The sequence below is a fragment of the Cynocephalus volans genome, chromosome 3 (genome assembly GCF_027409185.1).
Source record: "Cynocephalus volans isolate mCynVol1 chromosome 3, mCynVol1.pri, whole genome shotgun sequence".
NCBI lineage: Eukaryota > Metazoa > Chordata > Mammalia > Dermoptera > Cynocephalidae > Cynocephalus > Cynocephalus volans.
Window position 1 is genome coordinate 104,566,443 of NC_084462.1, and position 72,089 is coordinate 104,638,531.

At 37.4% G+C, this 72,089-nt stretch overlaps 2 protein-coding genes and 1 pseudogene across 3 annotated transcripts; 2 read left to right on the plus strand and 1 right to left on the minus strand.

Moving 5' to 3' along the window:
• Window positions 1–7,908: 7,908 nt before the first annotated feature.
• LOC134373669 (olfactory receptor 4N5) lies at window positions 7,909–8,835 on the plus strand. Its single transcript, XM_063091645.1, has one exon. It carries the CDS (start codon window positions 7,909–7,911, stop codon window positions 8,833–8,835), a length of 927 nt encoding a protein of 308 aa, XP_062947715.1.
• A 15,201-nt stretch (window positions 8,836–24,036) lies between these two features.
• Window positions 24,037–24,792, plus strand: LOC134372647 (olfactory receptor 4K13-like; annotated as a pseudogene).
• A 5,135-nt stretch (window positions 24,793–29,927) lies between these two features.
• Window positions 29,928–43,237, minus strand: LOC134373390 (olfactory receptor 4K1). 2 transcript variants are annotated; one of them, XM_063091162.1, is made up of 2 exons: window positions 42,409–43,237; window positions 29,928–30,073 (listed from the first exon to the last, which is right to left on the minus strand). In XM_063091162.1, exons 1-2 carry the CDS (start codon window positions 43,235–43,237, stop codon window positions 29,928–29,930), a joined length of 975 nt encoding a protein of 324 aa, XP_062947232.1. The 2 variants fall into 2 exon arrangements, with proteins under 2 accessions (XP_062947232.1, XP_062947233.1); XM_063091163.1 differs by lacking the exon at window positions 29,928–30,073 and having other exon boundaries at window positions 42,302–43,237.
• Between the last annotated feature and the right edge of the window lie 28,852 nt (window positions 43,238–72,089).

Genomic DNA, 72,089 nt, shown 5'->3' on the forward strand with positions numbered 1-72,089 from the left:
AAAAAAGAAAGAATGAAGGAAGGAAGAAAGGAGAGAGAGAGAAAGAAAGAAAACAAAGAGAAGGAAAGAAAGAAAGAAAATGTTCAATTTTCAGAAGGAGAGAACAGAACTGTGGTTACTAAAGGTAGGAAAGGCAGAGGGGGAGGAGGATTTGTGAGAAATTGGTTAATAGACACAAAGAATGATTATGTTTTGTGATGATGAACATGCAAATTATCCTGATTTGATCATCACACATTATACACAGGTATTGATATTCAACTCTGTACCCTACAAATATGTATAATCAATTATGCTTTAATAAAAATAAATAAATTACTATGCCCACCAAAAAAGTTTTATATTGAATTTAAGAAGCAAGACAAATGAATGCATATTCTATGTCTCTATTTACATTATTTTAAAGATCACTAAACTATTCCATGTTAATAAAAATAAGAATAGTGATGTGATGGAAATATTCTATGTCTTGATTATGTCATGGTCAATAGGTATATACATGCACAAAAAGTAATTTAACTCTGTACTTAAGGTTGTTCATTTTATTGACCATAAATTATAACTCAGTAATGTTTAGAGAAAATACCATGCATATGCTGGCACGCAAATTAACACTGATCTTCTAGTTACATTTCTGGGGATTTATCCTTCATATAAACTTGCACACATTTAGTTTTAATTAGTGCAGAGCAAATTAGGAAAGCCAAAAAAATTCTAAATAGCCTATTCGTCCCTCATTAGAAAATAATTTTTTAAATTTGTTAATGTTTTACGTTCATAAACTGAATGGTAAGCAGATTTATATGAAATTGGGAAAGTCTTTAAATGTTCACATGAAAAAATGAGGTGCAAAATATTGTATATGATATTTTAAAATGTGTGTTTAAAAGGGATAAAAAGGAAGAATGCGTATAAAAATTTATGTATATATTCACATTTTAAAAATTTACACTGGCACCTGTAAACAGATAGTTTCCTCTGTTGTAGCATAGGTTATGGATGAGGTACTGAAATGGGAAGACTTCTCATTATTTATATTTTCTACTTTAAAAATTTTTTTTAACTATGCCAACATATTTCTTTTGCAAAAATAAAATATATGTTTAAAACAGTAGTTTCTTTCCAATCATTACATCAAACTGTGCAGTTTGTCTGAATCATTTCCACATTATTAAATTGCACTACTATTTGTAGTGATTTCATCTAAAATCTTAGGAGTTATTCCTGATTCCTCTTTTCAGATATCATGTCTGTCACCAAGTTCAGATGTACCAACCATCAAAATATGTGTCAAGTTTTTTTGTTCCTTTTACTACCACCTCCTTCTTCCACAGTCCCTCAGCTTAAGTTCCCAGCATCTCTCATGCCTGGTACTGCAAAATCTCCAAACTGTCCTCTTCTCTCCTATACTTGCTTCCCTAAAATCCATTCTCCACATAGTAGCCAGAGTGACATTCAGGTTATAATTGTGCCATTATATTTACACGCTAAGGATAATGACCAAAGGCCTTGTCCTGGGCAACATCTGCTACTTCTTTTGCATTGCCTTGTACTTTTCTCCTCCACATGCCCACCACTCTCTTACCACCATGGTCTCCTTTCTGTTCCTAATATACCAGCTCTTTTCTTGTCCACGGTCTTTGTTCTCATTCTTCAAATTGCCTGGAATGTTCTCTTCTAGTCATTCAGACCTCACCTTAAGAATCACCTTCTCAGAAGGACTTTTCTAATTACCCAATCTAAAATAACACCCTCCTGCCCCCACTCATTCTCCAACACATCACTCTGTTATATTCTTTCATTCTGACATTTTATTGCCTATTTTCTTTGCTCTTGAGCTGGCTCCCTCCATTGAGATGTCAAATCCCTGAGACCAAAGACCTTGTATATCATAAACAGTGACTGATTACTGACTCATAAAATAAACCTTCCAAATGATAGACGTTCAAAACTTTAGGTAAAATAAAAAAATACATTTCCAATTTTTTAGATGGGGAGATATCTGAGGAAGTTTGTGACATTTTCTCAAGAAACACAACGATCATGGATGGATCCAGGACTATAGCCTTGCCTTTTGAGTTCCAGGTGGCGGTATTTTGACCATGTCTTTATGCCTTGTTTAGTATGCTGCTTTAGGTCAGTCTGTGATGCACCTATTAAAACACACACACATGCATGCACACATGTGGACACAAAGCACACATCTTTCTTTTTAATTCTATAAAATGGCTAAGATAAAAATAATTCTCAACTGAAGGGAGAGACCTATTGTGGACTTGTTAAGGTCTCAGTAATAATTTTAAATAATTCTAATTCTAAAGCATTCTGGTAGAGACCAAGATGAGAGATCTTAGGAAAGTCTGAAATTGTATGAAATAAAACCAGAACAACAAAAAAATAAAAGCAAAAACAATTGACATTTCCAATGATATCTCCTCTTCTCTCTCCCTCCCTTTCTCTCCCCTCTTTTTTCTATGTCTGTGCCTATGGCTTCGTGGTACATACATATCTATGGGCATTGTTTCTCTTTCTCTTCATCTTTGCACCTATTTTTTTCATGCATGTCTTTCCATTTGTTTCCTCTGTTCTCTCTTTTACAGCTATCTTACATTTCTATCTTTCTGTCTTTCTGGGAATTGATGCTGCAGATAATACTTTTGCACAAGTAAAATGACATATTTTCAAAATTATTTATTTGTAGCACAGATTGAAATAGGAAAGAAAAAAACCTGGTAACAACACTATCTCCCTCTCTTTACTTCTTCCACTTTTCAACATCTCCCACGAATCTCTGTTTGAACTGGGCATAAATGTAAATGAAAGTATTTGACTGTGTGTTATATTTACTTTGCAAAATTAAAGTTTTTAAAATTTTCATTTTAATGTTTCTCATTTATTTTAGCTTTTTAAAATGTAAACAAGTGGTCCACAGCCCCCTCTGCCCAGACACAGGCAAGAGAGCATGCCTAGGGTTCTAAGCAAGGAGCTGAGGGTTGCAGCCTAGTCTACCTGGAGGCAGGCAAGAGAGCATGCCCAGGGTAATAGGCAAGGAGCTGAGGGCAGCAGTCCCCTCTACCTGGAAACAAGTAAGACAGCACACTGAAAACACCACTTTTGTGCAGGTGACCCACCACAGCCACCATCACCCACACAGCTGCCAGAAAAGTGTCTTGACATTGCAGCAGCAGCTACAGCCACTGTGCAGGTGGCCCACCAGACATACAATTGCATTAACATAAGGACAGTCACCAGCAGAGACCAGAAAAATAAGAGGATGTCTCTCTGCTCAAAGCCCACTCCAGAGAAATAGAAGAAGCAACTGCTCTACCAGATGACCAGATATCAACATAGAGATACTAGAAATAAGAAAACCCAAGAAAGTATAACACCACCAAAAGCAAACAGTAATTCTCAACAACTAGACCCTTTAGAGCAAGAAATCTTTGAAATGACTGAGAAGGAATTCTGATCAACAATCTTAAGGAAACTCACTGTGATACAAGAAGATTTAGGCATCATAATGAAACAAGAAAAAACTTCAGGATATGAAGGAGGAAAATTATAAAGAGATTAATACCTTAAAAAAGAATGTAGCAGAACTCATGGAACTGAAAGATCCACTCAGTGAAATAAAAAACACAAACAGTAACTTAAACAGCAGGCTAGAACAAGCAGACAAAAGAATTTCTGATCTTGAAGATAGCCTATTTCAAAATAACTCAGGCAGACAGAAATGAAAAAAAGAATTTTAAAAAATGAAGAAAATCTGAGAAAGATAGCAGACAACCTTAATCACACAAACATTTGAATCATGAGTGTTCCAGAAGGGGAGGAAAAGTGAAAAGGCATGGAAAACCTATTCAACAAAATAATAATGGGAAACTTTCCAGATATATGGAGAGACACAGACCTTCAGGTCTGGGAGGATCAAAGATACCCAAATGCACTGAACCCAAAAAGATTCTCTCCAAGACACGTTATAGTCAAACAGGCAAAGCTCAAAGCTAAAGAGAGAATCTTTAAAGAAGCAAGAGAAAAAGCATCAAGTTGCCTATAATGGAGCCCCCATCAGACTAACAGCAGACTTCACAACAGAAACTCTATAGGCCAGAAGGAAATGGGATGATATATTCAAAAGATTAAAAGAAAAAATCTGTCAGCCAAGAACACTATACCCAGCAAGGCTATCCTTCAGAAAGACAAACGAAAACTCAGTTCACCACCACACTACGAGCCCCACAGGAAATCCTCAAGGATTTCTTGCATCTGGAAATGCAAAAAAAATAATAATAATACTATCATGAATACCCAAGAAACAACAAAACCCACTGGTAGAACAAAAATGCAAACTAGCAAGAGAAGTAAACTAAATCTTACCACAGCAAAATGCCATAGTGACAATATAATAATGCCCCTAATTTATTTCTGATTTCAGTAATTTTGGTCTTCTCTTTTTTCTTGGTCAATCTAGATCAAGGTTTGTAAATATTGTTGATCTTTTTAAAGAATCAACTTTTGGTTTTGTTGCTGTTCTCTACTGTTTTTCAATTCCGTATGTCATGTATTTCTGTTGTACTCTTTGTTACTTCCTACTTATATTTGCTTTTCATTTAGTTTGCTCTACATTTTCTGTTTTCTTAAGTTGGAAGTTTACATTACTGATCTGAGATTTTTCTTCTTTATAATACAGGTGTTTACAAGTATAAATTTTCTCCTAAGCACTACATGAGCCCTGCATCCTATAAATTTTGTTATGTTGCATAATTATCTTCATATCAAAGTATTCTCTCCTTTCCCTGGGATTTTTCTTCTTACCCATTGTTTACTTAGGAGAGTGTTGTTTAATTTCCACATGTTTGTGAGTTTTCTGAATTTCTTTCTGTTGTGGTGGTCACAGCACATATTCTCTATGGACTTAGTCATAAAAAAAAGAAAAATTTAAACAAAACAAAACAAAAAAGATCATGTAAAGACTTCCATTATTTTCAATTCTATTTTTCCAGGAACTTTTTGAAATCCCCTTGTTCTTATACTATGTTTCATTGATTTTTATATGAAATTTATCTTACTGAACTTAGATATTTAATTTCTGTTCTTGATTTCTTTTTATTAAGTGGACTTGTTGATATGCTTAAAAATAAATTGGCATTTGAGAAGTTTATTCATCTTTCCCCATCCAAATTAATTTGATATTTGCATGCTTTTGGAAGATTTTAGAGAGCTATTTCAAATAATTGTAGAGATAATAAAGTGAAATATGTAAATTTTAACGTTTTACATCTCCAGTTTTTGTGAAAAATTGAGGCCCTACTGTCTATAGAGGATTTTGTTATTCATCTGTTATTCAGTTTGCACATTTGTTATTTGACCAAATAAATACGCAGATCTTTAAAAAAGAATAGTAAGAAAGAAAAATAAAGATTGAAAAGTAATTTTTCAATATAAATAAATAAATAAATGTACAACAAAATGAGAACAAGTATTTTTTATGATTAATATTTTCCTATGTAATATTTTTAATTTAATAAAAGAAAGGAACACAGAAACCAGGTATTCAAAGAAATGAATAACTATCAACACCAAATTCACCACAGAGAATTTCTTCTTTTATGTGAGAGGGCACACTCCTAGAGGAACTGGTCTATAAGATACCATAAAGGTCTCTTATTTAAGAAAAATTATTCCTGAAAACTCTTTTTTGAACATAGTACTTACTCCCTTTCTCCCTAACTCTTTGACCCCAAAAACTTAGTCTCTGTGCTTATTAATCATCAGTGGCCAATTTCTGGTAATGGGTATGCTGCCAGTATGAATCTGGCCCTCACATCATGGGCATGAGGGGTGACAATTAGCTTTGTATCTCATGAATATTCATAATACAAAAGAAAAAAAAAGAATCATCAATGGCTTCTCATCACTTATGTGAATTGTACAATAAGACGTAAAATCTCCCCATGCTACTGATTTCATTATGCCTAATAAACATAAGTTTCATTCCATTATTACTATCACTGAGAAAATGTCAAATTCAAAACCCTAGCATGATCCAGTGGGGACTTAGCTGGCACCTGTTTTGATTATTTAATCCTTAAAAAGTTCTTGTCCTTTTGTCTGATTCTGGTCGACTTTCTAATTCCCACTGGTCATACTTACTCTACAGGCTCAAAGCAGCTGAAAAACCCCACAGCACGTTCTCTATTGCATCACAAATTAGTATAGCAGATTTCAGAATCTTTGTTCCAAGAAGAGAACATATACTTAAAGAAAAATTCTGGAATGATAAGCTAATCTTCCTTTCATCAGAAAAAAAAAGAGGATAGGCATTTGTTTGAGGGTAGCATTGAACCTCTGGTGAGATGGAATTTTTGCTCATTCTTCATATTCAAAAGAAATAGAAAGACAAAATAGGAAAAAAAATTACTCTATAAATCTGGGACATCTGCTGCCTTGAAGTTCATGAGAACAAAATAATTCTGCAGACACAGAGTAAGGGTGAGATATAAATTCAGGCGTTAAGCCCATTCTACCTTGTCCTTCAAATAAAACTCCGAACATGTCTGATGCCTAGTATTATTTTAAAGAGCCTAAAACCTCTAATTCCGCTATTACAAAAGAGTGAAAATGGCAATCGCTTTGGGAAATTCACCATCTATATTTTAATTTGTGCATCACAGAAATGACTAATCCTTCCTACCCCTCACCCCATCCTCAACCAAAGGTAAACAAGAGTAATGTCTATCTGATGCACATCTATCCTCAATCTCGGTGATGAGCACAATTTGAGAATCATTGAAACAGAAAGTACAAAAATGAGAATAAGGGAAGGAAGGAACATGGATTAAAAAGTGTTAAATGGTATGGAATCCCACCTGTTAGGTAACAGGAAACAGAGGTGGCTAGTAGAAAATTAAAGCAAAGGAGGAGTGGGAGGGACTGTACCTCTCAGGTGCTACTTGTATCTTGGAATTGTCAACCAAAGAAGTGGGAGCTAATTAACTGTAAGTGAACACCTGGAAGTACAAAAGGTAAAAATAGGAGAGGGAGTTTCTGACTTCCTTTCCTAAGAGCAGATTTCTGTGGGCAGAGTGACGTATAAATGTGAAAGCTAATAGGTATCGAAGTGGGTAAAAGAGATAGGGAGATCCTAAGCTAATTTTAAGGACGCCAAAGATTTCTTTTTTCTATTTGGATTTGCTTAGACTCATTATGTGTGTGTTTATACATGTGTAAATATGTGTCTGTGTACACAAATATGTGCCAATGTGTTGTAAGTACTTGTCCTATAACATTTGACCGCTAGCTACAAGTGGTGCTATCACATAAAACAAATGTTCTGATGTTTCCTAATGGGTGTGCTGTAAAATACCAATGTATTGCCTGAATTTCCCATAAGTTGTCTTTATGGACTTTTAAGCCTGATTTTTCTTTATTCTTTTCTTTTTTTCTCTCATCCTAGCTCTTCTTTCTACAGACGCTGCTAATAATATTTGTCAAATTTCAGTTGAAAATTTTTGCCCTCCAGTCTCCCCTGACCTTTCAGCAGCACTGCTTTTTTAAAGATTTATTGATATATAATCAACATTTTAAAGTTGTTTAAAGTACAATTTAATGGTTTTAAGTGTATTTCCAGAGTCATACAAGAACACTATTTTATAGAAACACATGATGGGGATGACTGGGAATGAAACTGAGCTGGGATAACAGTGTTTTAGTGAAGAGCCAGGAGAATGAAGAGTAGAACAGTTACCTCAGAATACAGGAGAGTTTCGGGACATGAACTGTTTTTATCTAGGGAAGTTTGGGATTTGGCAAGTAGTACTTTTATCAGGAGTGGAGCTATGGAACAGATGACAGGGTGGTAGGAACAGGTAATACTTTACTCTTCATTATCCTGCAGATTGAGGGTTGATGGAGAGAGAAAACCACTCAGTGGTGACAGAATTCATCCTCCTCGGTCTGACCCAGTCTCGAGATATTCAGCTCCTGGTCTTCGTGCTAGTTTTAATTTTCTACCTCATCATACTTCCTGGGAACTTTCTCATCATTCTCACCATAAGGTCAGACCCCGGGCTCACAGCCCCCCTCTATTTCTTCCTGGGCAACTTGGCCTTTCTGGATGCTTCCTACTCTTTCATTGTGGCTCCCAGGATGCTGGTGGACTTCGTCTCTGAGAAGAAGGTAATCTCCTACAGAGGCTGCATCACTCAGCTCTTTTTCCTGCACTTTCTTGGAGCAGGGGAGATGTTCCTGCTTGTTGTGATGGCCTTGGACCGCTACATCGCCATCTGCCGGCCTTTGCACTATTCAGCTGTCATGAACCCTAGAGCCTGCTATGCATTGTTGCTGGCTCTGTGGCTTGGAGGCTTTTCCCATTCCATTGTACAAGTAGCACTTATCCTGCACTTGCCTTTCTGTGGCCCAAACCAGCTGGATAACTTCTTCTGTGATGTCCCACAGGTCATCAAGCTGGCCTGCACTGACACCTTTGTGGTGGAGCTTCTGATGGTCTCCAACAGTGGCCTGCTCACGCTCCTGTGCTTCCTGGGGCTTTTGGCCTCCTATGTGGTCATTCTCTGCCGAGTAAAGGGGCACTCCTCTGAAGGAAAGAACAAGGCTTTCTCCACATGCACCACCCACATTATCATTGTGTTTCTTATGTTTGGACCTGCCATTTTTATCTATACTCGCCCCTTCCAGGCTTTCCCAGCTGACAAAGTGGTTTCTCTCTTCCACACAGTCATCTTCCCTTTGATGAACCCTGTGATTTATACGCTTCGTAACGAGGAAGTAAAAGCTTCCATGAGGAAGTACTTAAGTCGGCACATGGTTTGCTAAATGGAATAATAGAATGAGAAAAGCAAGAAAGGAGAAAGCCCAGTTAGAATTAACTAAATCATTTTTATATTCATGCACTGAATCAGTCAGCCATTTAGCAAATACTGTATTTACTAAGCGCTTCCAATTGTCACGCACAGTTCCAGGCATGTTAATAAAACAGGTAAGATTCAAAGTATTCTAGGGTTATATTCAAATGGATAAGGATAGGCTAAACTATTACATTTTTAAAAAAACATAATATCAGAAAGAGATAATGTTCTGAAGCAAGTTAAAAACAGTGTTAAGCCAGACAATGACTGGGGAGGTGGTGATTACTTTACTTTTGGTTGTCAAGTAAGGTCTTGTTGACTGGTGTTTAGCTGATACCAAAATGATTTGAAAGAATCAACCATGCAATTATCTGAGGATAAAAATTCTAGGCAGAGAAGACCACTAGTATGAAGACCCAAAGATCTCATGTGCTTGGACCATTTGAAGACCATAAAGAGGAACTGAGTAGTGTCAGTGTAGTTCGAGTATGAAAGTGGCAGAAATGAAAGTTGGAGAGGTGGGTAGGGGCAAACTCTTGTAGAGTATCTTAGGCAACGGTAAGAAAGTTCAATTTTTTTAAATTTCAGAAAGAGATCATTAAAAGGCATTAAACAAGAAAGTAACTATTTAATGTTTCCTATTTGACTTTAGGCAAGATTCTCAATACTCTGCGTAAAGGGCTATGAGTAGCAGAATATACTTAAGTGAACAGTATCATGCTGTTAAGCATTTTTTATGAACTCTTACAGACATAGTTATTTTTTCCTGAAATTCTGGAGAGTTTTGTGATTATTCTGAATGGTTATTTTTTTAAATCTTAGAGAGGAATTTGAGTTCACTCATGAATGATTTTACCCTGAATGCAATAATGCTGGCTATTTGATGTATTTCACTTACATGCCTGTCTGGTAATTGTATCTCACAGGTCCTTGGTAAGAATCATATTTGTATCTGTTAGTCTGCTAGTAATCAACCCCAATTATGCTGTTGTAAATAAACCAGTCAGATATTTATTTTCTAGTATAAAAGAAATCCATAGCATATTAGTCTAGTGTTGGTATGGCAGCTGAACAAAATCACCAGGGACTCCAAAACCTCCTTTCTATTTGTTCTTTTATTCTTAGCATTTATCTTCTGATCTCAGTGACACAAGACACCTGTAGGAATTACACACGTAATATTTGTATTCTAGACAGAAAGAAAACCAAAACGATGTATACCCTCATGGGCTCATTTTTGTTACAATCCATTGTTTTCATTTCTCCGGCTTTACTTTGTATTATAAAGAGCCCTAGACACAAAAACTGAAATCCAGGACCCTGTTTCATCTTGCTTCCTGACAGTCACAAATATGAGTCACTTTGACTAAAGGAGAGTGGGAGGAAAGGAAGTCTCCTCCATCCCTTAGCCTTTCTCCTGACCCCCTAGCACACTGCCTTAGCCTACATCTCCAGCAGTAGTTGTGTACCAAGTCCATGGCTCCAGCTCTCCTGGTGGAAAGAACCATCACATTTCCAACTTTTGCACATAAGTTGTTGTAATCCCCAAACCCATGAATATTTTACCTTACAATGCAAAAAACTTTACTGCTGTAATTAAGTTTATAAACTTTGAGGTGAGGAGATTTCCTGGACTATTTTGGTGGGCCCAGTGTAATAACAAGTCTTTAAAAGTCATAAACCTTCCCTGTCTACAGAAAAAGAGAGAGTTGTGGCAGAAAGGGAGGAAGAAGTTCTGACACTTGGGAAGGACTCAATCTACTGTTGCTGGCTTAAAAGAATAAGGGGGCCATGACCAACACATATCAGACAATACCTAAAAACTGAGCATGATTCCTGGATAACAGCCAGCAAGAAAATGAAGATGTAAGATCTACAACCACATGAAACTGAATTCTGCTCACAACTTGCATGATCCTGGGAGCATACTCCCATACACAAACACAATGCTTCCAGAAGGAAATATAATCCTGCTGATACCTTGATTTTAGCCTACTGAAACCCATGTCAAACTTCAATCTACTGGACTATGAGATAATAAATTTGTGTTTAAGGCCTCTAAGTTTGTGGTAATTTGAAAAATTTCAAAAAGAGTTTTTACCAAAAACTGCCCAATAAGATAGATTTTTTTTTTGTTAATTGCCCCTTCTAATTGCAAGGTAAGCTTTCCAGTATGCTCCCAATAAATTCAAGAGTCTGTTACTGAGGAAAAATGGGAGGATGGCTTTTGAGAAGGCACTAGGAGTCTTTGACACAGTTTATGCTCATTGCTAAAACAGTCCCTGATGAGTAAAATGGAGGAGTTTGATTAGCCTAGACTAGTGTTTTCTGGACAGTGTTTGAGCCTCCACAGAAGCACGTTGTTAGTTAACTGTTCCCAAAGAAAATGGAGTTACAATGATCAAGAAAGAAGGAAGAATCATGGTTGGGAAACTAAGCTCTGCCATAGCCAGTTATCACCACTGTTATTCAATATTGCTCAAAAAATTTCAAGTTATAGAATAAGGCAACAAGAAAAGTAATAGAAAAATATTTTTAATGTTTGCAGGTTAGTTTATGAATAACCTAAAAAATAGAAGAGAACCAATGGAAAAAATAAAAAAGATTTCAGTAATCATTCCTTTTAGTACTTAAATACATATATATATATATATATATATATATATATATATATATGAAATAACATTTACAGGCAACAATAGCAATGAGATTATGTTAACAAAAAAGATCACATTAAATACAGAGTATAAAATCAAAGTAGGAAATATACAAAATCATATGTAACCAAAATGTGTTACAATAAAAGTGTTGATAAAATGAAGAGGACAAAACTTTGTTGTGAGACATAAAAGAAGATAAATATTGAAAGAGACAAAAATACAAGGAAGAAAATGGGTAGATCTGAAGAAGAGTCAAATCTGTCTGCAAATTAAATGTGATAGAGGAAGAATTACAAATTCCTAGTGAGATGAATTATTTAATTCATCTTCCTGAGTGTGTCTGTGCTCTGGGCACCAGCTCACTTATCATAGAGAAATAGACCTCGACCCAATCCTGGAGCCACTATAACTCTGCACATGCCTGTGCTCCTATTCTCAGCTCCCCACCTGCTGCATAAGCACCTGCACTTTACATATAGCTACCATCACGGCAGCAGAGAAAGAGGGGCTGTGCCCTGGGTACCAGTGTCATTACTGCCCTATATCCCAAGGCCATATTCCCTCTTGTGTCATCAAGCTTCAGGCCTCAGCTCTATGGCCACTGCATGGGCACCACTCATCAGACACAGGTGCCACTGCCATAGGGAGGGTGCTGATGCCAGACACAGTGCAAAGAGAAATCTATTCATCTTCAGCATCCCCAGTGGGAGTAAAAGCAATTAGGAATGCTTCAGCAGCCATTCCCAGAGAAGACCCCATCACATCAACTCTCTCTGTCACTGTGGGCATCCACAGCATTGCCTGATGAGAATACTTGCGATCTTCATCAACTCTGATCTCAACTGACAGAACTGCATTGAGATTACACAGTTGCATCCTCAATAGTGCCCAAACCACTGCACCCCAATGTAGCCAGTGCCACAGCACATCTCCTCCCACATGGGAAGGTGTTTCCACACCAAAATAGCTGGTAAAGTCTGAAAGAGGTGACTGCACAACCAAATGTACTGACATCGGTACAAAACATCAAGAAACATGAAAAATCAAGGAGACACATAACCACCAAAAGAACACAATTATTTCCAGGAATTGACCCCAAAGAAATGAAGATATATGAACTTCATGACAAAGAATTCAAAATGATAATTTTAAGGAAGACTAGAAAACTTCAAGAAAATACCGAAAGAATTCAATAGAAATAGGCAAATAATAAGCAAATAAAACTAGAAATTTAACAGATCATTTGAAATTATTTTTTAAAAACACCAGAAATTATGAACCTCAAAATTACAAGGAATGAAATAAAATAATGTAATAGAGAGTGTCAATAGGAGAATTGATCAAACAGAAGGATCTGTGAACTTGGCATGTGTTTGAAAATATAACATCAGAAGGGAAAGTAAAAAAAAATTAAAAGAAATAAAGAGAAGCTATAACATTTATGGGAAAGCATCAAGAAGGCAAATATTTGAAGGATAGAAGGGACAGAAAACATATTTAAAGAAATAATTTCTAAGAACTTCTCAAATCTGGGGTAATATATAAATACCCAGGAACAAGATGGTCAAAGGTCTCCAATCAAATTCAGCCAAACAAAACTACACCAAGATATGTTATAATCACACTATCAAAAATCACAAACAAAAAGAGAACCCTAAGAGCACCAAGAGAAAAGAAGCATATTATACATATGATAGTTCAATAGATTAGCAGCATATTTCTCTCCAAAAACCTTCCAGGCCAGGAAGTGAGATGATATACTCAAAGTGCTAATGCAAAAATGTGCCATCCAAGGATACTTTACCAGTAAAACTGTCCTTCAGCAATGAAGGAGAGATAAAGACTTCCTCAGACAAACAAGAAATAAGTAAGTTCATTTCCACCAGAACTGTCTTACAAGAAATGCTGAAGGAATTTCTTCAAGCTGTTCATGCTATTTAATAACATAAAAACATATGATAGTATAAAACTTACTATTAAAGGTAAATACACAGTAAATTCAGAATACTCTAATATGTAATGATGGTGTATAAATCATTGATATCTTTACTATGAATGTTAAAAGACAAAACTATTAAAAATAATAATAGCTGCAGTAATTTAAGAGATACACAATTTAAAAAATGCAAATTGTGAGAGCTGCCGGGCTCACTGGCCCTGAGCCATCCATGCTGGAACTGGCAGCTGACACACCACAGGACCCTCACTCCAGGTGAGTCCACACCCCCTGAGAGGCCCAAGTGCTGCTGGGCACACAGGCCCCAAGGCAGCTGTGCCAAATTGGCAGTCCAGCCGAATTAGCAGTCCCTGCAGGATCCAGGCCAGATGCCAGGGTAGAATGAGTAGACCATGAAATCCTCTGCCACAATGGCTAAATACCAAAGGAGAGATACCAGAAATATGAAAAACCAAGAAAGTACAATGCCACCAAAGAAAAATTAACTCTCAAGTCCTACGTCCTATACAACAGGAAACCCTTGAAATGACTGACAAGGAATTTCAAGCTACAATCCTAAGGAAACTAAATGAGATACAAGAAAACTTAATTAGACAACACAATGAAATGAGAAAAAGGATACAGGACCTGAAAGAAGAAATGTACAAAGAAATCAGTCCCCTGAAAAAGAATGTAGCAGAGCTTGTGGAGCTGAAGGATTCATTCAATGAAATTAAAAAACACAACAGAGAGTTTAACCAGCAGTCTAGAACAAGCGGAAGAGAGAATTTCTGACCTTGAAGATGGTCTGTTTGAAATAAAACAGGTAGACTGATAAAAAAAAAAAAAAAGGGCACACCCGTGGCTAACTTGGGAGAGTATGGTGCTGATAACACCAAGGCCGCGGGTTCAGATCCTATATAGGGATGGCCGGTTTGCTCACTGGCTGAGTGTGGTGCTGACAACACCAAGCCAAGGGTTAAGATCCCCTTACCGGTCATCTTTAAAAAAAGGGGGGGGAGGAGAGGGAGGAGGGATGGAGGTTTCGGTAATGGACCACAATAATCAACCACATTGTATATCGACAAAATAAATTTTTTTTTTTTAAAAAAAAGCATTTTAAAAATTGAAGAAAATCCAAAAGTGATAAGAGACAACCTTAAGCACTCAAATATCCAAATGACAGGTATTCCAGAAGGGGAGGAAAAAGGAAATAGCATTGAGAACATATTCAATGAAATAACAGAAGAAAGCTTGCCAGGTATAGGGAAAGAGAGATCTTCAGATTCAGGAAGCTCAAAAATACCCAACGCATTCAACCCAAATAGGTCCTCTCCAAAACATGTTATAGTCAAATTAGCAAAGCTCAAAGACAAAGAAAGAATCTTAAAAGCTGCAAGAAAGAAGCATCAAGTCACTTGTAGGGGAGCCCCAATCAGACTAACAACAGACTTTTCATTGGAAACCCTAAAAGCCAGAACACAATGGAATGATACATTCAAAATAAAAAAAGACAAAAATTGCCAGCCAAGAATTGTTTACTTGGCAAGGCTATCCTTCCAAAATGAAGGACACATAGTATATTTCTCAGACAAAAACTGCAGGAGTTCACTACCACATCACCAATCTTACAAGAAATTCTCAAGGGAATACTGGGTCTGGTACCTGACAAACATGCATTACTACCATGAATACTCAAGAAAGAACAAATCCCACCAGTAAAATAAAAGTGCTAACAATAAAGAGGAAAAAAAGTTTATCTACCATCCCAAGAAACCAACAAACACAGAAGACAAACAGTAAATCAGAAAGGAACGAAAGACACTTCAGACATCCAAACAAAAATGAATAAAATGCCAGCAGTAAATTAACACCTTACAATAATAACTCTTAATGTAAAAGGATTGAATTCCATCCTGAAAAGACAGACTGACTGGATTAAAAAGATGGACCCCAAAACATGCTGCCTCAAGAGACTCACCTCACCTGTAAAGACACACACAGATTAAGAGTGAAGGATGAAATAAGAAATGAAAACTGAGCTGAAGTAGCTGTTCTTATATCAGATGAAATAGACTTTAAACTAAAAACCATAAAAAGAGATTAAGAAGGCCACTATATGATGATAAAAAGATCTATCCATCAAGAAGACATAACAGTAATAAATATATATGCACCCAAAATTGGGGTAGACAGATTTATAAAGCAAACATGATTAGACCTAAAGAAGAAAATAGACACTAATACCGTAATTGTAGGGAAGCTGAACACACCACTCTCAACACTGGATGGATAATCTAGGCAAAAAAATCAACAGAGAAACACAAGATCTAAACAACACTTCAGACAAATTGGACTTGGCAGATATCTGCAGAACATTCCATCCAACAACCTCAGAATATTCATTCTTCTCATCTGCACACGGAGCATTCTCCAGGATAGACCACATGTTAGGTCACAAATCAAGTCTCAACAAATTCAAAAAATTGGAATTATTCCATGTATTTTTCAGATCACAATGGATTAAAACTAGAAATCAATAACAAATGAAACTCTGGAAATTATACTTCATGTGAAAATTAAACAACTACTTAATGACACATGAGTCCAAGAAAAAATTAAACAAGAAATCAAAAAATGTGTTGAAATTGAAGAAAGTAATGACACATCATACCAAAGCCTGTGGGATACTGCAAAAGCAGGACTAAATGCATTAAATGCTTACTTCAGAAGAATGGAATGATGGCAAGTAAGCAATCCAACACTCCACTTCAAAGAACTAGAAAAACAAGAACAATCCAAACCCAAAGTTACTACATGGAAAGAAATAATTAAGATCAAAGCCGAACTAAATGAAATAGAAACACAAAAACATGATACAAAAGATCAGTGAAACAAAAAGCTGGATTTCTGAAAAGATAAATAAAACTGACAAGACTAACTAAAAAAGGAAGAGAGAAGACACAATTAACAAACATTAGAAATGAAAAAGTTGATATTACAACTGATACCTCAGAAATACAAGGAATTATTAGAGACTACTATAAACAACCATATGCCAACAAATTTGAAAATCTGGAGGAAATGGATAAATTTCTGGACACACACAAACTACCAAGACTGAACCAAGAAGATACAGAAAATCTGAACATACCAATAGCAATAAAAGAGATTGAAGCTGTTATCAGAAGTTCCCCAACAAAGAAAAGCCCAGGACCAGATGGCATCAATGCAGAATTCTACTGCACTTTTAAAGAGGAATTGATACCAGTTCTCTATGAACTATTCCAAAATATTGAAACAGAGACCTTTCTCCTAAACTCATTTTATGAGGCAAACATCACCCCAATACCATAACCAGATAGAGATACAAAAAAAGAAAACTACAGGCCAGTATCCTTGATGAATATAGATGCAAAAAGTCCTCAATAAAATTGTAGCTATTAGAATACAGCAACACATACAGAAGATAATACACCGTGATCAAGTGGGATTCATCCCAGGGATGCAATGTTGGTTCAACATATGCAAATCAATAAATGAGATACACCACATCAAGAAAAACAAAGACAAAAACCATATGATCATCTCCACAGACATTGAAAAAGCATTTGACAAAATTCAGCATTCTTTCATGATAAAGACTCTCTATAAGTTCAGTATAGACAGAAAGTATCTCAACTGGAATGAGACAAGGATGCCCACTCTTGCCACTCCTATTCAACGTAGTGTTGGAAGTACTAGCCAGAGTAATCAGAGAAGAGAAGGAAATAAAGGGCATCCAGATTGGAAAAGATAAAGTCAAACTGTAACTGTTTATGGATGATATGACCCTATATATCAAACAGCCAAAAGCCTCTACAAAGAAACTCTTAGAGTTGATAAATGATTTCAGCAAAGATGCAGGATACCAAATCAACACACAAAAATCAGTAGCATTTCTATACTCTAACAGTGAACATGCAGAAAAATAAATCAAGAAAGCTAGCCCATTTACAATAGTAACCAAAAATAATATAAAATACTTAGGAATAAAGTTAACCAAAGATGTGAAAACTCTCTACAATGAGAACTACAAACCACTGTTGAGAGAAATTAAAGAGGACACAAGAAGATGGAAAGATATCACATGCTCTTGGATTGGAAGAATTAACATTGTGAAAATGTCCATACTTCCCAAGTGATCTACAGATTCAATGCAATCCCCATCAAAATTCCAATGACATTTTTCTCAGAAATGGAAAAAACTATCCTAAAATTCATATGGAATAACAAAAGACCACAAATAGCCAAAGCAATCGAGCAAAAGAAAATAAAGCTGGAGGCATAACACTGTCTGACTTTAAGCTATACTACAAAGCTATAATAACCAAGACAGCACGGTACTGGCATAAAAACAGAGACACACATCAATGGAACAGAAAAGAATCATTCAGAAATTAGCTCAAACACAGCCATCTGATCTTTGACAAAGTCACCAAGTCTATTCACTGGGGAAGAGACTGCCTCTTCAGCAAGTCATTCTGGGATAACTGGATATCCATATGCAGGAGACTTAAACTAGACCCATACCTCTCACCATATACCAAAATCAACTCAAAATGGATTAAGGAATTAAATATACATCCTGAGACAATAAAACTCCTTAAAGAAAACATAGGGGATGCATTCCAGGATCTAGGATTGGGTACAGATTTTGTAAATACAACCCCAAAAGCACAGGCAACCAAAGGAAAAATAAACAAATGGGATTATATCAAACTAAAATGCTTCTGCACAGCCAAAGAAACAATTAGGAGAGTGAAAAGACAACCAGCAGAGTGGGAGGAAATATTCTCAAAATATACATCTGACAAAGAATCAATATCCAGAACATACAAGGAACAGAAACAACTTGACAGCAAGAAAACAAGTAACCCAATTAAAAAATGGGTAAAGCAGCTGAATAGGCATTTCTCAAAGGAAGATATATGAATGGCCAACAGATATAAAAAATACTCAACATCACTCAGAGTTCAGGAAATGCAAGGCAAACCCTCTTTGAGATACTGTCTCATTCCAGTTAAGATGGCTAATATCCAAAAGACTGAGAATGATAAATGCTGTTGAGTTTGCAGAGAAAAAGGAATCCTCCTTCACTGTTGGTGGAACTGCAAAATGGTGCAGCCTTTATGAAAAATGGTATGGAGGTTCCTCAAAAAATTACAGATAGATCTACTATATGACCCAGCTATTCCACTGCTGTATTCATATCCAGAGGAATGGAAATCATGTTGAAGGGATACCTGTACTCCCATGTTTATTGCAGCACTGTTTACAATAGCCAAGAGTTGAAACCAGCCCAAATGTCCATCATCAGATGAGTGGGTAAGGAAACTGTGGTATATCTACACAATGGAATACTTCTCTGCTATAAAAAGAATGGAATACTGCCATTCACAACAACATGGATGGACTTAGAGAAAATTATATTAAGTGAAATAAGCCAGGCACAGAAAGAGATATACTTTATGATCTCACTTATTTGTTGGAGCTAAAAATAAATAAATATACAAACAAATAAATGGGGGTGGGGAGGAAGAATACTCAACAATCACAACAATTCCTTGAACTTAATAAGAAAAGTGAATAGATGATGTTGATGGGGAGGAGGAGGAAAAGGGTGGAGGAAAGAGGAATTGGTAAAGAGACATGAAAGTCCACTACATTGTATATTGATAAATAAAAAATAAAAAATATATATATAAAATGTAAATTGTGACAACAAAAACTGTAAGATCTGCTCCAAGGAGCTTATCCTACATGTAACTGGAAGGCACACTTTGAAGAGACCACAGGACCAGGAGCGATGCAATCAGCAAGAGATTTATTTATTCCAACGTGTTGGGGTCACACCGCACAGCTGAGGTGAGACCCTGACAGACTTTTGGGTTGTCTTTTATACATTTTCTGGGGCAGTTTTTCTGGCGGCAAGAAGACATAGCAGTGAGCAGGTTTCATTGGTTAACTTAAGCGACCTTTAAACTGATTGGTTAGCACACATCTGCTCTTAGGCAATTTCCTCCCCAGGCATATTACTGATAAACACTCGACCATCTGCTGGTTCTGTTTCCCTTTTTCTTGGAACTGGGAGAGTATGTGCCCTTCCTGGAACAGGGTGGGATGCCCTTTCTGCGACCTCCTGGGGTACACAGAACTCCAAGATGGCTCTACTATTGCTAACTTTGAGCAAGCTGGTTGCACAGAAGCAGATTGCGCTGGTTAGTAGACTATCTATCCGTTTTCCCCCCTTCCCCCCCCTTATTACTTCTAAAATCTTATATAAAATGGCATTACTTATGCTAACTTTAAGCTGGCAGTTAGTGACATCCTGTTAGATACACAGGATGTTCTGCAACTGTGAGCACAGCTGGCTTGCAGAAGCTGAAGCCACAGCAGAGCATAAAACTTTCCACATAAACATGTCTTTAAGGGAGCTTTTGGGTAAGGGTCTTATCACACCTTGATATGAGGGCAGGAAGTGGGGTTGCGTGAGGAGGGGTCGCTGAGTGCTAGCCTGCTTTATCTATCTACGTAAGAAGGAGCTGAGAGCTGACAGCCTGTGGTTTCCTTGGAACACAAGCACAAGCTCGTAACCACAGAGCTATAGAGTACAGAAATATTTAGCTGTTTTCATCTTTTTACAAAACAAAATATGGAGTAGGGGAGTGAAGTTAAAGTATAAAGTTTTTTTTTAATGTGATAAAAGTTATGTTGTTATCAGCTTAAAATAGCCTTCTGTAATTATAAGATGTTTTGTGTAAGTTTCATGGTAACCACAAAGTGAAAACTTATAGTAGATACACAAATGATAAAAATTAAGAAATGAAAGCAAATCACTAGAGGAAATTATCCAATTACAAATAAAGGCAGTAAGAGAAGAAAAAAGGAACATAGGATCTGCAAAACAATCAGAAATAATTAACAAAATAGCCATAATAAGTCCTTACCTATAAATCTTAATCTTGAATATTAATGTATTAAATTCTCCAATCAAAAGAAATAGACTGGCTGAATGGTTTTAAAACTAACCAACAAACAAAAACAAGACCCAACTATATGCTGCCTGCAAGAGACTAATTTTACCTTTAAGGACACACACAGACTGAAAATGAAGGGACAGAATGAGATATACCATGCAAATGAAAACATAAGAGGCCAGAGGTAAATATACTGACATCCTATAAAGTAGACTTTAAATCAAAACTTGTAAAATGAGATTAAAAGATCGTTGTATAATAATAAAGGAGTCAACTTACCAAGAAAATATAATAATTGTAAATATAAATGCACCAACATCAATGTATAAATGGTTAAAGAAAATATGATATATATATGAACAATGAAATACCTTTCAGGCTTTAAAAAAAAGGAAATCTTGTCATTTGTGATAACATGGATGAACCTGGAGGACATTGTTAAATGAAATAAGCCAGACACAGAAAAGACAAATACCACTGATATGCAGAGTCTAAAGAAAAAGTTGAGCTTATTGATACAGAGAGCATTTGATGATTGCAAGAAGTGGGGGAATGGGGTAACTGGGGAGATTTTAGTCAAAGGACACAAAATTTCAATTAGATGGGAAGAATAAGTTCAAGTGATTTATTGTACATCATGGTGACTACAGTTAAAAACTATATATTGTATTCTTGAAAATTTCTGGGTAGATTTTAAATCTTCTTATCATGAAAAAGTGATAATTATGTGAGGTGATAAATACATTAATTCGCTTGATTTAGCCATTTCACAATGTGTGTGTGTGTGTATATATATATCAAAATAACATGTACATCATAAATGCATACATTTTTATTTTTCAATCAAAACTTTAAAAACTAATCTAGAATATTTATATTTTGCCTGAATAGAACAGTTATCAATGTTTACTGTAGAAAATAATTGTAGCAAATATATGAGCATCACACAATAATTCTATAACTAACCTCTAGTTCTATCTTTCTACAGTCTCCTGAGTATTGATTGTTGCCTTTAAAACTTCACCAATTTGGTAGATGAAAAATGGTGTCTCATTTTCTGTAATGGCAGAATGGCTATTTTAACAATTCCCATTCCTTTTTTACTGCCAGTCTCTGAGGGATCTAATAACAATCATATGAGATTTCTCCTTTATTCCTCTTATCAAGGGATACATTTAAAAACAGTTGTCTTTTGAATCCAGAGCAGAAAATAAAATGAATGATTGATGAAGATTAAGCATCCAGGATTCCATAATGGTGTTACTTTTCAAGTGCAAGTGCAAACTGGTAGGTTACATGACTCTGATATGTTACTCTACCTGTATACTATACCTATTACACTATTTGCATTTACAGTGTTACGTAAGACCACAGTAATAAAACACAAATGCCAAAATCATAACTCAGGGGAAGGCTGGAAAGAGGAAAACTGAACTATAAATAAAATAAGTTAGATTTTGTTACAATCGAAAAAATATAAAAATTTGTACTTTTGTGTTGGAAGTTAAGAAAATAATTTTACAATCCAACCCAAATAAATTATCTTAGAGGAAAGAATCTGGGTATGTTTAAATTGTTTGGTTATACTGATCAGATCAAACGATTTTATTCTTTGAATTATTGCATAATATATAGAAAGTTACTTTCTTGCTTTCAGGGATGCAATTATTTTGAAAGAGGTTAAGTAATAGGACTGTAAGGATAAAATGCCTGACCCATAGCTTGGAAAATGATAGAATGCTGCCACTCATAAAATATTAATGCTATTATTACACTTGTTAGGACTTATGAAGAGGATCATTTGAGGAAATTTCATGTTTCTACAAAAATCTAAAAATGTCTAAGTATTTAAACACTAATCGAGCTAGAAAGATCTTGGGGGAAATTGAATAGTTTGGGACTCTACATTTGCAAACTTATGTGCTCCTGCAAATCTATTTATTTGTACACTTTGCATAAACACAGAAAATCCAGAGGTTGCAGCTGAACAGTATTGTCTTACTGTAAGAGTACAAGTACGATGAACAAATGATTCACAATTGTGAATGAGAATTATCAAACATTTCTACTTTCAAATTCTATTACCTCGCCAAATTTGTTTTCACATTACTCTGAAAGATGAAGCCAAATATAATGATTTGCATATGTGCCACTTATAATAAAATATCTGCCTTAATGGCAGTATTCATGCATAGTTATAATACATGTTCATTATGGTTAGCCAGAGATACTGTAATTTTAACTTTTAAACTGTGATGAAAACATTAAGAAATACAATGAAAAATCACATATATTTGATTTTCTTCTTTCACAATTGGCATTAGGTCTGGGTCTTGGACTCTGATAAGAACAACAAGAGTACTGGAGATGGGCAAAGAGCTAGTAATAAAAATTGGATAATAGTCCTACCGCCAGCCAAAAGAGGAGGATTGGAACTAAGCAGATTAATGTAGACCATTCCTTGACTTCTTTAAATGTAGATACTGTATTCATTTTCATAAAATTCGCTTAGCTTAGCTGAATTCACCTCAGTCAGTGACACAATATCTGTGACTTATATCCATCCTGGAAAAAGTTAAGATTAAAAGAACCGTGGAGAAAATCATTGTGAAGAAACAAAGATCCAAAGAGTACAGTGACTTTCCTCAAGATACTGTCAAGCAATATGCCTATGTTTTGTTTGTTTGTTTACTTTAAGTAAACAGGGATTAATGATTCACCTCACTTCTTACATCTCTTTGAGGGAGAAAAATTGAACAAGACTAAAGTAGTCAACTTCACTACATCCTAGTTTTAATGATGCTGATTTTGGAATTTCTAGGCACCTACTACATGTCAAAGCACATGCATGAAACAAGAATATCAGATATAAATGGTCTTTTAATCCAATCTTCCAACAATTGCGTAAGAATGAACATATGGAATACATTTATATAGTTGCCTACAAAAAAAACCAAAAATATATAAATTTTATATAAACAGTATAGGGACGGTATCAAATTAGTGTTTTGTAGTTCCCTTCAGGGGACCATAATGCACATTTTGTTATTTGAAAGATATTTTTTTGATATGATGTAGTACTCAGACATTTTAGTGCATACTGAAGATATGACAAAAATGTGTTCGTTGATATATTTCCTTAGATCTACAAAAGATGAAAACCTATTCCCCAGATGGTTTTCAAAAGTCTTCCCTATCATTCTAATAAACTAAGTGTTCATTCCCAGTCTGGTCTGGAGCTGAAAATGAAGGGAGACCAAGTTCACTCAAATGTTCTTCTGACCTTGCTTCATATTAACCTGGTCACAAATTTGATCTAATTGGCTCCATATCCACACCAGTTTCTACTGGCTTTGTAATTCTGTGAAATATCTCAAACTGCAAAACACCAAAGAACATCTCCAAAGCAATCACATTGCCAAAAGGGTGAGTTCCCTGAATAGATAGCAAAAATGCATAAGTAATAATTAGGTTCACTGTCTTATTAGTCTCTGTGATTTTCTGTGTTTTCTCCTCCTTTACACGATTTATGACATACTCATGCAGATGGATAAATGGATATCCTGAATAACAGCTCAAGTGTGTCTGAGTTCATCCTGCTAGGACTTTCCAGCTCTCAAGAAATGCAAATAAACTTTTTTGCAATCTTTCTTCTTGTCTATATAGCCATTGTTGTGGGAAATCTCCTCATTGTTATCTCTGTGATATTTGGTAACCATCTTCTCTCCCCCATGTATTTCCTTCTGTCAAATTTATCATTTTTTGACTTATGTCTTTCCTCTGTGGCAACTCCCAAAGTGATTGCAGACTTCCTTAGAAAACACAAGATGATCTCCTTGTGGGGTTGCATGGCCCAGATGTTTTTTATGCACTTTTTTGGGGTGGTGAGGTGTCTCTTCTGATAGCTATAGTCATCGACAGGCATGTTGCCATATTCAAACCCTTACACTACAAGACCATCATGAATCACAGGGTGCTCATTGTGTTTCTCTTGCTCTCATGGGCAATTGGATTCATACATACCACAAGCCAAATGGTTTTCACGGTGGGTTTACCTTTCTGTGGGTCCCAATGTTGTGGACAGCATTTTCTGCGATCTCCCCTTGGTCATCAAGCTTGCCTGTACTGAGACCTATATGCTGGAGCTCTTGGTGATTGCAGACAGTGGGCTCCTGTCCTTGGTCTGCTTCAATCTATTGCTCATGTCCTACATCATCATGTTGGTCACCCTCTAGCAGCACTCCTTGAATGCATCCTCCAAGGCTGTGTCCACAATGGGTTGTTTAATTGCCATCTTTCCATTCTTCTGAAGTAAGCATTTAATGCAATAAATTTCCCCCTTAGTACTGATCTTTCAGGATCCCATAGGTTTTGGTATGATGCATCATTGTTTTCATTAGTTTCAAGAAATTTTTTGATTTCCTGCATGATTTCTTCTCGGACCCATATGTCATTAAGTAGAATGCTGTTTAATTTCCATGTGTTTGTATAGTTTCCAGAATTGCATTTGTTATTGATATCTAATTTTAATCCATTGTGATCTGAAAAAATACATGGGATAATTCTGATTTTTTTGAATTTGTTGAGACTTGATTTGTGACCTAACTTGTGATCTATCCTGGAGAATGATCTATGTGTTGATGAGAAGAATGAATATTCTGAGGTTGTTGGATGGAATGTTCTGTAGATATCTGCCAAGGCCAATTGGTCTAGAGTCTTGTTTAGATCTTGTGTTTCTCTGCTGATTCTTTGCCTAGATGATCTATCCAGTATTGACAGTGGGGTGTTCAGGTCCCCTGCTATTATGGTATTAGTGTCTATTTCCTTCTTTAGGTCTAATTGAGTTTGCTTTATAAATCTGGCTGCTCCGACATTGAGTGAATATATATTTAGGATTGTTATGTCTTCTTGATGCATGAATCCTTTTATCATTATGTAGTGGCCCTCATTATCTCTTTTTTTGGTTTTTAGCTTAAAGTCTATTTTATCAGTTATAAGAATACCTACTCCAGCTCGTTTTTCATTTCTATTTCCATGGCAAATCTTTTTCCATCCTTTCACTCTTAGTCTATGTGAGTCTTTGTAGGTGAGGTTGGTCAGTTGAAGGCAGCATATAGTTGGATCCTCCTTTTAAATCCAGTCAGCCAGTCTGTGTCTTTTGATTGGGGAATTTCATCCTTTTACATTAAGAGTTGTTATTGAAAAGTGTTGATTTACTCCTAGCATTTTATTGATTTTTGTTTGGATGTCTTAAGTGCCTTTTGCTCCTTTCTTTCTGATTTACTGTTTGTCTTCTGTGTTTGTTGGTTTCTTGGGTTGTAGATAAACTTTTGTTCTTCTCTTCTTGTTAGCATTTTTATTTTACTAGTGGGTTTCGATATTTTTTGAGTTTTTATGGCAGTGGTAGTTATTTTTTAGGTACCAAACCCAGTAATCCCTTGAGAATTTCTTGTAAGGGTGGTTGTGTGGTAGTGAACTCCTGCAGTTTTTGTTTGTCTGAGAAGTATACTATTTGTCCTTCATTTTGGATGGATAGTCTTGTGGCGTAACAGATTCTTGGCTGGCAATCTCTGTCTTTTAGTATTTTGAATATATCATCCCATTCCTTTCTGGCTTTTAGGGTTTTTGATGAAAAGTCTGATGTTAGTCTGATTGGGGCTCCCTTACAGGTGATTTGATGCTTCTCTCTTGCAGCATTTAAGATTCTCTCTTTGTCTTTAAGTTTTGCGAATTTGACTATAACATGTCTTGGAGAAGACCTTTTTTGGTTGAATATGTTTGGGGATCTTTGAGCTTCTTGAATCTGAAGATCTGTGTCTTTTCTTATACCTGGGAAGTTTTCTGCCACTATTTTGGTGAATATGTTTTCAATACAATCTCCTTTTTCCTCCTCTTCTGAAATACCCATGATTCGGATATTTGAGCACTTTAGGTTGTCTGATATCTCTCTTAGATTTTCTTCAATGTTTTATTTCGTTTTTCTTTTCTTTTCTTTTCTTTTTTTTTGTCTGCCTGTCTTATTTCAAACAGCCCATCTTCAAGGTCAGAAGTTCTCTCTTCTGCAAGCCTGCTGGTTAAACTCTCTGTTGTGTTTTTTATTACGTTGAATGGATTCTTCGGCTCAGCAAGCTCTGCTGCATTCTTGTTCAGGGCATTGATTTCCTTGTATGGTTCTTCTTTCAGGTCCTGTATACTTTTCCTCATTTCATCGTGTTGTCTAGCTGAGTTTTCTTGTATCTCATTTAGTTTCCTTAGAATTATCACTCGAAATTCCTGGTCAGAAATTTCAATGGCTTCTAGTTCTATAGGATCCAGAGCTTGAGAGTTATTACCCTTTGGTGGTGTACTTTCTTGGTTTTTCATATTTATGGTATCTTTCCTTCATTGTTTAGTCATTGTGGCAAGGGATTTCATGGTCCACTGGTTTGACACAATTGTCTGGCTAGGATCCTGTCAGGACTGACAATTTGGCTTGGCTGCCTCAGTGTCTGCTTAGCTTCCTTCTGGTGCCTTGGGCATGTGGTCTCCGTGGGTCTCGGGCCTCTCCAAGGAGGTTCCTCTCTGGTTGGCATGCACTCTTCTGGACTAGGGATGGTATCTGGCAGTGGCAATACCTTCTTCCGTCATGTGCTGGCACCACGGGCTGCATGGTCTCCATGGGACTCGGGCCTCTCCAGGGGTGCACCTCTTTGGTTGGTGCGCATTCCACCGGGCGACAAATGGGGTCGGGCAGTGGTGAGGCCTACCTGCTCAGCTGCATGCTGGTGCCACAGGGATCGTGGTCTCCATGGGACTCAGGCTTCTCTTGGTGGGGGTGCCTCTCTTGTCATTGTGCACTCAGCCGGGCTGGGGATGGGGTCCAGCAGTGGCGAAGTCTACCTGCTCATTCATGTGCTGGCACCACAGGGTGCATGGTCTCTGCAGATCTCGGGCCTCTCCGGGGAGGTGCCTCTCTCAGAATGCCTGAGTTTGAAATGTGACTCTACCACCATTAGCTTTGTGACTTTTGGCAAGTTGTTTCATCTCTCTGCACTGCAACCTCCTCCAATGTAAAAATGAAGATAATCATACCAACCTCACATTGAGAGCATTAAATAAATTAATGTATATCAAAGGCTTAGAACAGTGCCTGACACATGCTTGATGTTATATATGTGTTAACATAATTAAAAACATGCCTACAAAAGTAAAAATTCCTGAGCTTACTGATTTGTATAATGTTAACAACAATCAAGAAATTCTTGCTCCTTTGTTTCGTGTGATCTTAGTACCTGATTTCTTTTATATCTATGTACATTATTGTAGCTTTGTTTCTGTTGGTTTTAGTTTCAGTAAGAATGTACAATAATAAATTTTAGCAATTAGACATTGGTCTTGCTATGTGTAAGGAACTTGAGTACCCTTTTGAGTATAAATTGTAATATTCTGAGATTTTTTAAAACCCATACTAAGAGTAGGAAAGAGTGTGTGAGAGGATAATCAAAGAATCACACTTTTTGTACAGGCCACAGTCTACTCCACACTAGACAGTAGTATAAAAAAGAATGAAATTGTGCCCTTTGCAGAAACATGGATGAGTCTGTTGAAAATTGTATTAAGTGAAATAAGCCAGACTAAAAAACAGAAATAACGCATGTTCTTAATCATGACTGGCTGCCCAGATGAAGGAAGTGAGGGAGGGAGGAAGGAGAGGGGGAGGGAAGAAGGAAGGAATGAAGGAAAGAAAGAAAGAAAAGACCACAACAATACATTGAACTTTCAGAAGGAGAGAACAAACCTAAGAATACTAGAGATGGGGGGAGGGAGGGAAGGGATTTGGGAAGTGATAGTTTGGGCAAAGGGCATAAAGAAATATCACTTTTTCTAATAATGAATATGCTAATAATAAATAAAAATTTTAAATAAAGTTGTTATCTGGACCAACAGGAAATCAACAAACAAAACACAACAAAAACCTGTATAAGAAATCCATTTTGCCACTTTCAAACTGTATGTTGCTGCACAATATTGTTATCCCTTTAACTTTATTTTTATCATGTATGATATGAGCCAAATAAGTATCTCATAATGATGTTTTAAAACTTAAGAGAGATGTAAAATTCTTAAATTTTTTATTGCAGTGTTAATTAATTTGTACTTAGTATTAGTACCACAATGAACTTCTTTTATACATAAAACTAAATCAGTGTACAAGAACATGTAGTCTTGTGTTATAGTAAGTTTGAGTACACAAACATACTTAGGCACTCAGGAAGATTTGTCTTTATTTTCTTTTTGTTAGGTTTTGAATAATTTGGAACCCTTTGGCTCAGAAACATTGTTTTTCTATCAGTTATAGGAATTACAGAATCCCTTTAGGAGAGTCTGAAGATTGGAGCCTGGAAAACCATCAGTGAGTGTTATACAAGATCGTGAAAGCAGAACACAAGTACAAAACATAGGAAAAGACTGAATGCACTGGAACAGGAAAAGCTGGTAGTGGGGAATCCTAAATAATCTTGGTCTCATCAACAATGTTGGAGGGTTAACTTTATGACTATCCCTGAGGTCTTGATATAGGATTCAGACATTTTCTGGGTCTGCATTAGGCAATTTAAAAATAAAATGTAAAATGAATTAAAAGTCCATATAGAAAAATGATTATTTCTACCAGGTATTGATATGAAAAAATACTGTATCTGAGAAGATAAGATCATGAAAATTCATGGGGAGAAAAAAATGTTTTATACTGAGATTCAGACTCTTATTATCATGAAGAGAAGTGGTAGAAAATTATAAGTCATTTCTGAAATTTCTCATATTAGTTTATCAGTATTAAACAGAAATTAACATAACTAAATACAAAACACGCTGGTGAATAAATTTGTTCAGTGAGTTGTTTTTCATCAACAATATGTAATATAGCCACTTGAAGAAGGAATTGTGAAGGTCTTGAATGTAAATGCTTTCAGGTAGATAGCCAAGCCACTTTTTATTTTACTGTGTCATTAACACCAGTCATATATAGAATTGTCTTCATGTGCTGTCAGTTACATAGTGCAGTGTGAAATGCACTGCTATCTAGGTATATCATATATTATACATGTAAATAAATCTATTATCTCTATGGCATAGAGTTATACACCTATTATGCTCCAGAGTTGGCATCTGAGCAGTACTGTTTTCAGAAGAGGAGGTGAAATTTGTTTACCATTTGTGAGCAAATATTATTTTCTAATGACATCAAAGCCTGTATCTTAATTATAAAATAAAGAATAAAAAGTAAGAAAGAGAAAAAAGAAAAAGAAGAAAAAAAGCACAGTGAAGAAAGAGAATAATAAAATCACTAAGGTTTATTTCATAAATTTTTATTATCAGCGTTACTGTTTAATTCAAGTTTCTCAATCAACTTTTCCCATTTGTAAATGTCTAGAGACTGGGCTAAAGTGGTAATGATCCTGACAATTTACTTTGTTTCAAGGAAAAGAGCATTTCTTATGACTGCAGAAACCTGGCAAGGCTTCGGATATCGACTCTTCAGTTTTGACATAGCTGCCTTCACTTCTTTGTTCCTTAGCGTGTAAATAACTGGGTTTAAAATGGGAGTGAAGAGAACGGGGAAGGCGGCAAACCAGAGGCAGAGAGTGAGTGCCCGACCTGGCACAACTCTATGAGTGACCCGTGGACCAGCCCTGTTTGGGGGGCTGACGCCCACCCTGCTCCCGCCTGCACCACCAGGCCACTCACCACCCCGGGGCTGCCTCCATTTTCCCAGGTGCTGGCAGCTCCGCCCGGCTCGGCCCTCACTGAACCTTCCCACTTGCTGGGCCCGGCGTGGGGCTTTCCGGAGCCTGCAGGCCGGCCTCCCCTCCCACTCCCTCCGCGGTTCTCTGGCGGGTTGATGGCGTGGGGCATCCCGGGCCAGTGTCGGGAGGGCAAGGAAGTACGGGCAGGCCGACTGTCACTCCACCACACCCTGGACTCCGGCCCCCGGTAAACTTCCTGTTACTGGGAGGCAGATACCATCTCTGTGGCCACCAGTTCAGAAAAAAGCCTAACGAATTTCTGGTTGGGAATAGTGTGGTCAGAGAGTTCCCAGGTCCACTCGAACCTGCCGGAGAGCTGGCTGCAGGCAGGCGCTAGACTAGGTTTATACCAGGGGGATACAAAGGTGAACAAGTCCCGAGAAAGATCTACACAGTGCTACAAAGGCACCCAGAGAGACCGGTCGTCTGTGCCTAGCAGAAACCTGGTAGACTTCCTGGGTGAGGTAGTGCCAAGCATGGTCTTGAAGGCCCAGCTGATAGACAAGGGTTGCAGAAGACATGCCCCAGCCCAGCACAGTGCGCACAGAGTGGGGAGACGTGTGGCCAGGGAGGCAGAGACTCGACAGAAAACACAAATCCTGTGGGGTTGCCACTGCACGATCCAACAGCCTGGGCCAGAGCACACGGAACAGGGAGAAGTCCTGCACAGGAAGTGAAAGCTCAACAGCGATCACACACCCTGTGGTACGTGATCCACCAGCCCAGCAGAGTCCAAGCTGACCAGAAAGGTGGCTCCCCAGAGAAGCTCAAGACCCGAGGCAACCACACACACAAGTCACTAGAGGCCAACTGAGCAGCCACGGAGGTAGCCATATGAAATTGGCAACCACAGCAACATGCTAGTTATTCATTAGTCTCAAACCAGTAGACTGTGAAACCCCCTGCCACAATGAATAAACATCAAAAAAAAGATACCAGAAATACAAAAAATCAAGAAAGTACACCACCAAAAGTTAATAAATCTCAAACTCTAGATCCTATAGAACAAGAAGCCCTTGAAATGACTGACAAGGAATTTCGAGTGATAATTCTAAGGAAACTGAGTGACATACAAGAAAACACAGCTAGACATCATGATGAAATGAGGAAAAGTATACAGAATCTGAAAGAGGAAGTGTACAAGGAAATCAATGTACTGAAAAAAAATGTAGCAGAAATTGCTGAACTGAAGAAGTTATTCAGCGAAATAAAAAACACAACGGAGAGTTGAACCAGCAGGCTTGTCGAAGTTGAAGAGAGAACCTCTGAACTTGAAGATGGGCTGTTTGAAATAACACAAGCAGACAAAAAGAAAGAAAAAAGAATCAAGGACATTGAAGAAAATCTGAGAGAGATATCAGATAACCTTAAGTGCTCAAATATCCAAGTCATGGGTATTCCAGAAGGGGAGGAAAATGGAGATTCCATTGAAAACGTATTTAACAAAATAGTGGCAGAAAGCTTCCCAGGTATAGGAAAAGTCACAGATCTTCAGATCCAGGAAGCTCAACGATCTCCAAACGTATTCAACCCAAAAAGGTCTTCTCCAAGACATGTCATAGTCAAATAGGCAAAACTCAGAGACAAAGAGAGAATCTTAAAAGCTGCAAAAGAGAAGCATCAAATCACCTATAAGGGAGCCCCAATGAAGCTAACATCAGATTTCCATCACAAACCCTAAAAGCTAGAAAGGAATGGGATGATATTTTCAAAATACTAAAAGACAAAGATTGCCAGCCAAGAATACTCTACCCTGCAAGGCTATACTTCCAAAATGAAGGGCAAATAGTATATTTCTCAGACAAACAAAAACTGCGGGAGTTCATTACCACACGACCACCCTTACAAGAAATCCTCAAGGGAATACTGGATTTGGTTCCTGAAAAATAACTACCACTGCCATAAAAACCCAAGAAAAATCAATACCCACTAGTATAATAAAAATGGCATTCATGAAGAGAAAACAAGCAAACAAAAAAGCTATCTACAACCTAAGGAACCAACAAACACAGAAACCAAATAGTAAATCAGAAAGCAAGGAACAAAAGACACCTAAGACAACCAAACAACCAATAAAATGCTAGGAATAAATCAACACCTTTCGATAACAACCCTTAATGTAAAAGGCTGAAATTCCCCAATCAAAAGACACAGACTGGCTAACTGGATCAAAAAGGAGGACTCAACTATATGCTGCCTACAAGAGACCCACCTCACCCATAAAGATACACACAGACTAAGAGTGAAAGGATGGAAAAAGATTTACCATGCAAACAGAAAAGAAAAACGAGCTGGAGTAGCTATTCTTATATCTGACAAAATAGACTTTAAACTAAAAACCATAAAAAGAGACAATGAGGGACACTACTTAATGATAAAAGGACTGATCCATCAAGAAGACATAACAATCATAAATATGTACGCAACCAATTTTGGAGCAGCCAGATTTATAAAACAAACTCTATTAGACCTAAAGAAGTAAATAGACACTAATACCATAATAGCAGGGGACTTGAACACCCCACTATCAATATTAGACAGATCATCTAGGCAAAGAAGCAGTAGAGAAACACAAGATCTAAACAAGACTCTAGACCAATCGGAATTGGAAGATATCTACAGAACATTCCACCCAACAACCTCGGAATATTCATTCTGCTCATCAGCACATGGATCATTCTCCAGGATAGATCACATATTAGGTCACAAATCAAGTCTCAGTAAATTCAAAAAAATTGGAATTATCCCATGTATCTTCTCAGACCACAATGGATTAAAACTAGAAATTAATGACAAATGAAACTCTGGAAACTATACAAACACATGGAAATTAAACAGCGTTCTACTTAATGACATATGGGTCCAAGAAGAAATCAAGCAGGAAATCAAAAAATTTATTGAAACTAATGAAAACAATGATACATCATACAAAAACCTGTGGGATACTGCAAAAGCAGTATTGAGGGGGAAATTCATTGCATTAAATGCTCACTTCAGAAGAATGGAAAGAAGGCAAGTGAACAACCTAACACTTAACCTTAAAGAAGTAGAAAAACAAGAACAATCCAAACCTAAATTTAGCAGACGGAAAGAAATCATTAAGATCAGAGCAGAACTGAATGAAATTGAAAACCAAAAAACAATTCAAAAGATCAATGAATCAAAAAGTTGGTTTTTTGAAAACATAAATAAAATTGACAAACCATTAGCATTGCTAACAAAAGAAAGAAGAGAGAAGACTCAAATAACAAAAATTAGAAATGAAAAAGGTGATATTACAACTGATTCATCTGAAATACAAGGAATCATTCGAGACTACTATAAACAACTATACGCCAACAAATTTGAAAATCTGGAGGAAATGGATAAATTTCTGGACACACACAAGCTCCCAAAACTGAACCATGAAGACATAGAAAATTTGAACAGACCAATAACAATAAAGGAGATTGAAGCTGTTATCAGAAGGCTCCCAACAAAGAAAAGCCCAGGACCAGATGGATTCACAGCAGAATTTTACCAAACATTCAAAGAGGAATTGACACCGATTCTTTACAAACTATTCCAAAAGATTGAAACGGACGCAAATCTCCCAAACTCATTCTATGAAGCAAACATCATCCTGATACCAAAACCAGGTAAACATATAACCAAAAAAGAAAACTACAGGCCGATATCCTTGATGAATATAGATGCAAAAATCCTCACTAAAATACTAGCAAACAGAATACAGCAAGACATACGTAAAATTATTCATCACGATCAAGTGGGATTCATCCCAGGGATGCAAGGTTGGTTCAACATACGCAAATCAATAAATGTGATACACCATATTAATAAACTCAAACACAAGGACCATATGATCATCTCTATAGATGCTGAAAAAGCATTTGATAAAGTTCAGCACTCATTCATGACAAAGACCCTCTATAAGTTAGGTATAGAGGGAAAGTATCTCAACATAATTAAAGCCATATATGCCAAACCCACTGCCAATATCATCCTGAATGGGGAAAAGCTGAAAGCTTTTCCTTTAAGAACAGGAACTAGACAAGGATGCCCACTCTCACCACTCCTATTCAACATAGTGTTGGAAGTACTAGCCAGAGCAATCAGAGAAGAGAAGGAAATAAAGGGCATCCAGATCGGAAAAGATGAAGTCAAACTGTCCCTGTTTGCAGATGACATGATCCTATATATTGAAGAGCCTAAAACCTCTACAAAAAAACTGTTGGAACTGATAAATGATTTCAGCACACTAGCAGGATACAAAATCAACACACAAAATTCAGTAGCATTTCTTTTCTCCAAAAGTGAACATGCAGAATGAGAAATCAAGAAAGCCTGCCCATCTACAATAGCCACCAAAAAAATAAAATACTTAGGAATTGAGTTAACCAAGGAGGTGAAAAATCTCTACAATGAGAACTAGAAACCACTGCTGAGAGAAATTAGAGAGGATACAAGAAGATGGAAAGATATTCCATGCTCTTGGATTGGAAGAATCAACATAGTGAAAATGTCCATACTACCCAAAGTGATATACAAATTCAATGCAATCCCCATCAAAATTCCAAAGACATTTTTCTAAGAAATGGAAAAAACTATCCAGACATTTCTATGGAATAATAAAAGACCACACATAGCCAAAGCAATGCTGAGCAAAAAAAATAAAGCTGGAGGCATAACACTACCTGACTTTAAGCTATACTACAAAGCTATAATAACCAAAACAGTATGGTACTGGCATAAAAACAGACACACTGACCAATGGAATAAAAGAGAGAATCCAGAAATCAACCCACAAACTTACTTCCATCTGATCTTTGACAAAGGCACCAAGTCTATTCACTGGGGAAGGGACTGCCTCTTCAGCAAATGGTGCTGGGAGAACTGGATATCCATATGCAGGAGAATGAAACTAGATCCATACCTCTCACCGTATACTAAAATCAACTCAAAATGGATTAAGGATTTAAATATACACCCTGAAACGATAAAACTTCTTAAAGAAAACATAGGAGAAACACTTCAGGAAATAGGACTGGGCACAGACTTCATGAATACGACCCCAAAAGCACGGGCAACCAAAGGAAAAATAAACAAATGGGATTATATCAAACTAAAAAGCTTCTGCACAGCAAAAGAAACAATTAACAGATTTAAAAGACAACCAGCAGAGTGGGATAAAATATTTGCAAAATATACATCTGACAAAGGATTAATATCCAGAATATATAAGGAACTCAAACAACTTTACAAGAAGAAAACAAGCAACCCAATTAAAAAATGGGCAAAAGAGCTAAGTAGGCATTTCTCTAAGGAAGATATACAAGTGGCCAACAGACATATGAAAAAATGCTCAACATCACTCAGCATCCGGGAAATGCAAATCAAAACCACATTGAGATACCATCTCACCCCAGTTAGGATGGCTAAAATCCAAAAGACCCTGAACGATAAATGCTGGCAAGGTTACGGAGAAAAAGGAACTCTCATACATTATTGGTGGGACTGCAAAATGGTTCAGCCTCTATGGAAAATGGTATGTAGGTTCCTCAAACAATTGCAGATAGATCTACCATACGACCCAGCTATCCCACTGTTGGGAATATACCCAGAGGCATGAAAATCATCAAGTCGAAGGTATACCTGTTCCCCAATGTTCATCACAGCACTCTTTACAATAGCTAAGAGTTGGAACCAGCCCAAATGTCCATCATCAGATGAGTGGATACGGAAAATGTGGTATATCTACACAATGGAATACTGCTCAGCTATAAAAACGAATGAAATACTGCCATTTGCAACAACATGGATGGACCTTGAGAGAATTATATTAAGTGAAACAAGTCAGGCACAGAAAGAGAAATACCACATGTTCTCACTTATTGGTGGGAGCTAAAAATTAATATATAAATTCACACACACACACAGACACACACATAACTGGGGGGGGGGAAGATATAACAACCACAATTACTTGAAGTAGATACCACAAGCAAACAGAAAGGACATTGTTGGGGAGGCGGGGGGAGGGAGAAGGGAGGGAGGTTTTGGGGATGGGGAGCAATAATCAGCCACAATGTATATCGACAAAATAAATTTTTTTTAAAAAAAGTATTGATTTGATAGGCTTTTGCCAATCTTATCTGTGGACTATTGTCCCCTTCTTGAGGGCTATAGCCCCATGCATGCATTTACCTAAAAACCCTATTCTAAGATCAAAGGAGAATCAAGATTTCTAACCCTTCAACAGCAACTTATTTATGTGAAATAAGCATTCTCATGGGAATGATCAGTCTAATTTTGCAAGTTTATTAGAAATTAATTTCATGGAAATTTAGTTTTTAACCTTATTATGGACTTGACATGAAAAATTGGCTTTTTGAACAATACTCTGCCTTGTAATTTTGGAACTAAACATTCAGTTTTTTTTTTTTTTTTTTTTGGCTTTTTGTGAGCTGTAAGGGGATCGCAACCCTTGGCTTGGTGTCGCCGGCACCGCGCTCAGCCAGTGAGCTCACCGGCCATTACCTATATAGGATCCGAACCCGCGGCAGGAGCGCCGCTGCATTCCCAAGCGCTGCGCTCTCCCGTGTGCACCACGGGGCCGGCCCAAACATTCAGTCTTAAAATGAGGACAAACACTAAAAATTAGCCTTGTATTTTCTAGAATGAAATATGGATATAAAATTGCTTTCTAAAATCTGTGTGTGTGCATTTCCATATATAGAATTTGAAAACAATTATATATTTTTATATAAATGCATGGTGCTGTTTTATCATTCAATATACAATTGAAACATTCAGTGATCTACAAAAAAAGCCCTTCAATATAAAATTCATGGTCAGATTTCAGAAGCTGGAAAGAACTCCCTGTTTATCTATAGTAATAATTGCTAGTTGAGATAGATTTTTTATGGCATGACTTTCAAATATTGACAGCAATAAAAAATATTTTTAAAGGATAATTAATTTTTTTAGTATTACCTCATGGAATTTTGTGTTTTTTAAATTATCCTTCCGAAGTGTAGTTATGGGTATACAAAGCCTAACAAGTGTTTGCAAAGTGTTAAATGTACCCAACCAAAGTTTTCTTATCTAAAACCATTCCACTTTGTCAACAATTATTTTAATTGTATTGGCTTACTTTATTTCTACAAGTACATGAAGAATTTCCCTAAAACAATTCTGAAAGTATGTTTTTCATAGTAAGCTAATATTTCTTATTCACAGTTGTGTGATCAGCCAATCTTTAGGGAAAGACAAAGAGTGAAAATTTTCTCAGGATGCCATGGTATGAGAGCACACAGCTTGAGATCAGATCAGGGTTCAGTCCCTGGCTTCACTACTTAATCTCTGTGATAACATTTGTTCATTCATTCATTCCAACTCTGATTATGTGCCAAGGACTGTGTAGGTCTGGAAGTAAAATGATGAACAAAACTGGTAGGATTCACGTCCTCATGCAACTGTCCGAACTTTTGATTCCTTATTTGTAATAGCATACATTTAAAAGAGATTTGAAAACTATAATGTGATAAATAAATATTAGTTATGTTAGCATACTATTATAATTGAAAATTACATAATAAAGGTTTACTTTCATATTTTCATGGTAAAACCAATCTGAATGGAGACATATCTGCTTCTGAGATTCACAATCTATGAGACTTTAAAAGACCAAAAAATAAAATATTCGAATGAAATCATTTTTTCTGTAATAAACCTAAAATTTATTGAAACATTCGAATGTAAATCTGACAAAAAGGAAAGTAGACACTGAAGAGAAGCCATGTATGGTTCTTTACAGTTTTCTCTGTAATCACCTGTAGTTACTTTCAGTCTTTAGAATTCTTTAACTCTAACCTGTAAAAGAAAGTGGAGTAAATTGGAGCTAGAATTACATTCCAAATGGATCTCATTGTGAAATAGAGGATGTTTTTGATGTTTTATTTTAAAATCTGCTTCAGATTTCAAATACGTAGTTGAATGGTGCCCTGTCTTGGACAGCAGGGTATTCAGGGGATAATCTTTCTGTGGTCTCTGGCTTTGGAAAGCAATTGCAGGTCTACACCTAACCTAAAGATAAACTGAATGTAAAAACAACCTCCCATATAAAGAAAAAATGTGAAATTAATATTAAGTACATTCTGGACTCAGAAATTAATTTGGCTGAGATAGGAGGCTCAACTAAAAGCATTCCAGTCAAGCAGAAAGAAAGAAGCGAAGTCCATAAGGCAAGAGGTCAAAATGTAGAAGCTTCCCCCTTGGGTCCAATTCTAGGTTGCTCAGTTCAGATGAACAAATACAATCATATTTAAAGGTCTTGGTGATTAAAGGTCTTGATTGTAGTGATGGAGATGTCAGACATGAAATGTCAACCAAAGCCATGGAAGAGAAGGAAGATAGTTTGGTAATAAAGATAGCTGTATTTATAGAAGGAAATTGGTGTCCTACTGTGATAAATATAAGATAATTAGTAAAATTGGATAAAGGTTACTGGGCACAAAAGACTTGATTTACTTACCTTGCAATGATATCTGACTAATAATTTCATAAATAATTAACTCTAATGTGTAACTCTGATCACAAGAGACTGCAGAATAATAGAAGCCGGAAAAAGGTTCTCGATGAGAAAAAAATCAAATATGGCATCTGTATTTACAAAATGTTGGGAGGAAAAGGCCTCTCTGATCAAAATTATGTATTTTGTTGACAGTACTTTCTCAGTCAACTTTATGGAAAGCACTGTGCTTAAAAGTTCATGCATTATCTCATTTATTTTTACAGTGCTGTAAAGGATGTACTATTGTAATCTTAAATTTGCAGTAGAAGAAGCAAAGTCTTCTCAGTAAAGTTAACATCACTGGGAACACTGCCAGTTAACAAAGGTTTGCATATTCAAAGGACACATACTTAACCACTGTATATTGCCTAACTAAGGACCTAATTACTGAGAACCTATATTTGAGGAAGTCTACATGGTCATTAAAATAACAATTTTGTGTCGCATTCTATTCTCTACCATCACCTCTATTCTTTCTGAGCTATATATCAACATGCTCACCTTTATCTTGCTACCTCAGCCCATCATTTGTGTTAGCAGTGATGATAATCAGACATAGTTTGATGTCTTGTTTTAGATGTTAGAATCTCACATATAAACAAGTTCTCATGCTCAAGAATCCAGTTGGGTGGGGGACACAAGGTACAAAAGTAACTTCTCATAATGGGTATGCACCCAGTATGAATCTGGCCCTCACGTCATGGGCCTGAGGGGTGACAATTAGCTTTGTATCTCATGAATATTCATAATAAAAAAAAGGGAAAAAAGAATCCAAGCTGTCTTGACTCTAATAATAAATGTAGCCTTGAATCCCTTTAACTGTCTGAATGGTAACATCTATATTTGCTTTTCAGCATGATGTGACTGAATTTCACATACCAATTTTGATGAAAATCTTGGAGAAGAAACAACAGGTTGAAGAAGAAAAGTTTCCAAAACCCTTTTTTTCTTCATTTGTTTATGTACTGTTTACGACTGTTTTCACACTTCAACAGCACAGTTGAGTATAGGCAATAGAAACCATATGGTTCCCAAGGCCTGAAATATTTACTATCTTGCCATTTACAGAAAACATTTGTCACCCCTGGTAATGGAAACTCTGTACTCTCTTTGCAACACTTTTGTAAATCTAAGATTATTTCAGAGTTTAAAGATTTTTCTTTTCTTTTTTTTTTAACTTCTCAATATACATTGTAGTTGATTTTTGTGTCCCTTTACCCGTTCCTCTTTCCCCCCTCCCTCTCTACCCTCCCCCCACTACATAATATCTGTTCACTTCTCTTAACAAGTTCAAGGGATTGTTATGATTGTTGTGTCTTCTTCCCTCCACCAACCTTTATTTGTTTGCATATTTATTTATTTGTTTATATATTTTAAGCTCCCACAAATAAATGAGAACATGTGGTATTTCTCTTTCTGTGCCTGACTTGTTTTACTTAATGCAATTTAAAAAAAGAGAAAGAAAGAATTTACTCAAGGTAACATGAATGAGGCCTGGAGGGACTGCAGCCCATCAGGGGAGCAGCCCCGATTCAAAATCAGCCTTTCTTTTTATTGACAGGACAAGGAAGTTGCACAAGAAAAATCAGTTGATTCAATCATCAAAGAAGGATATAAAAACAGGCACTGTAAAACTAGCAACAGCAGTAAATTAACAATGCGACATTCCAGGATGTAATTTGTAAAAAGCTAGGTCAATTCACCAACAAACAGCTTGTCCTTAAGTAAACATTTTCTTTTCCACATACTTCCTACAGTGATTTCTTTAGCATATTTAAACAGCATTCAAGCAGTTTTTTTTTTAACATATCTAAAGAACAATCAGTAGGTTAAATAGTCAATAGTACTTCAAGCTGGAATCAAACTAGAGACCTAAAATAGTCAAAGTACACATTCCCATCCCTAAACAGTGATTAGAATTGATTAGATGGCTTTTGCCAAACTTATCGGTGGACTTTCGCCCCCTACTAAAGAGCCATTTGGCTCATTCATGCAATACCTAAAAATCCTATTCTAAAATCAAAGGAGAATCAAGATTTCCAGCCCACTACACTACCAAAAACACTTCAACCGCTTCTATGTTTATTGCTTATCCAAACTGTTTTCAGGACTGTATAAAAATGTATAACAGATAATCAGTTTAAAGAGATCATTATATGTGTGACATTATAGAAATGAAGTTCACCAAAAATCCAAAGTTCTAAAAAAAACAGCTAAATAGTATGATGGTTCAATAAGACTGTGTCTATATCTAAAATTCTGCTTTCACTAGAACTTAGCATACAGAGTTCATATCTACACACATAATCACTAACTTACACACCAACTTACATCTTACAGTGTAAATAAAATACTGAATCCAGAGTAATGACAATTACAAGCTTTCTATTTTCTGTTAAGTAGTTCTTTCAAGTATCATTAGAATGCATTTAGTCTTTCTGTTGCAAATCTTTTTTCATAATGCAAATCTCAGGGAAAGGTACATAAGAAAACTTTTGGCTAGGAAATACAATACTTAATAGATGCTTTTTATATTTATTATTAGATGTACATAAATTTTACTTTGTCTCTTCTGTTTTCAAAGAAATATGAAAAAAAAGATTTCAGATTTGATCCTCCGTTGCAAATAATATGTCACTTTGTGCATTTGTATGTTTTACATAGATAAGTAATTAACTTTCTCTTTGAATTTAGATATCCATCGTCTGCCATGCTTACAAACAATTTCAAAGATATTTGCAATTTTCTATGAATAATGTGGAATTCATTATAACCAATTTATCCTACTTTAAATATAAGTAGACTCAGAAAACATATATGTTGCTGATGGCACCAAATACCTAGAAAATGTTCTGTAACAAGTAGAAATGTGTATTAAATATTCTAAAAGAAAAGAGAAAAAAATTATAGGCATGAAGTAATAGATAGGGATAATTATAAATAACCAAATAGTAAAAAACAAAAATATTCAATACACAAGGAAAAGATAAGCTAACACATGTATACCAACAAGATGAAATTTATGTAAAATATAAGAATTTTTCCATCATATCAATGTATGAAATAACATTGTGAATAAATGGAATGAAGATACTAGAAATTCAATTTGCTCATACATCTTGATTGCAAGATATAAAATGTTGTGTTCATTTGAAGAAAATCACAAATTTTGTAACATGAATAACATTTTATGCACATTAGAACCTCTAAATACTTTATAAAATATTACCAAATATTTTCAAGACAATTTGTACTTTAGAATTATAAACAATAGGAAAAATGGTTAAAATTATATTTAAATAGAACTAGAAAATGATTTCATGCAATTCCTTTGCATTTGGGACAGAAACTCAATTCTGTAACTCAATAACTCATATCACTAGCAAAGATAGCTGGCATGATGCTATGGTCTGTTGGAGGCTCTTCATTCTAGTTCAAGGTTATGCACTCTCATAGTGATCTCTAGTTTTTCCAGGAGTTCACATGATGATTTCTCAACTTCCACATGGCTGATTTAACATCTTCATTCCTCAGAGAGTAGATGATGGGGTTCAACATGGGTGTACAAACAGTATAGAAGACAGAAAGGAATTTATCTACAGAAAGTCTGCTGAAAGGCCATATATAGAAATAAATGCAAGGCCCGAAGAAAAGAATTACCACCGTGATGTGGGCAGTTAATGTAGAAAGTGCCTTGGATGACCCACTGGAGGACCGGCGCCGGACAATGACCAAAATGATGGTGTAGGATATAATCAGAGCCAGAAAACAGCTCAAGGATATCAGGCCACTGTTAGTTAGAGTCATAATTTCCATTTCATATGTGTCAATGCACGCCAGCTCTATCACCAGGGGAAGGTCACAAAAGAAGCTATCTACCTCATTAGGACCACAGAATGGCAGATCCACTGTAAAAGCCAAGTGGCTCACAGAATGAAGAATACCCACAGCCCAGGAAATAGACACAAAAATTATACATAGCCTCCGGTTCATAATTGTACTATAGTGCAGGGGCTTACATATGGCTATAAATCTGTCATACGCCATAGCTACAAGCAACATCATCTCACTCCCAACAAAACTATGAAGAAGGAATATCTGGGCCATGCAGCCTTCAAAGGATATAGTCTTGTGTTCAGCAAAAAAGTCCACAAGCATCTTGGGGGTGGCAAAGTTAGACTGACATATATCAATGAAAGAAAGGTTACTGAGCAGGAAGTACATAGGTGAGTTCAGATGGGAGTCAGAGGAAATGATAACAATAATCATGATGTTGCCTAGAACTGATGTCACATAGACTACAGAGAAGATGGCAAAAAGGAAAAGCTGAAGTTCCCACGAATTAGAGAGTCCCAAAAGTACAAACTCAGACACCACTGATTTGTTTGTGTGAGCCATGTATCCAATCTACAGTCACCTAAGCAAAAGAAAATCAGGAAAATATCACAATGATTGGCATAACAATATATTTAGTTTATACACAAAAGAAATATGACAGTATTTCAACTGAGTCCATTCAAGTTAATGAAATACATACATACATACATACATATATATATATATGTGTGTGTGTGTGTGTGTGTGTGTGTGTGTGTAATCAATTGGCTAATATTTAACAGCCATGACTACTATGGAAAGTTGGAGAAAAAGTCTAAGTTGTAAAAAAGAAGATTAAATATGAATCCTATTATAGGTATGAAAAGATACACATAATAAAAAGTTAAACTATAAAATCAAAAACAGGCAAATATAAGTGAGTGATACATTAATAGCCATAAATATTAAGATGCAAGAGATTATGCCAAAGTGGTAAAGTAAGTTTTAGTTCAAGCAAATTTTATGTGAGCTAACACTTTTTAAAGGTTTGAAATTTGCTATCCAAAAATGAAGAAAAAGACTATTTCAGGGAGGAGGAATAACAGGAATAAAGATACAAAAGTAAAAATACAGAAAGATGTATTCAGGGACCCATGAGTTGAGTGGCCTGGCTGGAGGAAAGGGTTGCTAAATAAAAATTAAGTTGGGAATGATAGATCAGGAGCAAACTGTGGATGCAATTAGCCTCAAATGCAAGACTAAATAAACTAAATTAATATTCTTGAAATTGAGAACCATAAAGTGCTTGGCAATGTTTTAAGAAGCTTGACAGAAGCTTCCTTCATGATGGAAAGAAGAGGCAATGGTGAGTCAGTTTCTCTGAAGGTCAAGAACACTTCCTTTCATCTTTGAAAAATGGTTAATTCAAAGTTCACATTCTGTCATGCAAAGACCAATTAATTATGAATGAACCAATGACCACCAACGTGTTTTCAGTCTCTTTCTTCTGACTCTGCCTTTCATCTCCTTGAACACATGCCTGACACACTGGAATTTATCAAAATCTATACACCTTTCAGGAAGGGTCCTTTTGGAAATATCTCATTCAACTAAATATGGTACATTTCCAACACATACTAGATTCTCAAAGGAGAAAAGTTAAGTAGTGTGTAAATTGCGTTTTAAATGTTTTTTGACATTTTCCTTAACACATATGGCCACTTGGTCCCAGAAGAAAACCCTACACAACCTTCCTGAAATGGTTCACAAAACGTTTTTGACTTTAGCCTGTGAACCCAGTGGTACACAATAAATATTTACTTGTCCTTATACTGACTGAAGCTCTGCACCTCATATATTCTTTGATGGTTTATTAGGACTAACTTATTTAGATATAACTAAAATAATGCATTTAATATTTAAAAATGAAAATTGTATTGGTAACCATAAATGAACCAATTAAAAAATGTTTAAACTATTTACAAGCTATCATCATGTAATTTTAACCTGGATATTGAAGCACTAAATCCTATGCTTTCAGAGGCTTTTACCTTTGCATCTGGTTATGATATTCAGTTTTTAAAGAATTCATAAACTTACATTACTCAAGAATATAAACAGATCAATGAGGCATGGACTGACCTAAGTAAAAGCTTCTATCATGGGATTCTCATCTCCATGTGGAAGATTTTGGAAAACGCTGGGATATCTGATCATGTGTTTACATGGACAGGGGAGAGAAGGTAGCAGACAAACATTGGAAAGAAAAAATATTCCCATTTCTAGGACTAAAAAAGTTCCTAAAGAGTTACAGTTATGAATTAAAAAAAATAAAATTGGACACCCTGAGGGACTGCTGATAGCATCCAATCCACTCTGTAAACCTTGTTAAATATCATGGTAATTTAATAGGATAATACTGTAATTTAGTTGGATAACTCAGAGCCGTCTGGGCTGTTAAGCAAAGCATTATTCTTGATGACTACTACTGGAATATTATTATGCTTCTTATAATAATAATAGTAAACCATTATAATTACAGTAAGAAGTACTCTGGGAGAGAAGTTTTGTTTTCTGATAGGATTTGCCATTTAAACGAATCCTAGAATATTTTCTACAAACTTCTGTTATAGCAAATAGTAGAAAATGTGCTTTAATAATAATGTTAAAATCTTTCATAACATCTTCTATGTTCCAGGTACCCTCCCAAGCACATTACATATATTTACACATTTAATCCTCACAATAACCCTGTAAGGCAGCTAACATTCATATGTACATTTTACATTTGAGGAAACTGAGGCACGGAAAGCTTATACTAAGGAAATTGCCCAAGTTTACACAGCTAGTAAGCTGTATGCTTATGGTAATGACTCTTACAGTAGACTGGGAGAGGCTTTTGGACAAACAATGAAAGCTACATCTGATGGTGTGACTTACAGAACAGAGCAGTGGGTCTAAAGTGGGACAGACTTGAGTTCGTCACAGCTTCTGAACTTTGTAATGGAACGAACAGTTCTTTAACTTTTGTCAACTTCTTTTCTAAAATGTGAAATGGTGATCTCTCCTTACATTTCAGGGTGGAACATAAGCATTTATATGGAGGGTGGGGGGGGATAGAGACAGAAAGAAAGATGAGAGAGAGAAAGAGGAGGAGACAGAGGAGAAGGAAGGAGAATAAAGCATGATGTTTAACTACGTGTTAGATAAAGACAGTGGTAGTATAAGTTTTTCCGAAATCACCTTATCTCTGAAAAAAAATTCTGAAAATACCCAGATTTTCTACAAATTGCCTCTTTCCAATATCTAATGAATGATAGTTTGTTACTCTTCATTTTGAAAAATGAAGGAAACAACTACGAAATCCTCTCCACACTAACTTCCCATGCATGATTCCTAATGCAAGTAGAACAAATCAGGTTCAATATTATATCTCATTTTCTTAAAAATTGAGGTAAATATGAATAACATTTGCTACTTACTAGCTGTGTGACTGAGCTTAGAAGATAGAACAGGGTTATTTCTAAAGCTATTTCATTTCTAAAATTCGAAGTGCTGAAGACGTTATGTTATGGAAACATGTGGAATTTTTAAGTTGCTTAGAATTCTTGGACAATGCACAGAGCACCCAGAAGTTTCTGCATTAATGAATCATCTGCTTTCTCATTGTCACTGTACCTCAGTGATACAAGTGTTTTTACATCCCAAAATACACTATAAGAGAATGTCCTCATTCTTGGTGTAAGATCAAGATGGATACTTAGATTTGATGTGACATTAATATCTATTTTTTGAATGTGTCAATAGAACTCTGAAGCCATAAGCATGCATAATTTAATTTTTCTTGTCCTTATCTTAACTTCTAGAACATTTTTCTCTATAAGCCTAGAAGTAAAAAGCATTACTCTTTTTAGCTATTCCTTTCTCCATTTGAGGCAAATTTTGACAGTCAATAAATATTTACTTAACTAATGGCTAAATAAATTCTCTGAATATAAAGCATAAAGGAGTCGGAAAAGGAACAGGTAATGGTTGCTTCGTACTCCTTTGTTTACCAGATTCTGATCCTCTTTCTATCAGAGTTGCCCAAAACCAGTGCAGCGGAGAATCATATAGAAAGCGAAGGACAGGAATTTGTCTCTTCCAGGAGTTTCCAATTTGAATGAGACAACCATAACTTCCCCTTTGCGATCTTTTAGCTGCTGATTTTGCATCTAGAAGAGAGTTTAACAATTATTTCTCTGGTCCAGCAGTATGCTCACAATGTATGTATAATACTTACACTTTCAGTAATTTATCTAAGCCCTTCACTTCTTTATTTTCTCCAAATCTGGTGTTCCCACTTTCTGGTGTGAGTCTTCATATTGAAAATACTTGTAATACAATCTTGACTTGATGCATTTTAACTTGGTTCTTATACTAAGCTGCGCAGAAGCAAGCCTCTTGGGTCCTGCCCTGAGGTAGTGAGGGCTCTGCTCCTCTTGCCCTCGATATTAGAATATCCTAAGGTAATGCAGTATAAAGCCTTTTAGCATCATTCCAGGAATGGAAACTGATTTCACTGGGGAAGCCAGAAATCAAGCTTTAGAGATCTGAGGTCACCCTGGAATGGGAGTAATTATGTTTCACAAAATAACCTTTCAGTTATGGGGAAAAAAAGAAAGAAAAAGGTTTTTTTGTCTCACCCTCTCCCTTTTTTAACCAACTAGTGGATATACATGAAAGGAAAAGATCACTTGATTTTAACTGATTCTCAGTCAGCAAAGTAATTTTTTGATTCCTTTCTGTCAATGAAACCTTACACACAACCTTACAAATGATGACTTAGCCTCAGGGTGGTTTCCTCCAATCACAAGGAGCCCACTACTTCAGGAGACAGACAGTTTGATCTATTGCTAGAGTGCTCAGCTGGATCTACCACGTGCAGTTTTTGTTTTGTTTTGTTTTGTTTTTATGTGTAAAGCATTTTATATAAAAATAAATAATATGACAATTAATAGACAAAATTATGTCCAACCCCATTTATATCAGACAATGTTAATTAAACAACAATAATTCTGTTGGTTCACAAAGATTAAAAAGATTGATGATACCTAATGCTGGTGAGGATTCAGGGAAGTAGGCAATTTGTCTGTTGCACTTTTGATGGGAGTGCAAACTAAGGAAGCTTTTTTGGGAAGATGATTTGGCAAGAGTATCAAACTACTAACTTTGTATATTTCTTGTCCAAGCAATAATGGCATAAAAATTATTTCTTTTTCATTTTCTTTTTTATTATACATACGTATGGGGTACAACATTGACTTTCGGTCATTATGTAGAATATGTGGTGGTTAGATCAGTATGGTTAGCTTATTCATCATTACCATATGCAATCATTTTTTGTCTGTTGACCAATTCCTCATTAGCCCACCTCCCTCTCCTCCTTCCCTCCCCTTTTCATCGTAACTCAAGTTTGCAAAAAGAGCAAAATTTAAATTTTTCTAAATTAAGCTCTAAATAAAATATAAATATAACACAACTTCTTTCAGAAAATAGGATTAGTTTTAGAAGTTCTCAAAATTATACTTTGGTATATATCTATATATCTTTCCATAGCTATAGCTATATGATAGCTATTTGGTAATTGCAGACCTTTGAATATTTTTTCTTTTTGGGGAGAATCTTCATCTCCATTGTGTGTGTCTGGGTTGGGAGATCTGACAAACCTTCTTTGCTGAAGCAAAGGAACCTGAAACTTTCTCTTCAATCCTGGTAGATAGTGCATAGGCATATATCAGCATTAGATGGTGTTTGTCAGAACTTGGAATCCTAAGGAATATATGCAATAACAAAGGGACAGTTAGGAAACAATCAAAATAGTAACATAATGTTGAATTCAGAGCAGTGATTCAGGGAAGACCCATTGTCAATACACATCTTTTTTAACCAGACAAACTTGATCTTGGGTATTCTATGCTGTCTGGCTTCTAATGGTTCTGCTCATTTTCTGAACCTGCTTCTTCAAACTTATTGTAAAACGTGGATAATGCTAAATCCTTGTAATAATAACTTTATACTTAGGGTAATCAGAATTAGTTTCTTTTGCTTGCAAAAATAATCACTATCAAAGTAGTTTATTAAGGTTTCTAGGAGGATGAACTGTGTGAGAATAGACAGGAAAATATTTATAAGAGAAAAATGAGAAGTAGCTCTACTAAGAACAGATACATTAGAAAAGTTCAAAATTGGGACTACATCAAACTAAAAAACTTCAGCACAGCAAAGGAAACAATCGACAGAGCAAAATGACAACCTGCAGAGTGGGAGAAAATTTTTGCTAACTTTGCATCTGACAGGGGATTATTATCCAGAATATACATAGAACTCAAACAATTATATCATAAAAAACCAAATAACCCTATTCAAAAATGGGCAAGGAGCTGAATAGACCCTTTTCAGAGGAAGACATACAAATGGCCAACATGGAGATGAAAAAATGTTCAACATTACTAGTCATTAGGGAAATGCAATATAAAACAACATTGAGATACCACCTCACCCCAGTTAGACTGGCTATAATCAAAAAGACGGTAAATAACAAATGCTGGCAAGGGTGTGGAGAGCCGGGAATACTCCTACACTGTTGGTAGGACTGTAAATTAGTACAACCACTATGGAAAACAGCATGGAGGTTTCTCACACAACTACAGATAGATCCTCCATGTGATCCAGCAATCCCTCTTCTGGGTATACATCCAGGGGAATGGAAATCATCATGTCAAAGACATACCTGGACTCCAATGTTCATTGCAGCTCTGTTTACAATAGCCAAGACATGGAACCAACTTAAATGTCCACTGATGGATAATTGGAAAAGGAAACTGTGGTATACATACACCATGGAATACTTCTCTGCCATAAAAAAGAATGAAATACTTCTATTTGCAACAACATGGATGAGCCTGGAGAAACTTATGTTGAGTGAAATAAGCGAAGCACAGAGGGATAAATATTGCATGTACTCACTCATAAGTGGGAGCTAAGAGAGAAAGAAGGAAAGAAAGACAGGCCACAGTAGTGCATTGGACTTCCAGAGGGAAAGAACATTCTATGGGTTACAAAGTAGAGTGGGGGGAAAGGGGGAGGGGGAGGGAGGTTGGGGAAAATTGGGTGGGGGACACGGGGTACAAATGCAATCTGCGGTAAGGGGTATACAGCCGGTATGAATATGTCCCTCACATCATAGGCATGAAGGGTGACGATCAGCTTTGTATCTCATAAATATTCATAACCAATAAAAAAAGAAATATTTTGGGTCTCTCGTTCTCTATATATGTAATGTATTTACTTTATATGATAAAGATAAAATACAAATAAAATATATTACATACTATTTATGTCGGGCCTTAAAAACTAACACCACCTTAAGTGACATTACAAGGGGCGCCATTATGGGCCCACAAGGGCATATTAATGTGGCAGCCTAAGATGGCGCCAGGAGGAAGTAGGGTAGGGGTGTCTGCAGGAACCTTGCCTTAGCCCTTATTGGCCAAATATGCGCTTCTGCGCTCAAGGTTGCAATAGCTAGGCATTGAGACAGGATGCATGCTCTCTTGATCTTTAAGCTGATAAGATTATGTAAAGAACCTCCCTTCCCCATTTGCCTTTAAAAGCAAGTGCTTGTGTGATAATAAACAGAACCGCTCCACAGAACCCCCTCTGCGTCTGAGTGTCCTTTGACCGGACTGTTTTTGGGGCCGGCAGCTGTGCTCACCTCTCTTCACGGCTCTCTTCTCCCGTCTCCTTCCAAAGGGGACAGGAGGGAAAGAGGAATCCCGGGCCATTCGCTCGCCCACCGAAAGGAACGAGGCTAGGGCTGTTCGGGTTGGCTGGTGGTGGACCCAACATATTTATATATATAATAATAAATGAAACAGAATATCATCCTGAAATAGAACCAAATATATAGAAATATAGTTTGTAATAACTAAAGTATTTATGATAATTTAGGAAAACACAGATTGTTAAATAAATGGAATTGGCGGGAAAAGATGAATTTCTATCTGTATACTAGTTCTGTATACTAGCAAAATATATTTCAGTGGAATCATATTAAATCGAAGTAATTTATGAGAAGTAGAATAAAATATGTGAAATATCTTTTATAATCGTAGAGTTGGAAAGTCGTTTCAAGCATGATATTAAAGAAGTCATAGATATATGGATATATAATGAATAGATTGATTGACTTAATTGTGGGGAGCTGCCCACGTTACACCGTAATCGCCATTACAAGATGGCGCCGGCCGACACTGACAATCGGCAAAAACAAGTCTAGAGCGCATGTGCTGGGAAATTCCCCGACCTCCAGTCTCTGCCTCTCCCGTGGCGTCATCTGGGCTGATGCACGACCGCCAGTCAGAGAGGGACACGTCCTAGGCGAGGGACAGTTTTCTATAAAAGGGAACGGGTTTCTGTACTTGGGGTCTCCGCCCCGATAAGCTTGTGCTCTGCCTCTCAAGACGCATTAAAGCTTTACTGCAGAAGGATCCTGTGTGTGCCGCGTCGTTCTTGCTGGCGAGACGGTTGCGCGGGACATCTGGTGCCGAAACCCGGGAAACTTGTGACATCGTCAGCACCTTCGGAGACCCCCTGGTGACAGGGAGGATTCAGAACTGCAGGAGGGTAAGTTCAGAGAGGTGTGTCTGTTCTTGGTCTGGGGTGAATTCGGTTAGATTACAAGGTTTTAGACTCATCCCTTGGTGTGGTCAGACTGACGTAGATACGCAGCTGCACCTGAGACCCGTGTGAGCCTCTCGTACATAAGGGAGCGGTGTGTCTCACAGCGCCTCCTAAAGCAGGGCGCATTATGGGTTCCACGCAGTCTATGGTTACCGCGTTAGAGGCTGTGCTGAGACAACGTGAGATCAAAGTGGGGGGCCGTGTGCTCAGAAATTTTGTGAAAGAGGTAGATCGTGTGGCGCCATGGTATGCCTGTTCCGGCTCCCTAACCTTGAGCTCTTGGAACAAATTGGGCAAAGACCTTGACCGCAAGTACGCAGAGGGAGACCTACGTCAGGGCACCAAGACCATTTGGAAGTTCATTAAGAATTGTTTGGAGGATGAAGGCTGTAAACCGGTAGTGACAGAAGGACAAAATATATTAGAGGAAGTCCAAGACAGCATGTCAGAAACTGAACGGAGTGAGAGGATGGGTACCCGCAAAAGGAGAGACGTCTCCAAAAAGGTAAACGGCCCTCCCGGTAAGTCTACTGACAAGGGAGTGAAAAAGAAAAAGGGCCCTCCCGGCGAGTCTGCTAACGAGGGAGAAAGTCAGCGCCCAAGTGATTTTCAGGAAAAAAGGGACAGCCTCTATCCCCTGAGGGAGCTGGGAGCCCTAAACTTAGGGGATTCGGGCTCTGATTCCCTCGGTCTTAGTGATGAGTCAGAACTAGAGGAAGAAGCGGCTAGATATGAGGAAGAGAGATATCACCCTGATGAATATTGGAGAAGTGACGCAGAAAGGTTAACGCGGCCGCCGCCCACGGCGCCGCCTCCCTATGCGTCACGCTCATCCGCCTTCTCGCTGATCCCTGAAAGGGTGAGGAAAAGACTGACCATGACCTTTCCGGTCTTTGAGACTTCCGAGGGAGGACGGGTCCATGCCCCTGTTGAGTTTACTCAGATTAAGGAGTTGGCAGATTCAGTTAGAAAGTATGGAGTCACGGCCAACTTCACCCTTACACAGCTTGACAGGCTGGCTATGACAGCACTGACGCCCGCAGACTGGCAAATGATTGCGAAGGCTGCCCTTACCAGTATGGGCCAATTTATAGAATGGAAGGCGCTTTGGTATGAGGCAGCCCAAACGCAGGCTAGAGCAAACGCTACGGCCCTAACACCTGAACAACAAGAATGGACTTTTGAGCTTTTGACAGGACAGGGTCGTTATGCGGCTAACCAATCTGCTTATCATTGGGGCGCGTATGCTCAGATTTCTAACGCGGCTATTAGAGCCTGGAAGGCGCTCTCCAGGAAAGGAGGGGCCGATAGTCAGCTTACAAAGATTATTCAGGGACCCCAGGAACCTTTTTCGGATTTCGTGGCTAGAATGACAGATGCTGCAGGACGGATCTTTGGCGATCCTGAACAAGCCGCGCCACTCATAGAACAGCTTGTCTTCGAGCAGGCCACCCAAGAGTGCCGCACAGCCATAGCACCTAGGAAAAGTAAGGGGTTACAAGATTGGCTCCGGATCTGCAGGGAGCTTGGAGGACCCCTTACCAATGCTGGGCTGGCGGCTGCTATCTTACAATCACAGAGACAGCTAAAGCCGAAACCAGACAAGAGAGCTTGTTTTAAGTGCGGCCGGGTGGGACATTTAAAAAAGGACTGCCGAACCCCAGATAGAGATGGAGCCTCCCTTTGCTCCCGCTGCAGCAAGGGATATCATAAAGCTAGTCAGTGTCGCTCCATCAGGGACATTAAGGGGCGGCTTCTTCCACCGCCAGAGGAACAACACAAAACAGATTCAAAAAACGTGAGGTCGGGCCCTCGTTCCCAGGGCCCTCAAAAGTATGGGAACAACAAAGTCCAGGGGGGAAAGAAAGAGGTCCTGTCGGAAGATACACAAGAGTGGACCTGCACGCCGCCTCCGACTTCCTATTGATGTCCCAGATGGGTAGTCAACCGATCCCGGTGCGACCCATTGCTCCATTGTTGCCTGGTACAATGGGCCTCATTCTCGGTAGGGGGTCGCTCACCTTAAAAGGCCTGATTGTGTATCCAGGCTTGGTTGATCAAGGCCACACCCCAGACATTCAGGTGTTATGTTCATGTCCCGAGGGGGTCTTCTCTGTAAGTCAGGGAGACAGAATTGCACAACTTCTTCTCCTCCCAGACGACACCACCCCCTGTGAGGCTAGAAAAAGGGAGATGGGCTCCTCCGGGCCAGACTCTGCATACCTAATTGTGTCCCTTAAAGAAAGGCCTAAATTGATGCTAAAAGTCAATGGAAAGATGTTTGAGGGCATAATGGACACAGGGGCTGATAAAAGTATTATATCTACTCACTGGTGGCCAAGGTCCTGGCCCACCATAGAGTCCTCACATACCTTACAAGGCCTTGGGTATCGATCTAGCCCGACAATCAGCTCTGCCGCCCTGTCCTGGGAGACATCAGAAGGGCAACAAGGATGGTTTACCCCATATGTCTTACCACTCCCGGTCAATCTCTGGGGAAGAGATATTTTAGAATACATGGGCCTAGTATTATCTAATCTTTACTCCCCACAAGCCCAACAGATGATGAAAAGCATGGGTTACAAACAAGGGAAAGGCTTGGGACGTGGAGAGCAAGGTAGGGTGGAGCCCATTTCCCCTGAAGGCAGCCCTGGCAGGCAGGGCCTGGGTTTTTCCTAGGGGCCATTGAGGGTTCTATGCCCATACCTTGGCTTACAGAGGAGGCGGTATGGGTTCCTCAATGGCCTCTGTCCTCTGAAAAATTAGAAGCTGCCACTAGGCTGGTAAATGAACAATTACAGCTTGGTCATTTGGAGCCCTCTACTTCACCATGGAATACTCCTATTTTTGTAATTAAGAAAAAATCAGGAAAATGGAGACTTCTCCACGATTTAAGAGCCATTAATGCACAGATGCGTGTGTTTGGCTCCCTTCAACGGGGCCTACCCCTGCTCTCTGCCCTGCCTAAACAATGGAAAATAATAATTATAGATATCAAAGATTGTTTTTTCTCCATACCTTTGTGTCCCCAAGATAGACAGAGGTTTGCCTTTACTGTGCCAGCTGTTAATCATTCTGAGCCTGATAAGAGATTTCAATGGAAGGTCTTGCCTCAGGGCATGGCTAATAGCCCTACCATGTGTCAGTTATATGTCCAATTAGCCCTTGAACCTATTAGAAAACAATTTCCATCCTTGCTTTTGATCCATTATATGGATGACGTTTTAATGTGCCACAAACATCTAGAGACTCTACAGAGGGCATATCCAATTTTGCTCAAGACATTAGAGCAATGGGGACTTCACATTGCTACAGAAAAGGTCCAAGTTACTGGAATTGGCTTGTTTTTGGGATCGGTTATTCATCCTGATAAAATAGTCCCTCAAAAATTACAGATTCGTAGAGATCATTTACATACTTTAAATGATTTTCAAAAGTTATTGGGAGATATAAATTGGCTGAGACCATTTTTAAAAATCCCCTCTGCTGAGTTAAAACCTCTGTTTGACGTATTGGAAGGGGACTCTCATATCTCCTCCCCGAGAGTATTAACTCCTGCAGCAGATCAAGCCTTACAAGTGGTTGAAAGTGCCTTACAAAATGCTCAGTTACAGCGCATTGATGAAACAAAACCTTTTGATTTATGTGTTTTTAAAACTATGCACTTACCAACAGCTGTTTTATGGCAAAATGGGCCTTTATTATGGGTCCATCCCAATGCGTCTCCTGCTAAGATTATTGATTGGTATCCCGACACAGTGGCTCGACTTGCACTCCGTAGGCTAAAAACAGCTATTATTCATTTTGGAAGAGAGCCCCAGATGTTGATAGTCCCTTATACAACTACTCAAGTTCAAACATTAGCTGCTACTTCAAATGATTGGGCTGTGTTGGTCACCTCGTTTACAGGACAGATTGATAATCACTATCCAAAACATCCCATCCTTCAATTTGCCTTAAGCCAAGCCATTGTGTTCCCACACATAATATCTCAAAAACCACTTGCCAATGGGGTTGTGGTGTATACAGATGGGTCAAAAACTGGTGTAGGGGCCTATGTAACTAATAGTAAAATAGTCTCCAAACAATTTAATGAAACCTCACCCCAAGTTGTAGAATGTCTAGTGGTACTAGAAGTCCTCAGGGCCTTCCCGGGCCCGCTTAACATTGTGTCGGATTCCTCCTATGTGGTTAATGCCGTTAAAGTTCTTGAAGTGGCTGGAATTATTAAGCCTCTAGCAAGCTTGCTCACATCTTCCGCCTGATTCAATCCACCCTTTTTAATAGAAGCTTCCCTGTATATATAACACATATTAGAGCTCATTCGGGCCTTCCTGGTCCAATGTCTCGTGGGAACGACCTAGCAGATCAGGCTACAAGGGTCATGGCGGTTGTCCTTTCCCCTCAATTAGAGTTAGCAAAAGAATTTCATAATCAATTTCATGTGCCAGCTGAAACCTTGCGCCGCCGATTTGCCTTAACGAGAAGAGAAGCTAGGGAGATAGTTACCCAATGCCAAAATTGTTGCCAGTTCCTGCCTGCTCCCTGTGTAGGGGTTAATCCACGAGGAATCCGACCACTACAGATCTGGCAAATGGATGTTACTCATGTCTCCTCTTTTGGAAGACTTCAGTACCTACATGTTTCTATTGATACATGTTCTGGCATCATGTTTGCCACACCCTTAACAGGGGAAAAGGCCTCACATGTAATTCAACACTGCCTCGAGGCATGGAGTTCTTGGGGTAAACCCAAGATCCTTAAGACAGATAATGGGCCAGCCTATACCTCTCAAAAGTTTCAACAGTTCTGCCGCCAGATGGATGTAACTCATCTGACTGGTCTCCCATATAATCCTCAAGGACAAGGTATTGTTGAGCGTGCACATCGCACTCTCAAGTCCTATTTCATCAAACAAAAAGGGGGAGTCGAGGAGGCTCTACCCTCAGTACCGAGAGTGGCCGTCTCCATGGCACTCTTCACCCTTAATTTTTTAAACCTTGATGCTCAAGGCCGTACTGCGGCTGAGCGTCATTGCTTAGAGTCAGATACACCAAAACAAATGGTCAAATGGAAGGATGTGTTAACAGGACAATGGAAAGGACCGGATCCTATTTTGATAAGATCCAGGGGAGCTGTTTGTGTTTTTCCACAGGAGGAAGATAACCCTTTCTGGGTCCCAGAGAGACTCACCAGGACAATTTTGGGATCGGCGCAAGGTGACACACCCATCAAAATGGAGGACCCTCCTGACCCTGATGACACTGTGCCAGGTCGCATTTACAATGGGGGAGCAACGCTGGGGAATCCTGACAGTGTTCCCCCTGCCAATGCCACTCCACCATGATGCACAATTATTCCCTCGATTTTTCAGTACTAATAAGACTCTAGATCTACCTTACTTGCCTCTAGATGAGGAGGTAGCTGGTATCGGGAAGGATAGGAATATCACTCTTGAGGGTAGTCTTTGTTTCCTGCTGGTTTCCAATCGATCTTTATCAGAGCATCCTTGTATAAAATTGTATAATCAAACTGCCGCTTGGTTTGACCACCCAACAACTGGGCCGGGTCAATCCAATGCCACTTGGATATCTGGAGTTTGGCCCGCGTTTGAGCCCAAAGGGAATGGCACTATTCCTTCACAACCAAAATGGACCCCATTTTGCCGGGGGACCAGATTAGAAGGGGATACCCCACCCTGGACGGGCTGTCAGTCTAAAAAGACAGGGTGGGTGAAAAAAAAAAAAGACAGATTTACCTTTTCCCCTTATATGGGCACCCAGTTTAATGCGACCTTTTCAGGCCTCAGTTGGACATATCAAAATCCTACGATGGCGGCCTATTCTAACCCATTTAATGTCTGGCTGCTATGTGGAGTAAATGGCAGCTGCACAGATCTGTCACCGTTTGCTTTTCTTAAAGGAGGAAGCTGGGGGCATGCCACCTTTGAGTGGAATACGTCCGAGACTTTTGAGTCTTCTGTTTCTGTCCAAAGGTACGGACAAAATACGTCTGTACCATCGACACCAGTCTGCCTTTTCCCCCCTTTCGTGTTTATTTTAGTTCAGGATGCAGTACAGGAAAATCAGATTACTTGCACCAATGAATCCTGCTTTTATGCACAGTGTTGGAATGCTACTGGGTTTAAATTGGCTGTGATTGCGCGAATGCCTAGGTGGGTTCCCATTCCTGTGGAGGCCCCTAATGCTATGTCCTTATTCAGGCAAAAGAGGGATTTTGGTTTCACCGCAGCCATTGTTACCGCTGTCTCCTTGGCGGCAGCTGCAGCCACAGCTGCGGCTGTGTCTTTGGGCACCACGGTCCAGACTGCCTCCACATTGAATAATTTGTCTTCTTCTGTGGCCCAGGCCCTGAACACACAAACTGCAATAAATTCTCAGTTAAGGGGAGGATTGATGGTGGTCAATCAAAGGGTAGATTTAGTCCAAGAACAAATAGAGGTTCTATGGCAAATTGCACAACTGGGATGTCAATGGAAATATTCAGGATTATGTGTAACTAGCATCCAATATGAAAATTATACCAGGGCAGCAAACTTGTCTCATCGCTTGTCTGAGTATCTTTTAGGAAACTGGACAGGAGACTTTGACGGCCTGATGCGGGACCTGCGCTCTGCCATCGTGGCTGTGAATTCGACAAGAGTGGATGCCTCTTTTGCAGCTGGATTGTCCTCCTGGATCACAACTGCTATGTCACATTTCAAGGAATGGGTGGGGGTGGGATTGTTTGGGGCGGCCCTTTGCTGTGGACTAGTGTTCCTTCTGTGGCTGGTCTGTAGGCTGAAAGCCCAAACACAAAGAGACAAGGTGGTCGTTGCCCAAGCACTTGTGGCTCTGGAGCAAGGAGCCAATCCCGATATTTGGCTATCTATGCTCAAAGACTAGTCCCCCTTCTTTTCGGCTGGCCTCCCTGAAAACTGGTCAGTGGGGTTTGCCCTGGCTCGTGCTGGCCCACAATTCACAATTCAGAGTCCGCTCCAGTAGATCCAGAGACGGGCAACTTCCCCCCAGACGTGTGCCGACCTAAGACATGGTGCCCGGTGGCGATAGGGTTAACCTTTGACGGGTAAGGTCACGGCCTGAGGTGGGTCGACCTAAGACAGGACTACTGGCTAGACATGTTGTGGCCAATGAGCTTGCTCCAGCCTCTTAATGTAATAAGAAAGGGGGAGATGTGGGGAGCTGCCCACGTTACACCGTAATCGCCATTACAAGATGGCGCCGGCCGACACTGACAATCGGCAAAAACAAGTCTAGAGCGCATGTGCTGGGAAATTCCCCGACCTCCAGTCTCTGCCTCTCCCGTGGCGTCATCTGGGCTGATGCACGACCGCCAGTCAGAGAGGGACACGTCCTAGGCGAGGGACAGTTTTCTATAAAAGGGAACGGGTTTCTGTACTTGGGGTCTCCGCCCCGATAAGCTTGTGCTCTGCCTCTCAAGACGCATTAAAGCTTTACTGCAGAAGGATCCTGTGTGTGCCGCGTCGTTCTTGCTGGTGAGACGGTTGCGCGGGACACTTAATGGATGATCATTTTTTATATTTTATATTAAAGAGAAATCACAATTAATGTTGAATGAAAATGGCAAACTGGGAAATAATGTGCAATACATATGACTAACAAAAGACTAACTTGTTATAATCAAAATACAGTTAGAAAGGAAAATAAAGAAATATTCATAACCTAGTAGGAATATGAGCACATACACAAGAAGTCCAAAAGAAAGGAAATACTCTACAACAATAATGAGACCTCTTTACCTTACCAATTGGAAAAGCTTTATTATAATTTGGGAGCATTTGAAAAAACTATTTATTCATTGTCGAGGAGAGTCTATTTGGAAACATACATTTCACATATTGTTGAATACATTGACAGCAGAAAACAACCAATATTCTTAATTGAAAAAAGACATAAAAATGTCTAATTAAAGAAAAATAAATCTTTTTCTTATTATTTAGGAAATGTGAAGTAAACAAAAAGAAAATTTAAATACAAGGCTTTGATTTTCAATTAAATTGTCAAAGGTGGCGAAGAAAAGGTATGCTTTAGAGACACGTGGAACACCATGAAAAAGACTAATAAACATATAATTAAAGTCATAAAGAAGAAGAGAAAGCAAAGCTAAAGCAATAGTTAGGGAGATCCTGGCTGAGAGTTTTCCAAAACTGAAGTACCCATCAGGCCATAGAATCAGTAAGTTCCACAAACTACTAGCAGAACAAATGCAGGAATAAAGCTTAGTATGCTGGAGCAGGAAGCACAAAACCATGAATGGGCCAATGGAAATGAGGGAGACGGAGTCCAATCTTCCATTCCTTGTTTCCTGGATATCAATATTTTAGCGATTGGTAAGACAGAATTGCAGATTAACTATTGGCTCTACACATATTTTACATGTGGGAGTTCACCATCTCAACAAAATTGGGTGCAATCCCAATGTTAGCTTCCTAATCTGAGCCTTTAATAAGCCATCCCAGTGTTTTTTGTGGCTGGAAGGTGCCCAGAAAAGTGGATTCCATGAGGGTGTTACGCTGTTGTCACACCTTTTTCCTGTAAATCCAATAAATTGCACCTTCACAGCAAATTCTCTTATCTGTAATTCAATAGGCAATCTTTGTGGAATCTTATATCCATAAATCAAGCCCTAGTATAGTGTCCTGGGAGAGAGACTGCCAGTGAGGAAGGAAACCCATATCCAAGGTAGGAGTCAGTTCCAATAAGGGCAAATCACTCCCTCATGCATTGAGGAAGGGGTGTGATATATAACTGGCTTACCACCAAGTGGATGTGATCTCTCTGAGGAGTGGCACCATATAAAGTTCTCAACATCACTCCCTTCTAAGCATTCAGGAGCAGTAGTAGCAGTTATGAGACCAACCTTCATAAAAGGGAGTCTATGATTTTGATCTCAGGTGGACATTGATGTGATATATGACAGTCTACACACTTGATGTCCACTCACATAGATTCATTACTATTCTTATCTCCCAGGCCACTTTTCTGCTATTTTCAATTTTGATCTTTCCAGACCCCTAACAAATCAACAAAGCCATTTGTCACTGTCCAGGAATTTATGTTTATTTTTACTTACAACCAATTCCCCATCCAAATTTGATAACTAAATGAAATGTTTATGGTTCTGCCCAATAATTTTCCCTCACTAGTGCCAATTAGGGTCATCTGAGTGTGATATAATACAGCAGCAGTCCATTTTTGGGCTTGCATCAAGACATAGAATCAAGTCATTCATAGAAACCCTCCCCTAAGGCCATAAAATTGAGCTGAAGGAAAGGTACTGATGCAACAGAAATAGGTGATATGTGGTTCCAGACTACCTATTCATGCTGATTAATTTATACGTGCTTCAGCCTGGTCCCAGATGAACTACTTCCAATATGTGACAGCTTGCTGCTGTGAGAGCTAGTAACTGGGACTTGGTAAATCTGATACTTTAGTTCATGATGAGCAGTGGTTGTCAAAAAGTCTGTCACCCATGTTCAGGAACTTAGTTCCTGATAAAGCCCAATAGCATCTTATGATCTGCTTCTTAAACAGCAAGTAGTTGTCTGCTTGCAGAATGCAGAGCTTTTTTTTTTTTTCCCCAGAATCCTTGGTGATAGTATGGTCATTCATCTAACTGACTTTCACAAATAATCTACACAATGTCCTTATTTATCATGGATACCTCTATTTCACTGGGTTCCTGGTTTATATAGCCTGAGTGGCAGGACAGCTTGCACTGAAGTCTGGAATTAGTACATGAAACCACTAAAAACTGGAAATCTGCAAATCAACACAAAATTTAGCCAAAGTAGTATTTACAAAGCAGATTGTATGCCACCTCCAAAATTCAATGATCTTGCAGGATTGTGCCTCTTTCTCAGTGGTAAGGAATAGAAGCCAAAATAATGCATATGTTATGTTATAGGAAGATAATCAAGCATGCCTTGAAGTATTGAACTGCCTAAAATCTGAATGATTGTCAGATCCCTGAAAAGTTGTAAGGGTTATCTCTCACCCCTTTCACATCATTTTATGCTCATATATGCCGTCAGTGAGTAGACTAGTATGGTATTTCTATAGACTACAGTGATCATGAAGTTCCATAGGGACTACATTGTGACGGAGAGCAGGAGAGTTGATAAAAAATAGACAAACTATAAATGTTTCAGAAAGTTAGGGAGTGACTGATGTGATTATTTTTAATTGTGAGAACTGTATCACAAGACAGAGGTGAGAGGTTTTCTTCAACTTTTTGTTGACAGTTCATTTTCTTTATGGTATCCTTCATGTACTTGATCCTGAGTTAACATATATTAGAATTTCAAAATATTGTCAATATAGCATATAAGGCATCAAGGATCTTCTCCAAGGACAAGTATTTATGATGTAATACAAATTTTGTCAAAAAAGTAAAACACCTATAGTGAAATTTTAGCTCTTGACTCTGTTATCAGATGCCCCCATCCTTTGCAATCCCCTACTGCAGGCCTCTTTTACTCTGCATTCCTGGAGCCTGTACTCTGACACTTTCTTCTTTGTTCTGTGGCTAACTTGATCGTATTATTGCCAGTTGTTTAGACTTAGTCAGTAGAACGAAAGCTTCTTCACCTTTTATCCTAAGTTAACATCTTCAGGTACACTCTCCACTGGCTATATCACCCTCTCTCTAGAATCTGGTGCATCACATCAACTCCTTCAAGTAGCCTCTCAGCTATGTATTAAGGTTCCGAGCCCCTGGCGCACTTGGTAGAGTGCTGCGCTGGCAGCGCGGTGACGCTCCCGCCGCGGGTTCTGATCCTATATAGGACTGACCGGTGCACTCACTGGCTGAGTGCCGGTCACGAAAAGAAAAAAAAAAAAAAAAAAAGCGACAAAGGTTCTGTTCCTTGTCCTAAAAACTGCTCATCCACTGAGTTCATAAGCATAGTGAAGGTAACTCACTTCTGAGAGATGAGGTAATGAACAAGTCGGCCCTGGCTTTAATAGTATTCTTTCTTACCTTTTAAAAATATTTGGGCTGTCAAAAACACTTTAGGAGAAAAGTCCCTATTGCCATGGAGTTTAGTTTACTTGAAAAATATGTTAATCAAATCATAGTTTAGATTACTATAGAGATGCAAGTAGAGAGCCATACCATACAAAACCTTATTAATTAGTTTAAAGAGGTTTTTTCTCCTTTCTTTCTTTATCCTATGAATAATGAACAGGAATTGAAAGACTTTAAAGAAGTTGGTGACCTGATCAAAGGCTAATAAATCGGCTCGAGTTCACAAAATAGTGATACAATCAATGTTAAACTCAAGTATTTTAACAACCAGCTTAAGCCACTTTTCTTTAAACTTTTTAAATTAACTAGAGTTATTATCACATTTAGTAAAATGTTTAGTTTTTATTTTGCCATTTTTGTACAGCTAAAGGTATTTTCCTATCAATTTCTCAGTGTTTGCAGGAAAAGACTATACGATCTGTGAACTAGACAGAAAAAAAAGAATTACTTAAATATTATCCTATTACTTTAAAATGTGTATATTAAAATGTATTATCAAATTATATTAATATTTGTTTTATTTTAAATAAAATAGAAAGTGGGATTCTAGTGTATATAATGTTGCAATTCTAACCAAAATACAATTTTATATGCCTTCAGTAGTTTCCCTTAGATTTAAATTAAATTAAAAATGTATTGCTGTCAGTGTTAAGAATGCCTGTTTTTATTGGAACTAGAGTAATCTGAAAAATTTTGGAAAAACTAAAACTTTACCAAAACCAGATATACAACAAAAAAAGAAACCTACATACAGTCCAATATCTTTGATGAATATAGATGGAAAAATCCTCAAGAAAATACTAGCTAATAGAATACAGAAACACATATATGAAATTATACACCATGATCAAGTGGGATTCACCCCAGGGATGCAAGATTGGTTTGACATAAGCTAATCAATAAATGTGATATACCACATCAATAAAATCAAACACAAACCCATATGATCATCTCTATAGATGATAAAAAAGCATTTGACAAAATTCAACATTCATTTATGATACTCTCTATGAATTGGGTATAGAAGGAAAGTTACTCAACACAATTAAAGCCATATATGACAAACCCATTGCCAATATCACAGTGAATGGAGAAGAATTGAAAGCCTTTCCCTTAAGAATAGGAACGAGACAATGAAGCCCACTCTTGCCACTCCTATTCAGCATAGTGTTAGTACTAGTCAGAGCTATCAGAGAAGAGAAGGAAATAAAGGACATCCATATTGGAAAAGATGAGGTCAAACTGTCTCTGTATGCAGATCACATGATCCTATATATAGAAAAGCCTAAAGACTCTACCAAAAAAACTCTAAGAGTTCATAAATGATTTCATCAAAGTTGCAGGATACAAAACAAACATGCAAAAATCAGTAGCATTTTTTATTCTAACAATGAACTGGCAGAAAAAGAAATCAAGAAGGCTAATCCATTTATAATAGCTACCAAATAAATAAAATACCTAGAAATAAATTTAACCGAGGATGTGAAAAATCTCTACAAAGGAACTACAAACCACTGTCGAGAGAAATTAAAGAGGACACAAGATGATGGAAAGATATCTCATGCTCTTGGATTGGAAGAAATAGCATAGTGAAAATGTCCATATTACTCAAAGTTATCTACAGATTCAATGCAACCCCCATTAGAATTCCAATGACATTTTTCTCAGAATTTGCAAAACAAATCCTAACATTCATATGGGAGAACAAAAGACCACAAATAGCCAAAGCAATCCTGAGCAATGAAAAAAAAAATTAAAAAAAAAAAAAGCTGGAGGCATAACACTACTAACTTTAAACTATACTACAAAGCTATAATAACCAAAACTGCATGGTACTGGCATAAAAACAGACACATGCACCAATGGAACATAATAGAGAATCCGGAAATCATCCCATACACCTACAGCTATTTGATCATTGACAAAGACTCCAAGACCACACACTGGGAAAGAGACTGCCTCTCCAGTAAATGGTGCTGGGAAAATTGGACATTTATATGTAGGAGAATGAAATTAGACCCATACCTCTCACCGTATACCAAAATCAATTCAAAATGGATTAAAGAATTAAATATACATCCTGAAACAATAAAACTCGTTAAAGAAAACATAGCAGAAACATTCTAGGAGGTAGGATTGGGTACAGACTTTATGAGTATGAACCCCAAAGCACAGGCAACCAAAGAAAAAATAAGCAAATGGGATAATATCAAACTAAAAAGCTTCTGCACAGCAAAAGAAACAATTAACAGAGCAAAAAGAGGTTTAATAGACAGAATATAAAAGGAACTTAAACAAGAGCAAAAATCAAGTAACCCAATTAAAAAATGGGCAAAGGTGCTAAATAGGCATTTCTCAAAGAAAGATATATGAATGGCCAACAGACACATGAAAAAATGCTCCACATCACTCAGCATTTGAGAAATGCAAATCAAAACTACTTTGAGATACCATCTCACTCCAGTTAGGATGGCTAATATCTAAAAGACTGAGAATGACAGTCTGTTGGTGGGACTGTGACACGGTGAGCCTTTATGGAAAGTGGTAAAGAGGTTCCTCAACTACAGATAGATCTACCATATGACCCAGCTATTCCACTGCTAGGTATATACTCAGAGGAATGGAAATCATCATGTCGAAGGGTTACCTGTACTCCCATGTTTATTGCAGCACTATTTACAGGAGCCAAGAGTTGGAACCAGCCTAAATGCCTGTCATCGGATGAGTGGATAAAGGAAATATGGTATATATACACAATGGAATACCGCTCTGCTATAAAAAGGAATGAAATACTACCATTTGCAACAACATGGATGGACTTAGAGAAAATTATATTAAGTGAAATAAGCCAGGCACAGAAAGAGAAATACCACATGTTCTCACTTATTTGTGGGGGCTAATAAAAATAAGTAAGTAAATAAACAAACCAACGGGGGGGGCAGGGGAAAGAAGACACAACAATCACAACAATTCCTTGATTGTTTTAAGACAAGTGAACAGATATGATATTGATGGGGGGGAGGGGACAATGGGAGGGAGGAAAAGGAGGAATCGGTAAAGGAACCTGAAAATCAACTATATTGTATATTGCTGAATTAAAATTTAAAAATAAATAAATTTTAGTCGAGTTTCAAAAAATAGATGTATAAAGTCTATGAACTCTTGCTTTTATTTTTAATTTTTTATCCAGGAATATATGACACACAAATATAATAACACAAAGTGGTGCTGCTTCTGGTTTGGTTAGGGTCTTGACGGTGGCAGGATAAAGACAACAAGCAGCTGTATTTTTTCAAACCGAAAGCTCCTCAGTATGGATCTTTTAATGCAAAGCAGACTGAATTTTTAATAAGTAAACTTTTATAAAAACTTTAAGGATTAAATGTTACACACACTTGAATTTTCTCTCATTACAGAGCTCTTTAGAAATTTCTTTATCCCACGTTCAAAAAAAGAAAAAAAACACCAAAGAAGTTATAAATGATTTGGAAAATGCAAGAAAGCAAGTAAACAAAATAATAGCACACATACTAAAAAAAAAAAAAAAAAAGTAAACTTTCAGTTAAACATGAAAATAGGCACACTGGCTAAGAGCAGAGAAAGAAATTTTAAATTGGTGAGCTGACCCAATGATGTCATCCACTTCATAAATGCTGTAATTTCTTATATTTTGAAGCACATCATAGATAAATTTTACCTCAGTGTATAAATAGATGAAACTACTGCATCTTTTGTTTAGCTAGCTCCTAATTTTTCTCATTCTATATATCATGATCTGTGAAATGATTTGGGGTGCTCTCGTTTCCTTATATCTTCAAAATGCTTAAAGGTATCTGTATCTCTCTAGACAGAAGACAGAACCAACACTGGTGATTTGAACAGGGAATATTTAATATAAGGAATTAGTAACTGGTCGTAGGGATTAGCACATAAGAGGGGATAAAAGAGAACAGAAAGAACACCCTAGTGCTAGAGGAAAGAACAGCAAGGATGAAATAAACTTGGAAAGGGGATATCCTTCCCAAGGGTGAGTTTCAGAACTCTTTGGAGAGGATATGTGTATGGCCCCCTGGATGGAGAGAGGTTCTCTGGTTTGCCCCGGGCCAGAGGTGCTCCACAGATGGTGAGCTGAAAATGGGGAGCAGGAATTTAAGGCTTAGGCTGGTAACAAACCTTGCTAGAGGGTGAGGGCCATTGGGAGTCCTGGACATAAGCCACTGCCAGCTGCATAGCAGGAACAAGAATCAGCTCACTGGACCCAGGTGCAGAAGCCCATCTTGCTGTAATGTTCATCCAGCATCCTCACATGACAGCTGATGAAGGATTCCAGCTCCATATCACAAGTCAGGCAAACAATAAAGGGTGAACTTACTGTCAAAAGGCAATAAATTGATAACTGATAATAGCGTTTTTGTCAGGAAACACTCGAAGAAAAAAATATGATACTCTATTAAAACAGAGTACGTGTAATTTTCTTCACTATATCTTGGTTTTTGTTACTCTGTCGATGAAAGGAAACTCCACACATTACTATGGTCATTGCTCTTTTTGTTGGCATACATTGGCTAGAAATTCTTTTAACAGCTCTGAAATTGTGTCTACTGCTAACAAAGCAGACAAGTTTGACAACATTTAATATAGAACATTGAATGTCCACATTGTCAGGAGATTCTGTCAAGAATTAGGAATAAAACGTGGTTTCTTCTACTACATAAAAACTGCTGGCTTCCCAGGCATTCTTTGGAAGAACTTAGTTGAAATTTAGACAGCACTTAATCTATTCTTAAAAGACATCCTGCAAAGATAATTTATTTGAGTGCAAGAAATGTGAGAGCATTTGGAAACAATTCAAAGAAACTAGGAAAACTTGGAGTTCATTAAACCACACATTTCCTCCTCTGCCAATGTTAGCTACAGGAGTTCTGACTCCGTTTTTTTTTTAATACTTGTCCTTGTACCTCATGGATTCTATTAAAATAAAAGTTTAAGATAAATTTAATGTCATACATAGCATATACATTTCCATGGCAAAGATCACTCCACAATGTAATCTTATTCAAACTAAAAAACAGCCACCTTCACATTAAAATGTACGACTAAGTAAAATTAAAATTACTTGTACAATTTTATTAACATTACTTTTTACTAAAATTGCATTAATTTTACATAAAATGCTAAAAATTTACTTTAAAAATTTTGTGTATACTTGATTCATATGAATGAAATACATTTCTGAAGCAATAAATACAATGTACACACAATCTTATGTGTGTTTGTGCTGTTTCTTGGCATGGAGAACTATGGTAGTCATCATATTTTCAAAAGAATTGCTGAACCAAAGAATGTTATGAGTTCCTGAACAGGTAAAAAACATAGTATAGTAAACCAGATTACATAATTTCTGAATTTCTTAGCACACTGAGTCTCATCATTTAATGGATTTAATGTAACCTTCTAACAAAACAGCTAGAAAGAAGGCTCAATCTCAAATTAGAGCGATCCACCTACCATTGAAAAAAATGATTACATTAATAATTTTTTCATGAATCCCACCTCCCTAATGCTTTGGTACACTAGTCAGATTAGGAGAAAATCATACAGTACATACTCCTTCATTCGAGAAGAAAAATAAGTCCAGACCACATTCCATGAGCAGAATACAAGGCAGCTTAAGTGGTACAAAGTCAGGGGATATTCGTAAGATTTCTTCTGCCTGCCCTTATTCTCCTTTCTTGCTATTGATAGAATTTCAAACTTGGAAAGAAATAGACATGTATAAATTCCTGGGAGAGGTAACAAATGGACTTGAATTTACACTGAGGTGTAAATTACTGTTATGCTACACTTACCCGAAAGTACATTTTGAGAATAGAAAAGAGCGAATAATATCAGGTCCTAGAAGAACTAGAATTCTATGAAGAAAGCAAAAAGTAGTTGGGGTGAGAGAAGAGGAAATGCCCATTGTTTCCTTAAGATTTTATTTAATAATGGTTGTGTTAGGAATGAGTTCAGAAAAGATTAGCTGGAGCTGGGAGGATGAGAAGGCAAACAATGGAGTGCAAAACTAGTGTTCTCATTCTTGATGTAAAGGTAGACAAGTGTTTCTGTTTTTGACATAAAGGCAGACTAATGTTTACATTAGTCTATTTGCCTATTATGAATTGAGGGGTTTGGGAAAGTAATCTTTAAAAACTTAAATCAACATTAATAAATCCCCTAATAGTCCCCAAAGTCCAGGCAAGATATCTGTATAACACCGATTCTTTTTTACTTTATAGTTAATCCAAATGCAAAGAGTGTTGCAAAGCTACTCATAATACAGACAAAAAAGTTGGTGTTAAAACGGTTCCTATTTCCAGATTCTCCTCTTTTCTACAACTCATAATTTCGAAGGAATGTGAAATTATCCAAACTTATCAGAAATTCCATTAAAAGAAAGATTTGAAATGGAAGCTTCTGACTATGTATAATTCTGCATTTTAAAGTCTTGTTGGTTGTTGGGAAATCATATGAAATAGGTGTAATTGATATCGGGTGAAGGATCTCATAACCTAAAAGTCTCCCCTTAAGCCTATGCACTTATCTCAAATCAGCAGATTGGTCATCCCCTGAAGTTAGGAAAATTCAGTTTCAGATTCTAAAACACTATTTATCTATTCAGATTTTTCAGGTATGCCAAATAAGAAAATTCATAAGACCAGAAAAAATGTCTAAATTAATACCCACCAAAGAGTTGGTTTTCTCACCCCCTTGATCCCATCATATTCATATTTACCTGTAGCCAAGCAGTGAATGCATATGTACTACCCATGCAGTACCCATGGTTTACTTCTACAACCAGTAATCATATAGATAGTGATTTATTTCTATAGTTTTTGATATTTAACTTTTTCATCGATGGCACCTGGGAAAAGATTTGTTCATAGCTGTTAAATACTCTCCATATCATCTTCTTCATTACTTTCCCAACAGATGAGATATGCAACAAAAAAACATTGAAAATATTTATAGACATAAATATTGGTTCCAATATTTTGAAGGAATGTTGTCTTTTTAAAAATCATTGGAACATAATTGATTATACATATTTGTAGGGTACAGAATTGAATATCAGTACCTATATACAATATGTAGTGATCAAATCAGGATAATTACTATATTCATCATTACAAAATGTAACCATTATTTGTGACTCTTAACCAGTTTCTCACTAACCAACCCCCTCTCCCTTTCCCACCTCTATTAAACACAATTCTGTTTTCTCTTTTCAAAGGCCAACATATCATTTGGATTGTTCTTTCTTTCTTTCTTTTTTATTTACTTATTGTTTAGCTCTCACTTAGGAGTGAGGGCATGCAATATTTCTCTTTCCATACCTGGCTTACTTCGCTTAGCCTAATTTTCTATAAATTCATTTATGCTGCTACGAATGGCAGTATTTCATTCTTTCTTATGGATGAGTAGTATTTCATTGTGTATATATACCACATTTTCCTTATCCCGTCATCTGTCAACGGACATTTAGGTTAGTTACATCTCTTGGCTAGTGAAAATAGAGCTAGGACAAACATGGGGGTGCAGGTATCCCTTCGACACAATGATTTCCATTCCTTTGGGTTTACATCCAGGAGTGGGGTTGCTGGATCACATGGCAGTTCTATCTGTAGTTGTTTGAGAAATCTCCACACTGTTTTCCATAACAGCTTCACTAATTTGCCATCCCACAATCAGTGTAGAAGGGTTCCCCTTTCTCCACATCCTCACCAGCATTTGTTGTTCTCTTTCTAATAATAGCCAATCTAACTGGGGGAAGATGATATCTCAGTGTGGTTTTCATTTGCATTTCCCTGATTCTTAACGATGTTGAGTATTTTTTCATGTATCTGTTGGCCATTTGCATGTCTTTTTTGAGAAATATCTATTCAACTCTCTTGCCCATTTTTTAGGTCAGTATTTTTTTTTTTATTTTTACTATGATGTTGTTTGAGTTCCTTGTATATTCTAAATATGAATCCCTTGGATGATGTATAGTTTCTGAATAGTTTCTCCCATTCTCTAGGTTGACTTTTCACTCTGTCAATTGTTTCCTTTGCTGTGCAGAAACATCTTAATTTGATATAATCCCACTTGTTTATTTTTTCTTTTGTTGCCTGTGCTTTTGGTGTCTTATTCATAAAAACTTTTCCCAGTCCTACATACTGAAGTGTTTCCCCTGTTTTTCTTTTAGGTGTTTTATAGTTTCAGGTCTTTAATCCATTTTGAGTTGATTCTGGTATATGGAAAGAGGTATGCATACAGTTTCGTTCTTCTACATATGGATGTCCAGTTTTCCCAGCACCATTTATTGAAGAGGCAGTCCTTTCCCCAACACATGTTCTTGCTGCTTTTGTTGGAAATCAGTTGGCTGTAAGTACATGGATTGATTTCTGGGTTCTCTATTCTCTTCTATTGGCCTGAGAGTCTGTTTCTATGCCATTGGATTACTATAGCTTTAGCACATAATTGAAGTCAGGTAGTATAATGCCTCCAACCATTTTGCTTTGTTTTGTTTTCTTTTTTCTTTTTTTCTTTTCTTTCTTTCTTTTGTTTTTTGCACAGTACTTCTTTGGCTATTTGGGGTCTTTTGTTGTTTCATATGAATGTTAGGACTGTTTTTTTCTATCTCTCTAAAGAATGTCATTGGCATTTTGATGGGATTGCATTGAAGCTGTAGGTCATTTTGGGTAATAGGGACATTTTCACAATGTTAATTCTTCCAATTCAAGAGCATAAAATGTTTTTTCATCTTTTTGAGTCTTCTTTAATTACTTTCAGTAACGATTAGTAATTTGTATTTTAATTTGATAAATCAAAATTTAAAAATTAATTTAAAAAGAAAATGTGGCATTTAAACACAATGGAGTAATATCTATGAAAAAGAATTAAATCCTGTCATTTGCATCAAAATGGATGAGCAGGAAGACATTATGTTAAGTGAAATATATCAGACACAGAAAGATAAATTACTGCATGTTCGCATTCATATGTGGGAGTTAAAAAAATAATAAGTTGAATTTTTAGAAGCAGAGAGTATACTTGTGGGTAATTACTAGAAGCTTGGAAGGGAAGAAGGGACGGAGGACAGTGAGAGGTTGGTCAATGGACACAAAATTACAGGTAGATAGGAAAAATAAGTTCTAGTGGTATACAGTGGTGCTAGGCATCTATAAATGACAATAATTTCTTGTATGTTCTCAAATGGCTAAAAAAGAGGAGATCAAATGTTCTCATTATAAAGAAACAATACATTTTTGTGATGATGAATTTGCTAACTACCCTGATTTGGTCATTACACATCGTGCACACGTATTGAAATATAACTCTGTACCCTGTTAATATGTACAATCAATAAAATTCAATGAAAAAGTATACCAATTCCTTAAAAAAAAGGTACAGTTAAAATGTAAATGGATATACATCTTCTCCCCCTACATTGGTAGTATAAGTAATCAGAGTAAAACATAATGTAGCATTTGTTACATGTTGAGATTTATTTATTTGTTTGTTTTACAAAAATCAGAGAGAGAGGGAGTTATACTTACAACAATACAGATAGAATATATCAACCCATGACCCAAGTCACATTTTCATTCTTATT

What these genes read in the sequence shown, in the direction of transcription:
- LOC134373669 (XM_063091645.1), top strand. Translation starts at nt 7,909, where the DNA reads ATGGAGAGAGAAAACCACTCAGTGGTGACAGAATTCATCCTCCTCGGT.
- LOC134373390 (XM_063091162.1), bottom strand. Translation starts at nt 43,237, where the DNA reads ATGGCTCACACAAACAAATCAGTGGTGTCTGAGTTTGTACTTTTGGGA. An exon ending in CCTTTCTGTCTTCTATACTG is followed by an intron (nt 30,074 to 42,408) that starts TTTGTACACCCA and finishes CCTTCCCCGTTC; the next exon opens with TCTTCACTCCCATTTTAAAC.